General features: G+C 34.0%; 2 protein-coding genes, 2 long non-coding RNA genes and 1 pseudogene across 7 annotated transcripts; 3 read left to right on the forward strand and 2 right to left on the reverse strand.

The window, feature by feature from the left end:
- Positions 1-15110: 15110 nt before the first annotated feature.
- Positions 15111-23741, forward strand: LOC125189878 (uncharacterized; annotated as a pseudogene). The gene is made up of 13 exons (XR_016130612.1): positions 15111-15390; positions 16344-16495; positions 17566-17653; positions 18537-18650; positions 18901-19231; positions 19941-20120; positions 20299-20379; positions 21148-21324; positions 21407-21552; positions 21929-22095; positions 22614-22819; positions 22971-23063; positions 23412-23741. The product of XR_016130612.1 is annotated as an uncharacterized LOC125189878 (transcript).
- Positions 23742-24865: 1124 nt separating this feature from the next.
- On the forward strand, positions 24866-25235 carry LOC148926273 (uncharacterized). The gene is made up of 2 exons (XR_016130420.1): positions 24866-24925; positions 25058-25235. It is a non-coding gene; the product is annotated as an uncharacterized LOC148926273 (long non-coding RNA).
- A 2689-nt stretch (positions 25236-27924) lies between these two features.
- LOC125187655 (uncharacterized) lies at positions 27925-29541 on the reverse strand. The gene is made up of 2 exons (XM_048084283.2): positions 29460-29541; positions 27925-28547 (listed from the first exon to the last, which is right to left on the reverse strand). Exon 2 carries the CDS (start codon positions 28542-28544, stop codon positions 28194-28196), a length of 351 nt encoding a protein of 116 aa, XP_047940240.1. The 5' UTR covers positions 28545-28547; positions 29460-29541; the 3' UTR covers positions 27925-28193.
- A 2515-nt stretch (positions 29542-32056) lies between these two features.
- Positions 32057-38371, forward strand: LOC125189877 (uncharacterized). 3 transcript variants are annotated; one of them, XM_089058238.1, is made up of 11 exons: positions 32057-32304; positions 32402-32444; positions 32674-32795; positions 33345-33452; positions 34890-35034; positions 35105-35196; positions 36046-36139; positions 36297-36490; positions 36583-36743; positions 37806-37948; positions 38039-38371. In XM_089058238.1, exons 1-11 carry the CDS (start codon positions 32128-32130, stop codon positions 38110-38112), a joined length of 1353 nt encoding a protein of 450 aa, XP_088914364.1. In that variant the 5' UTR covers positions 32057-32127; the 3' UTR covers positions 38113-38371. The 3 variants fall into 3 exon arrangements, with proteins under 3 accessions (XP_088914364.1, XP_088914365.1, XP_088914366.1); XM_089058239.1 differs by lacking the exon at positions 32674-32795 and having other exon boundaries at positions 34890-35015; XM_089058240.1 differs by lacking the exon at positions 32674-32795 and having other exon boundaries at positions 32135-32304.
- Positions 38372-47042: 8671 nt separating this feature from the next.
- LOC125186459 (uncharacterized) lies at positions 47043-48359 on the reverse strand. Its single transcript, XR_007170452.2, has 3 exons — positions 48103-48359; positions 47861-48010; positions 47043-47202 (listed from the first exon to the last, which is right to left on the reverse strand). It is a non-coding gene; the product is annotated as an uncharacterized LOC125186459 (long non-coding RNA).
- Between the last annotated feature and the right edge of the window lie 16266 nt (positions 48360-64625).

Genomic DNA, 64625 nt, shown 5'->3' on the forward strand with positions numbered 1-64625 from the left:
TCTTTCGTATGTTAGTGTCTAGGTCTAGGAGTTTTCTTTGGTCAGGGAATAACCATGCATCGAAATGCGCCTTATTTCTCTTTTTTTTTTGTCTTTATACTTGAGGACAAGTATGGTTTAAGTGTGAGCAATTTGATAAGGCTAATTTCATGCATTGGTTATGTGGTAAAATTCTGTGATTTCCTGGGTCTAACAAGGTTTTATAAGCCAGGTGTGTAGAGAAATCGCTAGCCTCAGGAAGAAGACGAAGATTGCCTGGGAGAAGAAGCTAACGGGAAAAATGAGCGAAAGAAGGAAGAGCTACTAGACTGAGGAGCATTAAATTGGAGGGTAAAATGGGGATCACAGAAGCAGTCTAGAAGCTCTATCCACTATAAATAAGAGCATGCGCTCAACATGAAGAGAACATGTTCCATCACTTTTTCGGCTCTTAGCTTAGTTTTACACTTCTCTACACACACTATCACGGAGAATTGGCACGGGGTTTCATGTTCTAGCTTGATTGTGGAGCAACACCATCTCTACAGAGGCGAAAAAATAATTATCATTTGCTTTCGAGTTTACTTTTCGTACTTTCCGAGTCCTCATTGTTCGAGGCTCGGCTCTGTTTCGTTATTGTCGTTGAATACTTCGTATTTTGCAATGGATGTCGCTAACATGATAAAAGGGGTTGCTACCTGATGCTTAGGGAGAAGAATTTAGAAAGGAGATTAAAAAAAAAAGGTTGCATACCTAGAGGTATAAGCAGGACAAAGTCCAGAGGAGGAAAGAAAAAATAAATAAAAATAATCTAGAGGTATAAGCTGGACGAAGTCCAGGAAAAAGAGGCGAAGAAACAATTATCATTTGCTTTCCAGTTTACTTTTCGTACTTTCCGAGTCCTCGTTGTTCGAGGCTCGGCTCTGTTTCGTTATTGTCGTTGAATACTTCGTATTTTGCAATGGATGTCGCTACTTTTGTTTCGTTTACCTTATTGTTGTGTTGTGGGTATGATTTGCTGATTATTGTTGGTTGATTTGAGTTTGGAGTTAGATTGTGAGAAATTTGTTGTTGATTGGTTGAATCTACGTAAACTTGTGAGGATCGGAGATGGAAATGATGTTTGAATGTTGTGGATGGTTTGGATCCGGAGTGGATTAAGCGTCCCATGGATGGATCTACTTATTTTCGCTTGATTTTGTTGCCTCGTCTAGTAGTCGTAGATCCGCATTAGTTTTACATGTTCTTCGTTTCTATCGGTTTAATTTCGTTCACCTTGTTTCGATCTTCGTTTTGCTCTGTTTTTCACTGGTTGTTTCATGATAAAAGTTGGAGAAGATGATGTCGCTGTTAGTTAGTCCTTAGGTTAGTTATTTTGCAGCTTTTCAGTCGTACTATGCCATTTTGGGGAATGGTCCCCACGTCTTATTCTTCCCAAGTCTAGGTTAGTTTAGGAAGTTGTTCGCTCGGTCCAGTAACTGTCTTGCTTAATTCTGGTTTATGCATGCTTTAAAGATCTCGTTTAGATCTAGCTGTTAGGATAAGTTCTTTAAATTCCCAAGTCTAGGAAGTAAGTCTCAACCCCAAAAATTGCGTGGCAGCAGCCAAAAATAGTTTCCGGGTCTTTGAACATGTTTACTTACGCTAAAGCAGGTTGAGGGTTTTGAAGGGTGGGTTAAGGTAGTGATTGTGTGTCCAACGACAGGTAGCTCAAGATTCTCTGAGTTCCTAGACCCAGCGTCTAGAGGATTTTCTAGATCGAGGGATTTTAATTTTGAACACTCTTTCGCTGACCATTAAACTCCCAGCTCTTCAATGTTCAATCCATTCAAACAAAGCTCAAACTATAATCAACGACACCCGAATGTTACGTAATCGTTAATTAATCGAACATAAATCCACATCTCACTCAAGTACCAAATGGACAGCCAATTTTTTTGACGCGAGAATAAGGTGTACGCGCATGGGGGGTGCCGAGAGGACCTCCTAGGGCGATAGGGGGGAGGATCCCCTCGCTGCCCGTTGCGCCTGCTTTTGGCCAACTGGGCGAGGGCGACGAGCAAAGGATGGAGGGGTCGGAAACTCCTCAGCATTCGGGGGGAGGTCGTGGGATCCGCCGTTGCTGCCGCTGTAATCGCCGGAATAGTTCAGCTTCTGCTTCTTCGGCCACCCAGCTTCGACCCCCACCCGGAACTTCTCGGAGTCCGTCAGCACCAGATAGCATTCCCAGAAGGTGAACTCCTTATAAATCCCCGGCACGGGGAACTGACTCTCCGCTATCCTTCGGGCGTCCTCCTCAGTCTGCCCACTAGTAATCATGCGGAGGGCGTTGGTGTACAACCCCGAAAATCGGCCGACCACGGCCCTGATGCGTTCCCACCCCTTCCGGCACTCCTCCCCGCTGTAGTCCTTTCTGTGCGGGCAGTACCTCCTGTAGTCTGAGCCCACATGTTGACGATCCGCTGGTTGTTCGCAACCAGCGGATCGTCGCAAACCGACAACCACGCCTTGGCCAGGGCGACGTACTCATCCTCCGTCCACTTCCTCCGCGTGGGGGTGTCGTCAACAGCCGCCTGCGATGACTCGCCGACCACCTTGCTCTTCCCCTTGGTCTTATTTTTCTTCGGCGCGGCCCTACCCGCTGGAACGGCAGTGTCCGCCTCCCTGATATCGATCCCCAGCTCATGCAATGAGAAACGGTCATTCCCAGTGAACTGCGTCTCCACTGGGGTCGAAGTGTGAGACGAAGCCGTCAAAAAATCAAGAGAGGGACGATAAACCGTTTTCCCCCCCGTGACCCCTGATCCCAGGATGCATACCGGGCTGCATCCCTCCCTGCCATACTGGTATCATCCCCATCATCTGTTGCAGCATCTATTGCGGCATCTGGGGCATACCTCCCCACCCCGGCGTTGCCTGCCCCCCGCCCGGCATCCCCCACTGCATCCCCCCCTGCGCTCCCTCCGTCATCCCCATCAACTGTTGCCAAGGGATGTTAAACCCTTGGCCCATCTGCCCTCCCATCCCACCCATCTGCCCGCCCATCTGGCCCCATCCAGACCCCACGGGTACCGTGGGAGTCTGAGATCCGCTCGTCGCCGGACTAGACTCGTTGTTGTTGTCCATCGCTCGATGTTGCTCTTGTACAGAAATTAGAGAAAGAGAAAACTTGTTAAAACAAGTGGTGCAAATGAAAATGAAACTAAAATCGCGTATATATAGTTTTTCAAAAAAATTCAAAAAAATAAAACTAAAAATAGCGCTGGCCGATCGGCACGCCACAATGGCGGCCAGCGCATCAGTCAGCGGCCACAAATCAGCGTGCGCTCGGCTATTCTCTTGCCGAAAACGCGCTGGCCGATTCCAATGGTTCAGCTAGCCGACCAGCTAGCGACGCGAATCGGCTAGCCGGTGGGCTAGCCGCTATTGGAGATGCTCTTAGCCACTTGGCACCTTTATATTAAGCCATTTGTTATATAATTTCTCTAGAATTTTCTTTTTTTATCATTCTACTTAATTTTGCATCCATATGAACCCATATGTTTGGGAAAATAATTCGTTTCCTACTAAAGAAATAGGAAGAAAAATAGTTTAATTAATATGGGAAAACCAACATGCTCTTCTATAGTCAGTACTAAAGAGAAATTAATTCACATTTTTTCTTGCTTCTACCCACATTATACTTCAAATAATTAAGTTTAATAATACTTTAACTTTTATCAACATCAGGGACGGAAGCAGAAATATTAAGAAGTCGGTTCTGGAATTTAAAATAATACTCCATCCATTCTGCGGTAGTTGAGTCATTTACATTTCTGCACTCATTTTAGAAAAATAATAATAATTAAAGTGAAGAAAAAATAAACTAAGAGAAAGAATAATGTAGATAAGACTCTTTATCTACCTTATTCTGTCACCTACTTGACTCTCTCTTGAGTATCATTTTTGCAAAACGAGTGCAGAAAATGAAATGACTCAACTACCGCAGAACGAAGGGAGTAACAATAATAATTATTCATTTGTATAAATAATGTCTTACACTTTTTATGAAATGCTAGATAATGAACAAAAATTCAATAAATCTCCATTTTGAAAGTAATGATAAATTATAGTCACAAGTTACTACCTACATTTCTAACTTACTATTCCCAAAAATAGAATTAATAAACATCACAAATCATTATTATAATTACAAAAATGCAATCCTAAATTGAATAAATAAATAAAATATTCAGCTCTAATTTAGAATACCTAAATAATTGATTATTTAATCAAAGGGGAAGGCGCATTTGTATAGTTTTATTTAATGAAAAAATTGGATCGGTAAATTAGAATAACTAGAAGTACTGATCGAAAATGCTGACCAATGAATTGAATAGAATAAAATAGGAAAATTTATTGGATTGATTAGGTTGTACTGCTAACTGTCGTCTCTATAAGATTTGACATAATCTAGCTTTACTTTTTTGTAAGTTTTTCATGTTTCCCACTAAAACTTCTCCATTTCTCTTCTTCTTCATCGTGTATTTCCATTTCAATTTTTTCATAGACACATGCACACTTCACGGGCAACCATGGCGGAATACTGGTCCGGTGCCGGCCAAGCCCCCGCCGGAGCGGTGGCTTGGCCTACGCTAGGTCCGTCCCTGATCAACATCATTAATCATTTGAGCCTTTTTCGTTAATATATTGATCGCTGAACTTCGTTACACCTAAACCAGCAAATTCAATAACAATTGTTACATTCTTTATAATCTGACTCATATAATATTTTTCATAACTAATTCTAACTTCGGCGATTCTCACACCGAAAAATACTTTTTCATCCAGGGTAATTCCAGTAGCATTCACTCACTTAATCCGCGTCTAGTCTTTGAGGTTTCTAATTGGGTTTATGTTTGAATGGGCCTATGAAAGCGTCATGTCCATATTGTCGGAAATCCCCTTGGAACTCTGCGCCAATTTGTTCATCAAATACGCCGCCACATCTTCATTTTCCGGGCACGCGGTCTTTCTTGCACTATCCATTACCTGTTCTCGACTAAGATTCGAAGGTTTTTGAGGCGGAATTCGATTGTTTTGGATACAATTTTGCTAGGGTTTGCGATTAGGGATTTAGGAGTACTTTTTGGGGGCAAAAATGGCGCCAGGATTCGAAGTTGTTGGACTGCAAGGGAGTTGGTAATTGAAACTTTGGCGCCCATAGTTTAGCTTAAATGTAAAAATGAACCATCTTTCATAAACTATAAGAATTCTTAGAATGTGTTAGTAACTTTTATTGGTTTATATCATTCAAGTTTTTGGTATTCGTATTACTTGCTTCGATTCTAAGTGTTGGATAATGATTCATATTTGAGTGACATATTTTGTGATGATCTATTGACTTGCAATAGAATCGTGAGAGGAGGTTTACTTGTTAGAAGAGCTATACAAGTAAAACCAAACAAGAAAGACTGTGTGCCCGAAACACTTGTTCGAACATGCAAACAAACGAAATTGACGTAAAAACTTTAGATCTATCTAACTAGGCATAATGAAATCAAGCGCAACTGAAACACGAAATAAAACCAAAATAAACTTCATTGCATTCAAGAATAGAACCAAAAGATGTTTCAACTAAAGTAGTTAACTTAGACCAACTTCGAATGCAAGAATAGCAAGTACTTCAACTAGGAAATCACAAGATAAAGCGAGTAAAGATTGTTTTGGGCTCCGAAAAGCGATAGGACTGGAAAACTTCTAATTTACGGTGGCAACTGGTTGGAATAGAACGACGATTCCACATCCGGCAGGTCGCCGAAGGCTTTTCAAGTAAAATCCGGACTAAAGAGCGAGCTAGGAGAGTGATGGAGCTAGTATCCATAAATGTGTAACTTTTTTCTTCTTCATTTGATCTTCTATTTATAGGGTGGCCTACCTCAGACCCTAGGGCTTCTCTTCTTCTGAAATGACAATTCTGTCATTCCCAATAGTTGACCGTTTCTTAGCAATTTCCTTCCCTCTCCTGCTCAAGCACTGTGGCCTGCATCCTGGTCATTATTGCACCCATCTTGCGTCCTTTTTACTTGAATTTTCTTCAACCCCTTTCTTCCTGAATTTTATATCGTTACTGTATCAAAAGTTTTGGTGTACCAAATTACGGTATATCGAACTTTGGTATGGATAATATCGGGGTAGTTGCACCATATATACAAAATGTTTCAAGTATGTTTCAAATTAGTACAAAAAGTTTAAAATTAGCGTGCAACATAAAAAAAGTTTAATTAGTGTTCAAGATTAGTACATTTCATCTATATTACTTTAACACCATTACTTTTCTTCTCGATTCCTTCCACCCCCTTCTCTCCAAGATTAGCCAGCCTGCAAGCGGCGTACAATCCCAGCAATGCAGTTTGCACAAAAGGGTAGGATTCCGGGATTCGTATCCAACGCAGGTGGCGGAGTGTGAGGAGAGCTGGGAGGTGTTTAGGAAGGTGTTGGGGATTGAGATGCTTATGGATCTGCTGGATAATGCGACCGGGTCGAGCTACCGAACGAAGGAGAACGCGGTAGCGGCACTGCTCAATCTTGTGCAGTGTGGAGGGGAGGAGGTGGCGAGGGATTAGAGGGGGAAGTTGGAGACCAGGGTGGTTGAGGGTATTTGCCATATTGTGCAAAGCGGGAGCGAGAAGGGAAAACCAAGGCTCTTGCCTTGTTGAAGATTCTCGATGCTTCTTATTGACCCTTTCATGATTGTCATTGTTTTTGTAGATAGTAATATATCTTATATTCTGAATTCAATTCGGGTTGAACATTCTTGTAAGATGGACTTCTTGTTCATTTGATCATTGTGAGTTGAAATTTGGATCTTTTTCTGCATGATGATCTTATATGACTATAGAGTTGACCGTTCATTCCGATTATCCTCCCAATTCGTCATTTTGATTGTATGATTATCCATTATAACTTGCGGGGATGAAGGAGAGGTGTGGGAAGGGAATGGGAGGGAATATAAGAGTTGGAAGAGATGGTGATGGTAGTGGGAGTTATGGAGGATATGATCTTGGATTTGCTTGAGATTGGGGGAAGGGCGGTGACACACAGTGGCAGTGGCAGTGGTAGTGGCAGTGGAGATAAGGGGGGGTGAAGTTGAGAAGAAAAGTTAACGGTGTTAACAATTTAGACGGAATGTACTAATTTTAAATACTAATTAAACTTTTTGTATGATATTCGTTAACTTTAAACTTTTTGTACTAATTTGAAACATTATTGAAACATTTTGTATGTATGGTGTAATTATCCTACCATTACTATATCGATATTTCGATATATTGTACTGAACTTCACATGTCGTATTGTACAGTATACCGAACTTCTATACACTATATTGTTATCTTGTAGTACCATTTCGCACAACTTTATACTGCCAAAAAATATAATTTCAAAACAGTAAAATAACATCAAAATACGTGACATCCCTAACCTGAAACATGCATCATTTTTGCATAATGTCATATTTTTATTTATCATTGCATATTTATCATTTTTGTGTAATTTGAGATTAAATTCGTCGACCTTTCGAAGTATAGGATCGAGGCATGCGAATTTTTCAGAATAAGGGATTTTTTTCTTTTTTTTATTATTTTTCCTTTCTTTTCTCTTATTATTTTTCTCCTAATATTTATCAATTGACTAAATTAGCCACTGAAATTCTAAAAAATAAACGACATAATTCTGGACAGAGGGATTCAAATTTCTGCGGCCTCTTCCCCCTCCTCTTTCCATTACTCAAAAACCGCCTCCGCCCTCCTCTAATGGTCCTCCTTTAGCTGCTCCATAAATTGAAATGTGGCTGAATACAAAAGAAAGTTTCACATGAAAATGATTCCACGATTAAAGGCAGTAATCAACCAATTAATGATTTAAATCATTGTGGAGATCAAATTCGTCGTTTCTGAAGGGATTTTAATTCGAGAAGTCAACCTTAATGCAAATATTTTTTTAAAAAAATCACTTTCCTATTCTTACTGGTGCAATTATTCAACTGATTACCATATATCATGGATCAGATTCATCTTCCTCACTCCCGCGGAGTGAGGGGAATGGTGGAGACCGGTCGGTAGTTAAAGGTAAAGAGGCAGCAGAAATTTTTAGTCCATCTCTAGCATAATTATTTTGATTTTTTTTGAATTTGGGTCCAAATTTAAAAAGGTAATATTGTCAATTGATAAAATATTAGAAGTAAAATAATAAGACAAAAGAAGAGAAAAAACATAAAAAAGTAAAATCCCTTATTTTGAAAAATTCACATGCCTTAATCCCATATTCCGAAAGGTCGAAAAATTTAATCCCAAATCACGAAATGTCAACGAATATATTCCTTTTTTTTGAAATCTCTCATTTTTATTGCTGAACGCAAACAAACACACTCAGTGTATGTAGACTAATCTATTTGGGGGTATCTGCAATGCAAGTAGTCGCATTGTTGATACTTTCTACTGTCTTCGACTCCTCTAATTTTCTAACCCTTCTAGTCTTAGTCCCCCCCGACCCCCACCCGTTCAATTACTTTTGTTTTGTCATTGAGAAACAAAGGTTTAGTCTTTTTATCTTCCAAATCACGTTTGACAATCTAATATCAACCACAAATGACACTCCACACTCCAAACTTAGGTAGCTTTCTCACACTAGAGTAATTCAAAATAAGTATCTGAAATAAATTAGTTTGCCCACCTTGCTTAATTACTTATCCCCTTCAAAATCACAATATTCTACCACAAATATTCTTAAGCATTGTGACATCTCAAAAGTTAAATGTACTCTTTGAAATCAATGAGCGGAGAATCAAAATACAGTTTATGGAAAAGAAAGGTTCTAAGATAAGTTTCTATAACACATTTATACTTGAGACATGAATGTCAAGTTAGTTAATGTTAGCTAATCGGATTGCCAATTCGTGCATGTTCATATCTAGTTGTTGTATTATGTCAAAAATTGTCCACACTGAGTATAAAGTCTAGCTTGACACACAACTAATATTGTGACATTTTTGTAGTAACTAGTATTAACACCCGTGCTATGTACGGGAAAAGATTAATATATTTATGTATTAAAAAATATACTTCTCTCCTTGACTCTAATAGAAGCATTTCCTATTCGGTACAAAATTTCATACGCTTATATTTTGTGAGTTGAGTGGGTAAGGAATGAAGTAAGACACATGATAAATTAGAAATAATTATGTTTTCATTTCAGAAATATACTTATTAATTAGAATAAGATATATCCAATTCATATACTAACACTTTATTAGATACATATAAAAAAAATGTTTCAAGAATTTAATTTAAGCGTATAAGAAAAAAAAAGTAGAAAAAATTATATTTAATCCCAAATTATAAATAATTGAAACAAATTATAAAATAAAATAATTGTGTACACATTTTAAAAAAATAGAGTAGGTAATCTTTCTAGATAAAGAAGATTGCCTATTCAACACAAATTTAAAATTTCATCCATCCCAACTAAGTTGTATAACTTCTTTAATTTTATTAATTTGTTAACTTTTGGAGTGATATAGTCAAACTTTGATTGAAAAAAAAAATCACACGTAGTTAATTCATTTTTTTTTATGTATTTTAAATTTGTATAAAACTTATGTACTTTTAATAAATATTTGAGCTATTATGGCCATGTTTCGCTTTTGTGTTCATGTGTTTTGGTCGCTTCAAGAACAAACTCGGAGTTTTAACACTACCCGTATTAACACCTGTGCTATGCCAGGTCATATGATTTTCACTTAATGAATACAAATTCTAAATAATTCAACAGATACAAAATCTAATATCATTATGTACAGTTTAATAAATTGAACTTCCCCCTTCTCACTCTAAGTAAAGCATTTTCTATTCGGCAACAGAGTTGAGTGGTTAAAGAATAAAGTAAGATATACGATACAATAGAAATAATTATGTTTCCATTTTAGAAAATGTGTTAATTAGTATAAATCATATCCCATTTGTATAGTGATACCTTATTAGATATATATACTCCATCTAACCTTTAAAAATATGTGTACTTTTTATTTCGTCTATCCTATAAAAATATGGGCAAGTTGTCACGACTGCATTTTCTAAGGATAGAAAACACGGTTGATCGTGACTAGGGGAGGATTAAAGAAGCGGGGAAGAAAGGGGAAATAAACGAAACTCAACCAAAGCTCGAAATAATAGGGGCAATTCGAATAAAATCAGAGTCTCAACAGCTAACAACTCAAAGGAATACAATATCTCATCAATAAATGAACTCGAAAGAAACAACATTTAGCGGAAGCATTCGAGAGAAGAATCATATTATGTATGAAGACATAATATATTCGGAATATTTAAAAGCAAACACAAATCTTCACCAGCTCTCTCAACACCCACCGCGCTCGTCACAGCTCAACCTGCACATTTTTAAAAAGAATGCAGGGCTGAGTACTTGATGCACTCAGTGGACTCATGCCGAAAACATTTTACCAAAAAGTATTTATCATGCCACCATTGAGTGTCCTCGGGGTTCTAACTTTAAAAATGTCCGAGACACTAAAATCATTTCCATAGTAAAATTCGACTGATCAGTCATTTTCCCATAGATGTCTACCATATCTGATTCATTGATGACAAGGAATGTGGCCACATTCCAAGTCACTAGACCGGCCGACCCAAAAGACGGCTCACGATCCCCATTGGTGTACACTAGCTTGAGTAGGGACTCACTCCCTAGTCAGACCCGAATTCGATTATCCATAGATGGCAAAAGCCACATCAGATAGGTTCCATATATAAAACAAAACACGACATGACAAATATTCATTTTCATATAAAAATATACTTAGGGCATTACCCTTATTTAAAAAGAAAGCCCAAATCCTCACTTGTCAATCCTTTCCGTTCTCAAATAGCATGCAAAAATCGCCCTTTTTAAAAGAACATAATATGCAAAAATTAGACTTTAGGAAAATACATTCAATTAAACGAAGCATGCATCCTACGAGATGTTAAACCTTACCCTTCGATCTTAGTTAGAAGATTCTGATCCCTTCTCAAAAATAAATGCTCTTCTTCCCCAAAAAGAATCAACTATCTCTCTCTCGATTGTGTGCAACGACTTCCATCTCTCCCTCTTCCTCTCTCTCTCAGCAATTTGATCGTCGCAGTGCACTCTCCACAGCGCCGCTGATGGCGGCGCCGGTCACCGCTGCTGCCCCTGAAGCCTCGCCCGCGAGCTCCCGCCACCGCCGGCCTCTTGCCGACGCAGCTGCCAGCCTCTCCTCGATCCAAGCCCATTGTCATCCTCTCTCCGTCTTCGTTCTCTCTTTCTACCGTCATACATCGCCATCTTCCTTCCTCAGTTTTCAGTTTCTCTGTCGGTCAGAATGCAGCATCGTTGCTGTCACGATTTCCATCGCCGGCAGCCCGCGCTCCTTACTCTTTTCCTCGGTTATACGCAGCGCCGCTACTGTCAAAAAGCTGCCGGCGTCGTCACTGCCGGGTCAGCCACTGCACTCTCGAGAGTTTCATCAGCCCACTGCTTCTATCCATGCGAGCCGTCGCTGCCTTGGTGTAATTCTCCGTCATCGTAGCCGCTGTCCGTCATGAGCAGCCGTGACTGCTGTTGCTGACAATAGCCGCTGCTGCTGTCCGCTGCTGTTCGGCCCGTCGCTATCGCTCCGTCGGATCCACGCCGCCGTCCTCGCTGCTGGAACTTGCGCAACCTCCTTCTCAACACGGCAACACCCCCGCCCCATCTCTCTTTTCTAACTCTCTCGATGGTTTTCTTTAGGGTTTTTGAGAGAAAGATGTAACTTGTGAAATTGGTTTTGCCTGTGAACATGGAGAGATATATATGTGGATGTCCACTCTTGAGATATGGCCGAGATTTACTCATATAGTTGGCATCAATTGTGATAACCGAAAAGGAAGTGCCGAAGGACTCTAAATTGGTGAAATAAAAAGCTGTTTTGGTTTCTCCATAATTTGGGCTTCAAAAAAAATAAATAGATTGTGGTAGTAGAATAAGAATAATTGTTATAGGTCTAAAATGATATAATCCTTCTACCCACAAACGAAACAAAGGCAAAAGGTTTCAGGTACACAAACGATGTGAATACGAGAATAAATAAAAAGGTAGAAAAAGTCCGGGTGTTACACAAGTCCATTTATGAAAAGTTGTTTCCAACTAATTATTTATATGCATCAATTTATTTACAACTTATATCACTATAGCCTACAATTACAACTCACTAAACACTAATAATATTGTGGGGTCCACTGTCCAACAACACTACTTTAACTACTCTCCTCATCCTCTCTCTTACTATACAATCGTGTATTAATTCCCGTGTCATTTCAATTGTCCATACTTTTTATGAGACGGGAGGAGTATAAAAAATGTTTCAAATTTATACATGAGTACTACTCATTTAAGCACGTAAGAAAAAAAAAAGTTAGAAAAAATATAAATATGATCACAATAACATAGTACTCCTCCAACCCACCAATCGGCAAATCATTATACACAATTTTAATTACAATATGAGTGGAATATAATAAAATAAAACAAATGACAATAGAGAGATGTATGCATACTGATCTAAGAGAAACTTCACAATGTGGAATTTTGAATGGAACCACCAACGTCGGCTACACAAAAATAAATTAATATTAGTAGGATTGAAGAAAACGAAATATAATTAATCAATTTGTAATTTAAATAAGAAATATTAAAATTAATTTATAAATAATTCAAATATAGAACAGATCACCAATATCCCAAAAGGCTATAAATAAAAATAAATTGATAAATATTTAAAACAAATATACTAAAAATATTAAATCAATAACTTAATATATATTAATTGTATATTTAAATTTTTTTTATCATCAATACAATTTTATATTTTTAATTGAGTGAAAGTGAAAGATCGGGTACCATTTATGTAGTTCACTCTTTTTAATTAAAAAAATTAAAATAAATTTGAATTTAGTATAACTCCAACATTTTGAGTATATATTAAGATTATGAATTTTTTGAATCCATATAATTTAGTAAAGTAAATTCGTACACTGCAATCCAATTTTTGAACTCATAAATTAATAAATTAAATTAATGTCAGTAAAATAGTAAATCAAAATAAAACATGAGTTACCATAAACTAAACCCTACGGCCATGCTCGGTTGACGGGAAAGTAAAGTTGGAAAGGAAAATGATTCCTGGAAAAATGAATCCCGGGAATATGATTCCTAATACTTTACTTTCCAGTGTTTGGAAAATCTCAAGATTTTATATTCGATTTAAACACCAAACTAAAAATAAAATATTTATTATTTTTTATTTAAAGAAATAATAATATAAAATATTTAATAAATTATTAGTTACAAATGATAATAATTATATTATTATATTTATTATTACGATGGATAGTTTAAAATTTAAATATGGATCATCCATCATAATATATAATAATATAATTGTCACACCTCAACCCTTATGACTTATACACTTACTATAAATAAATTCAAAATTTAAAATAATCAATCCACACTCAAGTACATAAAATGCACATATTATATAATTTCAAAACCCAACACTTATCAATTCCATATTTCAAACCATTTTAAACTGAAGTGGAACCCTCTCACCACTCTATATACTACACATGTCACAATAATTGTCATTATAGTTACATGGAGAAGTGTAATAATAAATGATTATAATAATAAATATTATTATTATTATTATTAAATAAATTTTATAATTTAAATTTCACTACGATTTTATTGATTAATTATTAATTTATGAAATAATAGTAATAATTATTTATTATTATTATTATAATTATTTATATTTTAATTATTTAATAAATTATTAATTATTATTATGATAATAATAGTTATATATAAATATTAATATAGTTATAATTATGATAAATTTAATTATAGTTATTTTTTATACTGAAATTAAGTATGATTTATAATTTTAAATTATTTTTAAAATATTGTATTTAAAAATAATAATAATAATAATAATAATATATTGCATTATATATGTAAGAATTCTAAAACTGGGAAAGAGAATACCTAAGAAAAGCTAGGATTCTGAATCCTGGAAAGTTGTACTAACTTTCCTTATTCCGGCATTCTGATTACTTTGCTAGTTTGATTAAAAACCAAAACATTAAAATGTAAGGAATCAAATTATTTTTCTTTACAGAATCCTGGCAACCAAACATGGCCATAAAAAAGCTCTTCTCTCCTAGTCACCACGCCGCCACGCTCCACCGCTCGCTTCGCTGGTTTCCTTCCAACCTGCTACCTCCTACCTCCATCTCCCAATCGGCGCCTCCACTCTCTCTCTCTCAATCAGCCGAACTCGCCATGCCTACGGCTCTGCTCGTCGCTCCACCACTTGCTTCGCCGGGTTCCTTCTATCCTGCTTCACCTTCCCCGACGTCTTGTATGCTCCGGCAGTTTTTTCTTTGGCAAGAAAATATTGTGCTTTTATTTTTTTCTTTTTAGGCACAGATCTGCCAGAATAGAGTTTATTGAGTTGAAGTATTGCGATTTGTTTTTGGGTTGGTATATATAGAGATTTTGTTTCTAGTTTGGAAGATTGTCCTTTAGGCCTTGTCTATACTCGAGATTGCAAGGCTGCTAGCTTTGGAAACAGGAAAGGCTTCTTGTTTGTTGTGTATTCACGGTCCCTTTTTAGCTACATGAATTTACCAAAGAACCATCTCATATGTACTCCCTCCGTTCCCCATTAGCAGTCACAGTTTGACCGGGCACGGGTTTTAAGAAATGTAAAGAAAAATTGGTTGAAAAAGTTAGTGGAATGTGGGGCCCACTTTTTTATATTGGTTTTATAATAAAATGTGAGTGAAGTGAGTTAGTGGAACGTAAGACCTATTACCATTTATGGTAAAAATGAAATGTGACTCTTAATTGGGGACGGACCGAAATGGAAAAGTGTGACTCTTAATCGGGGACGGAGGGAGTATATGTTTTCCCACATAAAAGGGCATCACAGTAATTTTAATCAACTCTCCCTTTTAGCCGTATAGGTATAGATTAACATCTCATGTTGTGACATTTTTGTAATTTTTAGAAATCTAAGGGGGCCAATTAGCACATTCCAAATCCCCCATCATACTACAATTTCCACTGGTGGCCATGGCTCCGAGAATTTGCAAATCTCAATGGTCGCCACTCTCTCTCTTCATCTCAATCGCTTCGCCTCTATCTGTCCACACTATTCCCCTCTCTTCTTCCTCAATAGGTCGCTCACTTGCTCGATTAGCCTGCCCTCTCACAACACCCGCGCCATATTCAGCCCTACTCACCGCAATCCACCTAGGTTCTTTTGTGTTTCAGCCTCTGCTTCTCAAGGTACAATCCCATTCCCTCAAAATCGGCATTTTGTCTGCTCAACGCATGTTTAGAACTTCAATTACGAAACTTATAGAGCTCTAATTGTGAAATGCAACTATTGTCTATTTAGAATTTAGTTCAGGTTTCACCTAATTCGGATACCAAAACATGTTCAAGGCATAGAATTGGTTTCCAAAGCAAGTCAAGCAGTAACTTCTTTGGAATATGATTTGATGGAACTTTTAGCGTATTATATTAGGTTAAGCTAGTATAAAACAAGTTCAACTCGCAGTCAAGCAGTAAATACTTTATGAGATATTATTCCCTTTATTTTGTATCCTACTCTGTAGTACTCCTTCAGCATTAATAGAGACGTTTCATTTTCTGCACTCGTTTAATATAGTTAAAGTGTATAAAGAGTAAAGTAAGAGAGAAAATAATGTAGACATGTTCTCTCTCTTACTTTATTCTTTCAACACTTTAACTATTTATTACTACCTCAGTCTCCAATAAGAGTAACATTTGGCCTGGGGCACGGATTTTAAGAAATGTAAAGAAAAATGGGTTGAATAAGTTAGTGGCATGTGGGTCCCACTTATATATAGGTTTTATAATAAAATGTGAGTGGAATAAGTTGGTGGAATGTGGGGCCTACTTACCATTTATGGTAAAAGAGAAATGTGTCTCTTATTGTGGGATGGAGGTAGAATTATTTTTTCCCAAAACGAGTGCAGAAAATTAAATGCCTCTATTAACATGGTATGGAGGGAGTATTTATCAAGATTGATATTGTAACTTGGTCTTCTATTTCTAGTGTTTTTTTTCTCACAGCTTTAGTAATATTTCATTCACAAACTAGGTTGATATTTTGATTCTCTTATCTAAACTTGGATGCAAATTTTATAGTCTGAGTTCAGATGTATTTGGGCAAAGTGCTGAAGAAGTATTTTTCTCTGTAATGTTATTTGCAGAATCGAATAATCACAGGGATGGATCAGATGAAATATATGAGGTGATTGTAGTTGGTGGTGGGCATGCAGGATGTGAAGCTGCACTTGCATCTGCTCGTCTAGGAGCAAAAACACTTCTTCTCACTCTGAACATTGACCGAATTGCATGGCAGGTTATTATCAAGTCCCACCGTTTTTCTGACTGTTGAATATTTATCATCACTTGTTTTTGAACTAATTCGTTGTATCATGTGCTGTCTGCCATTCAATTTTGACTATGTATTCTCAAATGTTAGCTTTGATATATATATTCCAGTTGAGTTCTTGAATTCAATTAGCATTTATTATTAGTATTCTGTTTTCAAGAAGTTATGTTGCTTATTATCCCAAAGTGATGTGTCTAAGAATAATGTGAGCCATCCACCCAATAATGCGACCGCTCACCCTAAACTCTGACCCATTCCCAACCCACTTACACAGAATTTAAGTATAATTTTGCAACTTTTTCAGCCTCTACTCTCACCCTACCACTCTGAAAAAATTATTTGTACCCTAGGCAATTTTTTTCGCTCTCATCATTTTGAAATGGTATATTAGGGGAAGGTTTTCTCATCATTGTTGGACAAAAGTTTTATTATGTGTTAGGTCAACTAATGTCAGGTGTAGTTGTGAGGGATACAAACTTCAAAGGTTGTATTTGTCATTTTCAAAGAAGATGAGAAGTCTTGCACTCAAGACTTTGATAATTATTTATTGTTAAAACAAGAATAAACATGGGACAGCAAAGATTTTTCATTTGTTCACCTGATGTTACTGATGAGTGACATCTTTGAGCCAGTAGTAAGCCTGAGATATGCAGCTCCTGCAGAGCAGTCAGCGGTATTTATATTTATAAATAGAGGCACATTAAGATACTTCTTAGGCGTCTGGATTGCATTAACAATACTGTCCATGCACATTGCATGTAGCTCTAAAACTATTTATGGTTACCAAAAAAATGAGAAAAAAACATTGTTAAGGTCAAACAGGTTTATTTTAACAATGCAGCGCTATTGGGTGCAATGGTAAGACTAAGTATAGTTGAATACAGCCCTGATATTAAGGTCAAACATGTAAATAAACGACGCTATTGGGTGCAATGGTAAATAAACATATCATTGTTCATGGTATCTTTTTGAGGGAAAATGATCTTATATTTGCTTGAGATTCACATTATTTTTGCCCTAAGTTGAGTTGAATACAGCCCTGCAATCCAGCTGTTGGTGGACCTGCAAAGTCTCAACTTGTACATGAAGTGCACTTGGTGGTGAAATGGGAAAAGTAGCAGATAGGTAAACAATTGGACCTTTAATATTAGTATTGTTTTAACATTAAATTGACCATGATCATTGTGTGATGCTCTTGTTGTACGTGATGTTCAAGTAGAATACAAAACGTGTGTGCGTGTGTTGGTAGTTAGCCTAGTGATAGAGTAGTTAATGCCTAAGGCCAAAGGTCTCGGGTTCGAGTCCACCGTGACGTTTCCTTTAAATTTATGTTCATTTAACAATTAAAAAAGAATACCAAACGTAAAATGCATATCAGTTGATTGGCATGGCGTTCTTCCACTTCCTTTTAGCTATGCCATCCTATTTTGGTTTATGAAGATCGGTGTGAATTGTTTTCTTCTGATTAGTTTGTAAGGGAAATGACTTCCTAATTAGTGTATTATGTTTCATAATTCTTTCGCATTTGGTAATTGTCAAATCCACTTGGAGGAAGGCTGGAAGGAAGCCAATAGTTATGTTTTCAAATGCTGAAGTTTCTATTATACTGAAATGAATGCCTGGCATTGAATGAGGAATAAAAGGCCTCCGTGTGAAGTTATGAACTTTCTTGATCAGAAATATTTAACAGACTAGTCAATGAGAGAAAATAAATGAGTACTTAGAGCACTGAGGTGTGATTGAGTAGGCATGCTTTATCTGGTTAGTGCCACAACATCATGCACTGAACTAATTGGACATAAGATATGCCTGACTGATGTAATGAGTAATGAATAAGTTTCTTCAATATGATGAGTTGATGACAATAAGAAGATATCAAAAGAAATAAGATTTAATACAGGGTGTTCCTATTTCACATGTGTGTTTCTGTTTGGTAGACAATGCTCCCTATCTCGTTTGCAGCTTGTTTATTATATGTAAATGAGTGGATATGATGTCTATATTTCAGGTGTTACTTGCAAAAGCGTATATTGAATCTCTCAAAGGGTCCTGCTGTCAGAGCATTACGTGCTCAAACTGATAAACGGGAATATGCTTTTGAAATGAAGAAGATTGTGGAAAGGCAAGTTCATCCATCCTTCCATGATGAGAGATATAAATGAAGTGCACTTATGAGTAAACTTGACTTATTTCATCTGTGGTTCACTAATTGCGCTGTAGTAGATATTGCTTCGTCTGTATGTCATTTACGTTGAAATTTTTGCTGAAGAATTATTATAATGCTGTAATATAAGGGTAGAGCTTCGTGTTTGATCTGAGATGTCACTGTTATTTGTTGCTTTCATTTTCTAACTATCGGTTCATATGCTCAGTACTCCTCACCTTTCCATTAGAGAAGCAATGGTGACGGATGTATTGGTAGGGAAGAATGACAGCGTAGAAGGCGTTCAGACATTCTTTGGCATGAAGTTTTATGCACCTTCAGTTGTTCTCACTACTGGCACCTTCATGAGTGGGAAAATCTGGGTTGGCAGAACTTCTATGCCTGCAGGAAGAGCTGGGGAATCAGCTTCACATGGCCTTACAGAAAATCTACAGAAGCTTGGATTTGAGACAGACCTGTTAAAAACTGGAACACCTGCACGGGTAGATTCTCGCACAGTGGATTTCTCCGGAATGGAGCCTCAACATGGAGATGAAGAGGTTATGCAACTAAATTTCATATATAGGTTCAATAGTTCAATGGGATGTAGCTTCTACTGTTTATTTGGTAAACTGTTTACATTTTATGGCCAATGCGACGTGGGTTCGTATCTAAACTTGTATACCTTTACACTATAATGCAGTTGGCTTAAGAAAAAGACAGCAACTGCAGAAGACAGATGTAGGCAGTTGGGTTATTTAAATATCTTAGTTCGTTCATATATTCCTAATTTTGGACCACTGATGTTATATATTGACAAATCTTCCTAGTGTCTTATCTCTAGTTTTATTAATAATGGATTGATATTCAAAATTCTGGTTGCATGTTAGGGTTGAATCACCTTCAGGTCTTGTTTACCTCATATTACCGTACGTAACTTAGGTTGGCCCCAGACTTCATGGCCACCCAGCTTAATTCTCATGTTGTTAAGTCCAATGCCTAAAAAGTTCAGCTTTTTTTTCATATTTTAAAATTAAGCTATAACTATGTAATGGTGAATATGGCAATTGTCTGTATGACTCAGCAGTTGAATTTGGACCAAAAATGATAACTCTAACCACAATGTCATAATAGCTGTTTGTTATATTCTGTCTCTGACTCTCTGTTGGTTTGAGCTTAATTATCAGCTAAAGCTTCCAGAATCTTATTGGGTGGCTGTGCTCGTAATAGATACTTTAGGTATTTAAAACTCTTTTTAATGATCAACAGGTAAGCTGGTTTAGCTTTGATCCTGATTACCATATTGAAAGGGAACAGATGTGCTGCTATCTGACACGTACTACAAAGGAAACTCATCAATTAATAAAAGATAACTTGCATGAGACCCCAACCTATGGAGGATGGGTGGAAGCTAAGGGACCTCGATACTGCCCCTCTATTGAAGACAAGGTGAGGATGATGTAGATACCTTTAGATAGATGTATCTCTGCTTCTTTTCTTTGCCATTCAGAAATTGTGTGCATGCCAGTTATAGATAAATGTGATACAGAATGCATGAACCTGCTTATTAGATTTCTTTCATATTGTATCTATATTTTCCTTAAGTTGTTGTGTAACATCTTTCTAGATTGTCAGATTTCAGGACAAGGAGTCTCACCAAATATTTCTTGAACCAGAGGGTCGGACAGTGCCTGAACTGTATGTACAGGTTATTAGGTTCCAATTCTTCGTTTTTTTACATACAAGTATATGGGCTTCTTAAACTTCTTAAGAAAGGTAAGCAGTAATGTATAGAGACATATAGAAGACAAGAATATGCTGTATATTCATTATTCAGAATGCGAGTCTCCCATATAATAGGGAGTGGAGAGATAGATTTTCATCTAGGTTAAATCTATTCCTCAAATAACAATTAGGAAATCCTAGATATACTAATGAACTGTAGGAACCAATATATATGATAATGGTTTTCTTTTTTAAGATAAGAATAATGACAGGATCTACTATCGCTTTTTGCATGTCCTTGGAAATTTATAGTAGGTACAAAATCTCCCACTTTGTGACCTATATTTGCCATTATGAACGCCAATCGTAAAGAATATTTCTATTGGAACATCTTTCAGAGAGATGATCCACTAATCGACGGAAGAATAAGTAATTTGACTCATTCACATCCAGATCATGGATGCATGGAATCCATACTTTTGCAAATCTGAATTGAAGGATGGTATAGAATTGGTCTGTTTTCATCATTATATCCATAGTTAGTGCGTTCATCATGAGCAGTTCCAGCTCCATATCAAGGTCACAATCAATAATTCAATATTGTCACTACTCAGTAGCATTAAACTATATCGACAAGTATTGATAAAATGCTAATAGATATGCGTGAGAAAATGATAATGTACCTAGGAACTACTCACGCTTTTGTTTTTGCTATTTCTGCAACTTTTTGCTGAACCTGTTTTTTGTTTAGAACACTTGTCTATCTTATCTTGAAAACTGTTCAATGCTGAGGCCTGCTTACGCTGTGGAGTATGATTACTTGCCAGCACATCAGTGTTTTAGGTCCCTCATGACAAAAAAAATTGAAGGACTATTTTTCTCGGGCCAAATAAATGTTACAACTGGCTACGAAGAAGCTGCTGCGCAGGTATTTTACAATTAATACGATGTTGATGTGCCTGTTCGCCATCTATAAAGGATTATATAATTTTCAGTACCTTATCTGACAGGGCATCATTTCCGGAATAAATGCTGCGAGACATTCAGATGGTAAATCTTTAATTGTCCTGGAGAGAGAAAGCAGTTATATAGGAACTTTGATTGACGATTTGGTGACGAAGGACCTCCGGGAACCGTATCGGGTGTTGACAATCCCGTCCACTATCATTTTCTACAGACCACCTCCTTACAAAGAATGAAAATGAATTTATAAGGATGATAATCCCTAAGAACCAGCTTGAGCTCAATATATCAAGCCCTCTATCGTGTAATTAATCTTTCTCATTCATTAGTCATTAACTAACTACCGGAAATAGATTGTTGATTATATAGCCATGCTTCTTCTCCTAACTGAACAACAATCAGTTACTCTAGCTTCAACTGGTCTCTCATTTGCATTCACATCTTTGGGAGAGTGGTATTTGCATGGCTAGCTCCGACACTAATTTTTACTGTTGAATAGTGGCGTATATTTATTATTTACTTGATTGTTTGAACTATTTATTATTTATTTTTTTGCTACAAATTTTCAGCCGCTCTGAACATCGCTTGCTGTTGCGATCTGATAATGCTGATAGCCGCCTCACACCCCTTGGACGAGATATTGGTTTGATAGATGATGTGCGTTGGAAGATCTACCAGGACAAGCAGGCTCGAATCTTGGAAGAGAAAAATCGACTCAAGACAGTCAGAGTTTCAGGTTGGTCTTTATGCTTTTATTCCCGAGTATCCACAGACATTGTATGATGATTGTAAAGTTGATACCTTGTCGAAAAATAGATAAAAGAAGGTCCTTCATCTCTTGACAATGGCTTGTTTATGCACACACCATTATGTAGAGATCTCTCTATCCACAACTCTACATACTTTGTTGTCATTCATGAATCATGATCAATATTTGTTTTGCTGATTGTCTTGAAATTTATACGTGGTTGGAATCTATAGGAGAGGACATTCCGAGAAGCCATAAACAACTTGCTAGATGCAAAACCACCAGTTCTTGGAATTAATCCTTTCACAACTTACAAACTCAAACACCTCAGCCAAGAATCTTCCGTTGCATAACTTCTGAATGTTTAAGTAGTAGAAAATTTTGAATTTTGCTAATATTTGTGGAGGGAATGATGACAAATAGTATTTTTAAATTAACTTAAAGGTTATATTCTGTAAAATTGGCATGGTGACTATAAATACTGTACCCTTTATGTGTGCTTTCAGGCGGAGATCTTGCTGCTGAAAGTCACGGAGGTTTCTTCTCAGCCTGTGAAGGAATCATCTACACTGGAAAGCCTCCTTAAGAAGCCCCACGTACAATACAAATTGTTTGACAAGCATGGATATGGAAATGCTCTATTATCTAGGATGGAAAAGGAATGCGTAGAGATAGATATTAAGTACGAAGGCAACAAACCCAACTGCGGCAGGTAGAAAACTGAAGCATGATAAATTATATTTTAACACTTAGCGAGCTTGTTTCTCTCTATATTGTCTTTCCAGGAGATCTTTTATAGTCTATATATATATGATTTCACTGAATTAGAAAATCTGATTTTCTTTTGTTAATTGACTTTGTAGATGGCTCAACAACAGCACAGACGCCTCCCTGAGGACCTTGACTATCATGATATGACAACTTTGTCACATGAAGCACGTGAGAAACTGTCGAAGGTATTTTCCTTATTGATTGTAGTTATGCTATTTCTACTTACAAATTAATAGTTCACATTTTCCCCCTGTTCTTCAAGGCACAGACAAATAGGCAATGAACAGCATATGCATAAATGGCTTTTTTGCTTTTTCCTTAATGGTTTTGGGTAGGATATATATTGATGCTCAATTAAATTGCTTCCTCGATACCACGTAACTAGAATTTTGCACGTCCAAGATTGTTACGATTACAGATTAGATGAAACCAACAATAGAAGTGTGAATGGTTGTTTGTTTTACCACCAGATGACTTGTTCCTTCCCCTCCGAATAAAGGATAAACTAGTTGGTCAGCTATCAATTCTGGAAGGTGAGGCCGCAAACAATTGGGCAGGCTAGTAGAGTAGGTGGAGTAAGCCCTGCTGACATCACTGCACTTCTAATAATCCTAGAATCAAACCGGAGGAAGGCTCAGGAACGAACGCAACATCAAATAATCACCTCTACTCTGGCTGGCGAGAAGCAAGAAATGTCGGAGGCACACTAAACTATTCAATGTTAAAATCATAGTATCTTGTAAATGACAAGTCTGGTTTTGATCGGGTAAAAGTAATTCTTGAAGAGCTTTTGCACCTCTGCCTCTGTGCATTTTCATGAGGCCATATTATTTGTATAGTGGTAACGTTTATTTTCTTTGTCACTACATATATTATTTATCGTTTATTTGTTAAAATATGGGATCTTTATTGCCAAGTCCAAAATTTCGAAATCAAAGTGTCAAATCAATCTTATGATTCTATGCATCTATCTATACATCTATCTATAAATATATAAAAGGCGAGTTTTAGGCATAATTTTGAATATTCATAAATTTTTGGCATACTTTTAAATATTTATTAATTATGAAGGAGTATTAGATAATTTCTTCTTGAACGTTACTAATATGGATGAAAGTTATGTAACCTCCGCCATCCACAATTGATAATAAAGTTTCAATTTTTAATGCAGTCAAGTAATTGAAAAGTTATGTAAAATAAATCGTGAGATGGTACTTGAAATTGCTCTCATTTTCTTTCACAAAAATATTATACACATAATTAATACAGTAAATAATTGAATGCTCAATAATTATTATGCATTTAGTGCCCAAAATTGGTGTAAAGTGTGCGTTACTTGAGGTACAATGAGGCTATCATATAAATTTTAAATTTAATAGTATTAACCTATTTGTCCGATTTGTCGATTTTAATATTAGGGAAGTTATAAGGATTATAAATTTAAATTGTTAGTGGAGAAAGTGAAAGTTTTTGAAAGAGTCTCCTATAATTCTATTTTTTGGACTATAAATATAGGAGATTTGATAGCTTATATAATCCACTCATTCGCTACCTGTTTTTCCATTCCTCTCTATATGATGATTTTCCCTTTGTGTATTACTATTGAATTTTATTTTGAGCCATCATTTCGCTCTCTCAGCTGTTTTGTGGTTGGAGATTTTTTTTTCTCTTTAGTTTACTGATCTCTATTTCCATTAGTTTATGCATTCAATTTTTTATTATTTTTATGTTAATATATTTGTTGTTGTTGAGGACAAGGAAGACGACAACGAAGAAGGTGATGAAGCCAGAGATGATGTGAAAAGAAAAGGTTTGAGATATTTGCGTTTGATACTATTAAATTTAAAATTTATATGATAGCCTCATTGTACCTCAAGTAACGCACACTTTACACCAATTTTGGGCACTAAATGCATAATAATTATTGAGCATTAGTTTATGCATTCAATTTTTTATTATTTTTATGTTAATATATTTGTTGTTGTTGAGGATAAGGAAGACGACAACGAAGAAGGTGATGAAGCCAGAGATGATGTGAAAAGAAAAGGTTTGAGATATTTGCGTTTGATATAGCCAAAACATTGGTTTTGCTAGATTAGTTTTTGTATTTTTTTGATTATTATGTAAATCCTATAGAATGCCTTCAAGCTAATGTTTATTTTCATGATGGCTATTATAGCTTGGACTTTTGGGCCTTGGAGATGATGGAGATGATGGGAGTGACGTGGAGAATGCTAGGGTTGCTACTAAGTTTTATTTTACTCCCTTTTGGAGATAGTAAAATAAGGTTTTCACACGAGAATATCCAATGTTATTTTGTCTATCTAATTTTTCTATAAATCTAAACATATATGAAAGGTGAGTTTTGGCCAAGACTATAATAGTTCTTTTTATACAAATCACTTCATAGTTTTCATGCAAATAAAACACCTAAAATAACGAAATGACGAAAGGAAGCAAAGAAGACGAAGATAATAAACTATCACATTTGGTTTCGTACATATAAATAAATCATGGATTTGGAAATTAAGGAGGAAAATAATTATTTTTTCATGTCTTACGAACTATTGTTCTAATGTTTATATGTATATGTTTTTTATTTGTATTGTACATCATTTTATATTTTTATGACGATATTATTGTCCTTATTGTACTTTTTATTTGTATATTAGATACTTATTTAATATTGATAGTATTTTAGTATTGAAGTATGTATGTCGTAATGATGATATTTTTCTTTGTTGTAGAGACATAAGTATCGAAATTAACAAATATTTTCATGTTGGTTTACTTTAAAATTTCTACAATTTCATATCTAAAATTATTTAACATATTGTTATTATAGAGTACTATATTTTTTTTATTTTTAAATCTTATTTAATGATGTTTATTTTTTATTTTATTTAGTTTATTCGCAATGTCCAATTAATAGAACAAAAATATTATGTGTCGCGCATAGCGCGTGGGCTAACACTAGTACATATATAAAAGACGAGTTTCAAGACGTTTTGAATAATTATTTTATGCAAAGGATGTAAATGCAATTAAGAAAAATTATTAAATAGCCTTTCATTTTGAACCCACTTAATTTATGTAACTGTCACTATTTTTAGGTATTTCTTAAATGATTTTGGCTAAACAATATGGTGTGGGAGTTTTAAAATAAATTCAGCCTAAAATTTGTAACTGGCATAATTATTTTTAAAATAAATTTGTGAATGTTATACGCAATATGGTTTCTTCATATGTTTGACTTTATTATCATATTATATTATATTTATATTTATTATCATATAAGCAAGGTATAAATGGTTACACTAATTAAGGAGTAATTAGTATTATCATTATCATATTTATATTTATTATCATTATATATAAATGGTTACACTAATTAAGGAGTAATATTATAAGTGCTAATATAATTTCATCACAATAAACACCGTTGACCGATTACATTTAATATTAAATAATATAATAAATATATACTCCACAAATTAGCCGTTACTGTTAGCTGTTTAGAAGAATTGTATAGTATAGTAATAGTATATTTTATTAATTAATTAATGGAATAAAGTCAAAAACATTGTTTAGTCCACAAATTGTTAGTGTTACATAATTAATGGAATTAGCGTTACACTAATTTGTAACCGCCGCATCATTAGAAACGTACTAAAAATTATTGAAATAGATTCTTTATATATTTTGACTATAAATATATGTCATTCATAAGCTTATTACTCACTTTCTCATAGCTTCTCCCGTTAAACTTCTCAATAGAATTTGAAATTTGTAATCTACAATCTAGCATAACTTCCTCAATCATCAAAGTTCTATGTGTTTTTTGTTTTGAAATGACCAAACTCGGAGACAAGTCAAATGTCGTCAGCTTAGAATGCATTTTCCAAGACCGCATGGTAGGTGTTTTGTCATTTCTAATCTTATCAGTTTCTAACTTTGTTTTGCTATATCACAGTGTATTTCATTGCTTTTATATGATTCTGATGGATCTTGCTATAACGCAGGATATTGAGAAGTTCAATATTGTCGGGATGTTGCCAGCGTATATAGGAGAAACGATGGAACTTAAAACGTTTTTAGTAGATAATTTTATGCGTGATTGAATTTGTTGTTCATACCTATTTTAATTTGAAAATTGTACACTCTTTGAGTTAGGTATCATAAGATCTTTAGACTGATTTCGAGATTACTCATATTTGTTAGGATCCTATTTTAGAATATTGGTGATGCTTTATGTATATGTTTTTTTGGATATTATTAAATTAATAGTCAAGAAATTCAAATGTGTTATAAAGTTAATATTTATTACTCTCTACGTTCAACAAAAATATGCACTTTTGGTTAGATATGAGTTTTAATCCACAATTGATCAAGTAAGAGAGAAATAAAAAGAAAAAGTTAATAAAGTATTATTAGTGGTGAATGAGTCTCATCTTATTAGAAGACATTTAAAATTAAAAAATGTATATTTTTGTGAGACAGAAGAAGTAGTGCAATTTTTATACAATTTCTCATTCAGCAACAATTTATCATAAGCGGTTCGAACTTTTTGACATCTTAATTAAATATGTGTATAGATTTCTAAAGTTACTTCATTTATGTTTTTGGAATTGAATTTAAATTGTGCTTGGTTGATTTCTAAAGTTGCGTTATTAGGTTTTTGGAATTGTACATTTAAATTGGTTTATATATTTGTGATTTGTAATCCTTAAATAATTTAATAATATCTGATTTTAAGTAATTAATTCAAAATATGAATTCACAGTGATGAAATTAGTGAGTCGTGCATCGCACGGGTGTGATACTAGTTCTCCTTAAAAGGAAGGATTAAGAGAATCCCGAAGTTCAATTTATAGTGAAAATCATTCTTCTTGGTGTTAGCATATACAGTAGATACATTGCAAAGAAATGCAAAACTTAGCCCATCTAATGTGAATTACCAGTTTACAATACCTTCTTAAACTTTCATTGTCAGCTATAATTTACAAACCACCATTATCCAGCAACCCTCAGCTTATGATGGATGTGTTGCATAAAAATGAAATTTACATTCATCATAAGACAATGGAAAAAGCAAATGTTCTAGTTTTGCATTCAACCGCAAACAAAAAGCCAGAATCATTATTTTCCACCTCATCGTTCATGTCTAAGAGCTCAAATAATACTCTTTAACTACCATATACTGGAAATGTTGCTCATATGATCCAACAACAGAGTGAAAGTGTAGGTAATTACCAGAATCTCCGAACTAGAACTGCAAATCATAAGTTTCCAGAAGAATATTTAGCTTACACTGACTATTGGGTAGCTTTATCAACAGATGGCGGCTTGGGTTGCGATGAACCATATTTTACTGATCTCTCTACAACTTCAGCAGAAGTAGACGCCTCCTCACGCTGTTTGCGGATCTTCTCTTGAAGAGATCGAACTCTGTCTTCAGTTTTGCGCAGAGCTCTCCACCTGTAGGTCAGCCATAAACCAAAACCTCCGTATACAAGAATATAAGAGCCCCATACATAGGGGTAAGCCTCGACATCTTCTTTGGTTTTCCTATACCGCTCTTTAATTTTCTGTAACCACCCAACAGGCACAGGTTGCTCATTTTCTGTTCCAGTTAACTGCTCTTTTGCTTTTGGGTTGGTTGTCATCTCCTGGTTCAGTGTGCCATAAATATTACTCCTAATACTGATCACTTTATTTTCACAATATCATTTAATCCCATAAAAAAAATACACTCACTCATCCCAAATGGCAACTATTCCATGTAAAAAACAAGACTAACAACAACAGCATGCTGACAAGAAAATCAAATACACAAGTCCAAAAACGTTGGAATTCTCTTTTCAAGTAAAAGGACAAATCCCAGATTATCAAGAATACACCAAACACAGAGTCATATTATCCCTCCCCAAAAAAAATAGAAACATTTTCCTTGGTTCGTCCCCTAAAAATAGAAACTTTCTATTTAAGGAAATTTCTCTCTCTCTCTCTCTCTCTCTAATGACGTGGGACCCATTTTCCACTAACACACTTTTCTTTCTATATGTGATAAAGTTTACCAATCTTGCATTAAAACCTGTGTCGTTTCTAAAGTTTGTATTTTTAGAAGACGGAGGGAGTATCATTTATAAATTCCAAAAGAAACTTGAGAAATTCAATTAATCTCGTCATCTTTCCCCCACCCCCTCACAAAAAAAAAGCTTCTATTATAGGGGTGATATCAATGGACATGACGATCCACACTTTCCAAATCAACACATTTTAAGCAGCATAGAAGCTACGTAGCTGGGAAAAAAAACAAAAAAAAAAAACCAACAAACTCAAACAATTACGTATCTGAGCTAAATATATAAGGAGTGGGAAAATTAATGCAATAAACCCTAAGCCCTTATTCTTAATGCTAAATCCTAAATCCTAGCAATAAAAAGTGGAGTCCAGATTTCCGTAATCGAAGTGAAGGCAAAGATCTATTTCATGGGTGATGTATATTTGATCAGCCGAAAAACGAACAAGAGAAAAATGTAATGCAAGCGAGAGAGGAGAGGAGAGGGGGTTTGGTTTACCTGGATTGAATTTCGGATTTCAGAAGCAAAAAACCCTGCAACAATTTGGGTTTTAGTTTTGTGTTTAAAACTCTTCAAGTGATTTAAGTTATTTTCTATTTTAATAAAAAAATAAAATATTGAATCACTCTTACTTTATCTCATCATTGTATTTCTTTCGGTCCGGATCACCTAATGCATTCCCTATCCATTTCTTCCTCCACCCCTCACAAACATATTATATTATATTGGGGTCCACTCTCATGTATGTGAGGGGTGGAGGAGGAAATGGATTATGGAATGCATTAGATGATCTGGAAAGATTTCTTTCTAACACAATTTCTTAATTTTCATGTTAAAATTTTTTGATCCAACTTAATTGGAGACAAAAGAAGTGGAGTAGTAATTTTTTTGTAGAGTAAAGACCAAAATTGATCCTGAACATATGCTCATTTTATAATTTTGGTCATATATTTTATCTTTTGAATTTTTGCATCCTGAATATTTCAACTCGGATCACAGTTGGTCATATACTAATAATTTCGTCAATTTTTAAACGATTTTAGTCCGATTTTAATGGTTTTAATAATAGTCTCATTCGAGTTAAAACCGGGTTAAAATCGTTTAAAAATTGACGGAATTGTTAGTGTAGAATCAATTGTGATCCGAGTTGAAATGTTCAGGATGCAAAAATTCAAAAGATAAAGTATATAACCAAAATCATAAAATGAACATATGTTCAGTACAAGTTTTGATCTTTATTCTTTTTTGTATCATTTCCAAAATCCCTATTTCTAAGAGGATTAGCAATGGAAGGGCCCTCCCATTCCACATCACCATTTGCCAAAGGGTCTATCTTCCTACAATGGAAGGGCCCTCCTAGAGGCCCTCCCATTCCATTTCATTTCTACTTCATTACTATTTTGTTTTAATTTTTTGCACATATAGATTTGATATGATATCAAATTAAATAAATTTAAATGCCAAAAATCATATAAATTTAAATTTAAATTTAGATGAAAACTTAAATATGTGACAACTTATTTATTTAAAAATACTAAAAAACTGATACTATTGTTTATTTAATAAATTTATTGACCCACTATAAGCCCAATTAGAATTAATAAAAGAAGTTTAAATACAAATAAGGGTTATATTTTTTCTTTCTCACTCACAGTCGCTCTTCTTCTTCCTTCGAGTATTTCTTCTTCCTCTATCTCTCTTTCCCTACTTAATCACAGCAAAAAAAAATAAAAATAAAAAAAATGAGAGGGCCTTCGATCGGCCCTTCCGAGGAAGGGCCGATCGAAGGCCATTCTCATTGGCATAGGCCGATATATCGGCCAATTGGAGGAGAGGTGGGGAGGGTGATCGACGGCCCGTTCACCACCATGGTTGGCCGATGAGGCCGATGGGGAAGGCCCTCCCATCGGCCAACCATTGCTAATGCTTTAAGGAATGGAGCAAATAGGAAATACTCCCTCTGTCCCCAAAAAATATGGACATTAGGTTCGGCACGAGTTTTAATATAATATTGGTAAACTAAGAGAGAAGTAGAGAGAAAAAATAATTAAATTTAAAGTATTGTCAGTGGAGAATGAGTCTCACCCTATTAGAGAAAAAAGACTTTTCAAAATTAGAAAGTGCTTATTTTTATAGGACAGACTAAAAAGGAAAGAGTGCATCGGGTAGACTCTCTGTGTTCTTGAACAGTAGGTGATTTCATATAATTTTATTTTGTATAATAAATGGAAAAAATTAAAGTAAGAGAGAATATAAGAGAAAATAATTACTCCATATTCTTTGAAAATACTCCCTCCGTTCCCTCATAGTTGAGGCGGAACTTTTCGGCACGAAGTTTAAGAAATGAATGTTGAGTGTGTTAAATAAATAGATAAAAAAGTAAGAAAGAGAAAAAGGTAGAGAGAATAAAGTAAAATGTGAATAAAGTAGAGGGAATAAAGTAAGAGAGAGTAAAGTATGCAAGATGAAAAAGTTATTAGGCAAAACACATTCTTAGGTCCTTATACTTTAGTCAAAATGTTCATTAGGTCCTTGTACAATTTTTTCGTTTCAATAAGTCCTTATACTTTTCACAATATTTTTATCAAGTCCTCGTACAATTTTTCGTTTTAGTAGGTCCTTATACTTTTATCATTACTTTCATTAGGTCCTTGTACAATCTTTTATTTTAGGGACTTTTTTACATTTATCTTGGATAATAATCTAAATTTAATTAAACTTAATGAACTTTTTAATATTCCATTATTTAACTTAGCATAGTTTATAAAGATAAAAGTAAAAGATATTTTAAAATAAAAAATTGTATAAGGACCTAATAAAAGTTATAATCAAAGTATAAGGACTTACTAAAACGAAAAAATTGTACGAGGATGTGATGAAATTTATGAGAAAGGTATAAGGACCTATTAAAACCAAAAAATTGTACGAGGACCTAATGAACATTTTGATTAAAGTATAAGGACCTAAGAATGTGTTTTGCCAAGTTATTATATATGAAAATAACTTAACTATGAGGGAACTGACTCACGGAGGGAGTAATATAATCAAGCTAGAATGAACAAAGATCTGGCCATTTCCCGCGCTCAATTATTAATAAAAATGAAAGAGTAGAAATCCCTATTTCTCCCGATTACAGAAACCTAATTCTCAACACGCAGGGAAATTCATGGCGGCAAAAGTGTTTACTGGCGCGAATGTGTGCCTGTCGCCGAGTCTGGTTCCACCTGAGGTCTTCGACGCGCTGCACGACGTGTTGAACTTCAACGGCGCCCAGGTTTTCCTCAGCTGCGATCCCTCCCGCAATGGACCCAACGACTATCACGTCATCGCCTCGCCCGACCATGTACGTAACTTTATCTGCTTTAACGGAAATTTGAACTGTAGTTGCTTTGGAAATTAACTGAGTTCATTTTTTTTGTTGTTGTAATGTAATTTTGCAGGAGAAATTTGAGTATCTTCGATCCAAGGACTGTAATTTGCTCGGTATGTTTGTACGCTTATGAAACAAATTTGAATCATATGTTTAAAAATGTTTTTGGGTAATTGTTGTGTATAGAAAGCTAAGCTTCAGTGTTGTAAAAACAATTACAAAGCGATTTTTATCAGAAAAGAGAAACTCATAGTAGGTGATGCAGTAAACCGATTTTCATGCTTAACATCTTAGGTTAATTTGCAGTTCTTTTTAATTTAGCTGGATCTTGGTTACTACCAGGTCCTCAGTGTGTGTTGTTCTGTGCGAAAGAGCACCGGAAGCTACCTAGTCAGGGGTACACTTGCTGCATTGCATTTGATGGTGTAAATATAGTTACATCTGGTTTTGACAAGGATGTAAAGGTACAGTGCCACTTAGCTCCTCCCTGTGTAGAGTAAAATAAGGGTTATTAGCATCCCTTCTTTTATTCTTTATTGAACATTAACTGAACTGTGTGTATGTCCGTCTTGTTGTCTACAATCAATTGTATTTTATAATTTACAACATTGTTTTTGTGAATTGTTACGAGTCTTGATATATCTGTGTGTTTCACGAGTGCTTAGAAGATTATGCTCTCCTTGTGGACGTATATCTCATGCTTAGCATACCAAATTATGTAACATGTTCTGCAGCTGTACAGCCATCTTGACTTTCTATATTACCTATAATCTTGAATTTTCACATACCTCATCTTTTTGATTACTTGCAAGCTATTTTTAAAACTGTTTTAGAATTGCATGTGCTGGAAACATTTTTTAGGAGTTTACATTTCATTGTTATCACATTCATCAAGGGCAGTGTAACTCGCCATCTCAAGTTTTTTCCTATTATTATATAGTACTTTCAATATCTATTTCACATATTATACATGTTGCACATGATGAATTTTAGTTTATTGAAATTACTTGTAGGACGCCATTCGAAAGAAGGTCAATGCTATGGGAGGACAGGTGACGGAAAAAACATCGTCAGATGTCAGTTTCATAATTGTGAAGGATGTCCTAGTCCAAAAATACAAGGTTTCCTTTTACTTTTTATTTTTCTAGTCCTGGAACTCACTGTGAACCTATTAGTAACTTGTATATGAGGTTTAGGATACGACTGTAGTTAGCTAACTTCATTGACTTGATGTTTGCAGTTTAAGTCTTGGTAATGGATATAAAATGTAATATAAGGACCCAAGATACAACCTTATCATTAAAATCATGAATTGAACCCAAAGACAAGAGTTTTAGTTGTGTTTAATTATTTCATGAGATTTTGTTCAATATTGAATATGATTTAGTTATTTTGTTTGATAGTTTGTTATGAGTATATAATGTTCTGCTTTCTTTAATCTTCTGATAGGGGAATAGGTCTAATTCATATGCTTCATTGTGATGCATCATTAATCCATCAGTGTTGTTAGGACTTAGGAGTGTAGGGAGCGGAGCGATGGGGTGCACTAATAGCCGAATTCTGTTTATATCTTTACCTTTAACATACTAATCAACCTTTAACATACTAATCACTTGAGTATATTGTTTGAATGTTTTTGAAAATATAAATATGCTTATTTATACAAATCAATTAGGTAATATGTAATTTGAGCATGTATTTTGGTGTGAAAGTGCAATTTTTTAATGTTATTTTTTATACTATTTATGTACTTATGTCTAATTATGGTTAAAGATAGTTAACTAAGTATATAAAGATATTTCAGAAAATAAAAAAAAAAACTGGGTGAAAAACAATGAATTCACCTAGGGGAAAGAACAAAAAGTTCAAACAAGTTAAAGTAAAAGCAGCCATGCAGTGCTCCACATCGATTTTAGAAACCAAGAGGTTGCACCTGTATGAAAAGTCACACCCATAGTCCCTCCAATCACCCTGGCTGCCCTAGTTGTCTCGGCTGCAATCCCCTCGGTCACTCCAGTCGCCCTGACCGCCCCAGTTGAACAAAAGAAACTCCTAAGAGGCGTTTGTCAGATAACCAGCCCTTCTATACTTCCTGTTCTATACTTGAAGGGGGAGGGGGCAGATTTAGAAGCAAAGTATTAAAGGGCAGTTTAGTAGGGAAGATAACTTATCTATCTTGGAGTTATATGACCAAAAATTACCTAAAATATGTGTTCTTATAATCTTATCATGTTTTGCTTATTTATCTTCCCTACGAAATTGCGCCCCTAAAGGCCTAAACAGATTCCTAGTTTTGTTGGAACTGTTTGCCCCAGGCTGAAATTCGATTGAGCTATTATATGTTTTGAACTTGATGTCAGGTTCTGTTGCCACTGTCCTAAGAACAGGAAGGGACAAATAAAGACAGTGAGAAAAATAAGATAAGGAAAAACTGAACAGAGAGAGTGAGAGGAATTTAAAAGAGAATCTAAGCAGAGAGTGAAGTAAATGTCCATAGTTTGATCAGTTAAGTCTTCTAACTTGTTCTATTTCTTTTTCTCCTTGCAATTGTTTCGCAGTGGGCTCTAACCCAAGCGAGAAAACCAATAGTCACAACCGAATGGTTGGAGCAATGTTGGAAAGAACACCGTGTCGTTCCTCACGAACCTTACAGAGTTCCTCCTTTTTCTGGATTGACGATATGTGTCAGTGGAATTCCCATAGGTTGAAAATTTTGTTTCCTTTTCTTCTGTAGCTACAAAAAAGGTGACAAGGTCTTTTTATTTGATTATAGATGAATGTAAGGAAATCGAGAAGCTTGTTGTGCAAAATGGCGGGATATATTCTTCTGAGCTGACAAAAAGATGCTCTCATTTGATATGCAATATATCCTTTCTTGTTTTTTTTTCGTTCTTTTGGATATCAACTTACCCACTTGTTTGGTGTTTGCTACTTCAGTATTACCTAGCCTAGTATGAGGTCAAAATCTGAATTTCAGTTATATCGTGATTCCTTGTCAGTCTCTGAGATTTCACTCTTCCTATAGTATTCCTTTGGCATATTTTTTCTTTCTTTCTAGCTTCTTTCTGAATGTATCTGTAGTTCCATTGAAATCGAATTTGCATGTGGTATATGGTAGTAGTTTATCTTTTAAGTTATTATAGTTTGTTAGGAGTCTTTAATTCTTGTTTATATTTTAAATAATTATAGTTTGATAGGAGTCTTTTATTCATGTTTATCTTTTAGATTATTATAGTTGTCTCATATTTATGATTTGGTTTTGTTAGGAGTTCTGGCTATTTTTATTTTCCTCGAGGTTTGACAGGGAAGGGAGAAAAGTAGTTTGGATTGGTAAAAGGCAAAGGCCTCGCAAGAGGAGGTTGTTTTCCGATTCAAACCTTTAAAGTCTTTTAGTCTTTTATCAAGCATCGGGCGTGCGTGTGTTTTTCTTTTAATTGCTGTGAGTTATTGCTTCTAGTTTTCACAGGCAGTTAACAGGCTTAGATTGCTCTCCTTAACAATCTATCATCTACAGTCTACAAAATTTACTATTCTGTAAATGGTTTCTGCATTTTTTCTTTTATTTGTTGATTCTTTATTTGTCTTCCAGTTTATAAATATAAGATTGTTTTGTGATTTCTATATTAGCTAAGCTGCCCATGGACTCTTTAACATTTATGTTTACCTTACACCCAGCATATAATCTTGAATATTGGTGTCCTTAATTTTTCAAAAGCTCCTGAAGGTGACGAGTACGTGGTTGCAAAAAGACGGCGTATCGTATACATAGTTAACAGGAAATGGTTCGATCAGTCTATTGCCAGAAGAGGTACAATCTTGCGTAGTTCATCATCTGCAGCACTTCTGATTCAGTGTTCAATGTGTTCTGATTCAGTGTTCAATGTGTGATCTGTCTACTGGAGTAGCTTACCAATGGATTGTGTCACTAATTTTGCACTTCTTCTTTTGGTCAAATGGATAAATAGCATGCCTTATGGAAGACTCCTTCCCTGTTCAACATTCAACTTCTGTTACTTTAAAGCCATTGGAGCATCATACTCAAGGCAAAGGCACCAGAAATTTGCAGCCTGCCTCATCATCTATCCCCACTGCCTTAGAACCAGACACCAATCTTTCTGCTCAGAATATGGAACCTGATGCCTGTTGCACATCTTCTGAGGTTCCTCGCGTTTCTAAAATGGCAAATCATACACATAATGATAAACAGAAAATGGTTCTGGTTTTACTCAATGTGTTGCTGATGATTCTCAGGATGATGATCTATACTTGTCCGAGTGCAGAGTTCTACTTTTGGGCTTTGAGGCTTCTGAATTGCGGAAGCTAGTGAACATGGTTCGTCAGGGTGGGGGCTCTCGTTACATGTCTGTTAGGGAGAAATTGACTCACGTGGTAGTTGGAATTCCATCAAAAAAGTAAGATATTTGATCATATGGGTTCAGCTTGTTTCCGGCTTTCAGCATATATTACTATATACTCCCTCTGTCCCATAAGAATATGCACTCTTTCCTTTTTAGTCCATCCCACAAGAATATGCACTTTCTAATTTTGGAAACTCTTTTATCTCTATTGAGGTGGGACCCATTCTCCACTAACAATAATTTATTTACTTTTTTTCTCTACTTCTCTATTACTTTACTAATTTTGTATTAAAACCCGTGCAAAACCCAAAATGCATATTCTTTGGGGACGGAGGGAGTAAGTTATAGTAAACAAGTTTTTACATCTATTCTGGAAATCATTAAAAAAGACAGTTTGAATGTCTAAAAATCCATATACCTGAAATGCTCCCTGGAAATTTTGTCTTTTCAGCTGCCATAAATGTTCTACTACATTGTCTGATTGTATGTCTCGTCAGCTTTCAATCAACTTATTCCCTTTTATGTATAACACTTGCTATACCTTGTCTGATTCGTACAATTAACTAAACTACATTCATATGTTTTCCGCCACTCATAATCAGTGTCTGTGTGATTCAAACAAAGGCTAAAATGTATCTGGAGTTTTCATCCGTCCAAGTAAAGGAGGAATTTGTTTCCATTGTCAAATTAGATTATTTATGTACAAAGTCATACATATTAGAGTAATATGTTTGCAGAAACCATTCTTTTCTTAACATTGGTCGTTTTCTTTCGTAAAGGATGCAAGATTTTCTTAGCATCTTTGTTGCATGTTAGGTGGATGGAAATCTAGATTGTCTGTGTATTGTAAGCAGATTATAATACATCAGTCTAGAACATGATGGTAATGTATTGTTGACATGGCGCGCCATCTTATGATTTTTGGAATGAGTAAGGTGATCTTTGTATCATATTAGCTTTGCTTTCGTCGTCTTTTAATACTGGACTTGTAGTCACCTGGAGCAGAACTCACCTTATTGTGATTGACATACCAGCAATATTTATCAATTAGATATAGTGCATGGCCTATTATTCAACTTGGTAACTAATTCTTATCGTGGTAAATGGTTGGTGCAGAGAGATGAAGGAAATAAGGAGCCTTTCAGCTTTTGGAGTTGTTAGTATTGTCAAAGCGTCATGGCTCGAAGAATGCACCATCAAAAAGAAAGAGGTCCCTGTCTTTCAGGGTCACATTGCTTATGATTTACTTGTTCCAAAAGGTCCCATCTGCTTTCTGAACTGTGTTTAGATTAATACAATATTTTCATTCTTTTGTCAGTTTTGACATCCACCCTTTACCCTATTTACAGATTTTGTAGTTTTTAATGGGACAACTGCAGCTAACACCACAAGTTTGAAACTGAGGAATCCCTCTGCTCGTTGACAATGGAGTCGTTGAGAAGAAGAATATTCAATCAGATACTATGGTTATACCAGTAGATCACATATTCATCAGTCATCACTGTGCCTGTTAGAAACTCTCCAGTTATAATACATCGAATTCTTTCATGTTTGAAGGTTGGAAAGAAGACAGGAAGGTGAAGGTGCAAAGCAGAATACAGATTGAACATTGCATCAAACATCTATGAGCTCTTCCGTTTTTCAAGCATTTTTCCTGAAGAATAAGAAAGCTGATTTGTTTATTGATTTTAAAATATATTAAGCCTTCTAAAATATAGTAAGTTGTAATCAATTGCTAACTAATTATCAATCTAAAATTGAGACTAATTTGTAATCATTAGATTGGAACATTTAATAGTTAAAATAATACTAAGTAGATTATATTTTAGATTTAAATAATTATTAATTAAATTTAAAGGGTATTAATGTTAATTCTTATATATGGTTATTATAATAGACTAGTACTTTCCCCTCCTCAAAATCATTTCAAAACTTAATGTCAATTCTTATATTAGAGGACCCAACTATAACTAATATCTAAATAACACCTTCACTTTCCTTTTTTATAGAGCAAAGTCCATTTGCGTCCTTGAAATAACGCTTTTTTCTATTCCATCTACACAATGAGAAAAATTTAGTGGTCAATGGTCATGGTATTTTGGCAAATTGACTATGTCCTATCATTGCTATCAACACATTTTTGACAAATAAAAGTATACTATAATACTCCGTATTATACTTTCCAATTAGATATATTCCGTCTTACAAAAATATAGATATATGCACGACTGGTAAGATAGAAAAGAGATAGAAAGAAAAAGTAATTATAGTATTGTTAATGGATAATGGCCCACCTTATTAGAGAGAAAAAATTGCCAAAAATAGATGGTGATATTTTTATGGAACGTCCCAAAATAAAAAATATTCTTATTTTTATGGGACGGAGGGAGTATAAATTATGGAAAAATATTTAATTTTTCCAATAAAGAAAGCATTACATTTAATTATAAAATTATGCCAAATTTATTGCTATCATATACGCATAATCTTCAAATAAATAATGTAAAGATAATCACGTTACGGGAGTCATTTAAATTTTGATAAGATTTTTTTCATTTTCTTCATTATTAATTAAATATTGTTAACAGTAAACACTATAAATTAAATTTACTATGAATGATTATATATTATATTAAAATAATATGTAATCAATAATAATAAGATTATCTAAAATTTAATAATTTTGTTCCGTTAAATCCTCTTGAATATACTATGAAAATTTTAAGTTATAATCTTATCTTTTATTTATGTATTTGTATTATATTATACTATACATCAAGGAATAGAGAGGAGTGTTATATTGCCAACTCAATACTTAATTGCTCCCTACAATTAAATAATAGTCATTTGATATTCAAATCAAGGGTCTAGATCATCAGCCTCGAAATGTCAATACGATCAACAAAAAAACGTCAATAAAGGTATTAAGATCAATTTACAACAAATTAGTTGTAACTAATTTTTGAAAAATATTCCATAACTTTAATACGCATATAACTTTCTCGATTTAAATTATTTTTTTATCAAATTAATGATAATTTCATAAGGATTCTAACGAGAACTCACTTGCATATGTTTCGATGTCAAAATTTGAAAAAAAATTCAAAAATTTTCATAAATTTCGTTAACAGCTTTATATCAATACACGACATATAATATGTCAATACAATGCTTGTACAATGTCAATCTGAAATTGTATTGACATTGCCATGCCTTTGTGTTGATGTATTTCATACACTGTATTGACATTGTATTTATAAACCCTAAATTTGATAGTTGCTATTATCTTTTTAATATTAAAAACTGAAAAACGAAATTACACATGACAAATTGTAGACCATAAGATTTCTAAAATTCTATAATCTTAAATTAGTTGTAGTTAGCAATTGATTACTCCCCACAAGAAATAATATGATTTTATTATTCACTTGAAGATTATGCGTATAATTATAAATTTGGCATTAGTTTCCATAAATGTAATGCTTCGTTTTTTCGAAAAATTAAATATATTTTTATAATTTATTTATCTAGTTGGAAGTGAAATTTTATACTATACTAGTATCACGCCTGTGCTATGCACAGATTAATATATTTTAATACATTAATTTTCAATTTTAAATTAATTAAACAAAATTAGAATCAATATTAACAATGAACAATATGAGTAACAATTTTAGTTATATGAGAATAAAAAATCTATACAAATCAACATTGAAGCATAACTCGTTTGTCATATTTAAAGCCGTCCGCCTCACCTAATAAAATAAGAAACAAAATCAATAATCAATATGTATTAAAATGATTATCCATAGAACAAAGCATAAGATGTGATACACTAAATGAACATTTTACCACCATTGTCGGGGTGCTGCTGCATTTGGTGCTGGTCGACGCCGCCAGAGTACAACAATGATACGAACTGATTTGGTGGTTGTGTGGGATCTGGAAAACTCGTTCTACTTCTTTTGGTGATCTCAGTAGCATCCAATTCTGAAGAGAGAATTTTTTTAATCAAGAATCGATTTTTTTTCCTCATTGGAACCAATCAAATCCAAATGAAAACGAAAATCATAAGAATTAAAATTTAAAACCAATACTAACAAAATAGAATTAAGAGATTATTGACATGAAAATATTTTAAATTTGAATAGGTTTTTATGAAAGTAATTAAAAAATAGATAAGGATTATGTATAAGTATAATAAAAAAAATAAAATCAATATACTATATTACATAACACTATTTCAATATATATTATGCGAATAAATTTTGTTTGTGCAAATTATAGGAATAGATGTATAGATGTGAAAAGCCAATATATGGATTAGTTTGTTATGCCTTCAATGAAATGAAACTGTCGTGATTTAATTTGTTATTTAATATTCCTAAATTAAGAAATTGTATTACTAATGCTTACCCCACAAACTTAGGCCGCCTCTCTGAAATATGGCTTCCAATCCCCATCCGTCTCTTGATCTGGGTTTCCGCTTGCTGCCATTTCAAAAGAGTTAGCAAGGCGTAGTTGAAGATGGATTTAGATTAGGGCAAGACAAATTGTATCTGACCTTGATCTCATTTGCCATCTAAGGAGTAAGGTTTATATGTTGACCCAGAACGTGCACCTAATAGATGTTTTATGGTTTTTTGTTTGCGTGTGTAGGATACATAGAACTACTTTAGCGCGTTCAATCTACCAGATTGTCACCCTACCATTGGATGCATAATAGAAATTGAGTGCATAGGCATGCTATAATAACATTTTAAGTTGCTTGGTTTTTGGGGTGTTTAGGGAAATGAAAGGGGAGTTTTGGAGGTATTTAGAGAAATGCCCTGTTAAAATAGAGCAAGATCAATTATATTATAAAATCGGCTTGACATTAATTTTAATTACTAAATAAAGGGTAATTATTTTGGCATATGGTGAAACAATGAGCCAACTTTTTTTTTGATTTAATTGTAATAGTAAATATTAATTTGATATTCATAGGACAATTATTGCAACTGTTTTCTTCATTGGGCCAATTTAAATGTCTTTAAGCACACGTTTTTTTTTTGTTTTTTTTTATTTTTTTACTATGGTAGTGCTCCTGAATGTTGGAAATTCATGATTAAATATTTGTAACAGCTAATTATATGGTTGAATTATACAGGCTTATTAAACTAATTAGTATAACTGATCGAACATTATTAGCCATTGAAAGGTTACTAGTTTGTTTTTACAGTGTGTTCAAAAGGAAATAACAGGTTCCCTAGGTCCAGCAAATCCATTAGATCACGCGGTCTAGGAACTCGTTGGTCGCAGGAAATCCCGGTCGTCGGACACACAGAGCACTTCTTTCAAAAACCCTCAACCACTTTACTAAACCTAGTATAGGGAAGTAGGGATCGATCCCACAGAGAAGGATGCGTAATACTCATGTTCAAGGATTTGGGTGTGTTTTTGGTGTTGGCTGCTGCCACGCATTTTTTGGGTTGGGGAAAACAAATTAAACTTGACTTGGGAATCTTTAAAACTCCTAAGCTAACAGCTAGACCTAGGTGAAATTATAAGAGAACGTTGCAAAGGAAATTAACTGCTCAACACTTGATCTAAGAAAACTATTTTACTTACTAGACCTAGGAAACACACTGACTATGGGGACGACCATGACTGAAAAAAGCAGAGTACGTACGAAAAGCTGGCAGAATAACTAACTCTAGTACTAACTAACAGCGACATCATCTTCTACAACCAAATTGCGTAAAACTCATAAGAAAATCAACATGAACGAAATCAAAACAGAGCAAACTAATTTTAAGTCAAATCAATGCATAATCAACGAAGAACTGAACAGATCTGCAGACGCTAGACGAAGCAAAACAGAAAACAAGAAGAAAACTCAAATCCATCTAACAACTCTCTTTTCTCACTTCGAATCCAACCTCAGACGCTAAATCCACTCCGGATCCAAGCGTCCAACACGAACTCCAACCAACAGAAACACTTCATCACTTCAGATTCGAACAACAACCTCCAAACAGTCAATAAACCACAGATCTATCACCAAATTCCCATATCAAACACCACAATATCAAAATAAAACAGAGATCGACATAATACTTGTAAAAATAAACTTCCAGCAGAGAGATCTACGTAAATCAACTTGAAATTCAACTACTAAACGCAAATCAACCAAAGCGAAAAGATAATAAGTATCATCAACAACCAAGTCGACTCCCAAAAGTGAAGTTCGAGAGCAAAACGAGGAAACAACTGAAATTAAGAGAAATTGTATCTTCGTCCACACTCGGACGGTGTTGCAACTCCGAAACTTCTAAAGAAAAGTAACCCTTCGTACCCGACTACCCCAGATCTCCCATTCCCAAGTGTGTGTAATGTGTGTGAGCTAAGAAGAGAGTGAAAAAGTGATCTGATGTGCGTTGCATGCTCTTCTATATATAGGCGTTGGAGTGGGGCCCAGCGAGGTATAGATAAGACTTTGTTGCCCTCAGCTATTGACTCCCTCTGTCACGCCTTCTTTTCTTTTAAATCCTGCTCACTTCGTTCCTTTCCTTCGCTAGACCATCTCCTTCAGCACTTCCTCGATCTAGCGATTTTTCTTCACACACCTGGCTTAGGAAACGTGTTAGACCCAACAAATTATAACGTTTTTCACATATAACCGATGCATGAAATTAGCCTTATCAGCCATACCACAAAATTTGGCAATTTAAGTGATTTTTACAATTAGTTATTAGATTGTAACGGTTGCAATAATAAATTGAATTTTAAAAGACTAACTAAAAATTTAATGGCTTCAAAATGAAAGATAACTTAACAAATTTTCAAAATTATATTAATATCCTTTGTATAATTATAGATATCATCCATTTTATTGCTGGATCCTTCTCATCTTATATTGAGCTTTTAAAAAAAGTGTAACAATAATTGATATAAAATGAAATTTCTAATAAAACAATTGACATAGCAAACAATAGGAATTCAATAAAATTAAATATTAGTAATATGAAGTTCACGCGTGTGTCATGCTTTCGTATCACAATTAGTTTTAAATTTTGGAAATGAAAGATTATAGGATTTCAACCAATCTCATTAATCTTAACTAAAGACAATAAACGATTTTACATCCAAAATATAAATTATTAAACAATAAAATATAATATAAATCACTATTTATTCCTCCTATATAACAATGGATACAACACAATAATATAGACAGTGCGCAGTGTTAGAAGAAATGATAGATGAGCGGCTACTTCTTCTCCAAATCCCTCTTCCTCCAGCATCTATCTTCCACTCTCTTCCTACTTAATACCTTCCCAGAGCTGCCCATTTTCTTCATTCTCCAACGCCATATCCTCGCCGTGCATGCTGCAGAGGCGGCAAAGGCTCCTCTGGTGGCGCCGGCGCCTTCCTCCTCAGTCCTCAGCCATGTGGGTCCCGGTGAGATGGAAAACTAAGAATGCTCTGCAGAGATTTCCGATGCGGCGGAGCTCGAATTGGTCAAAATTCGGAAGAGAGTAATAAAGCAACGTATATTGCTCATCTAAGCAAATGATACGCTCGGATTTTGCACGGTTTTAAGACCATTATTTGGTCCATTTTTAAGGTCAAAGTTGCATTACATATCCATTATTTGCATATTTTATCTATTTTGGTATTTTGACATGTTTTGTGAGAATTGTGCATATTTGAGCCTAAAAAGGGAGTCAAAACGCGAAAGTAGGAAATTTGGAGCTTCAGGTGGCGTCCGACGACCGCCGGAGCTCATAGGCTGACAAAGACACGCCCGGAGACCGCCGGCCAAGGTGTGGCGGCCCGCCACAAAAACGCGGCGCGCGACAGCTGTCTTCAAACTTAAGTTTCTGGAGATCCTGAAGTTCGATCAGGGCGTTCTACACACCATTCTCTTCGTCTTGAAATGAGCTTCAATATGGTACAAGAATCACCTCAATCGTAGTTCTGTGGTGAGTGTTATGGCCGTTCTACCAAAGTCGCGCAAAGCTGCCAGCTGCAGTCTAGGCGTAAATATGAAGAAGGAAAGAAGATATTACCTTGTAAAGCCAAATCTTTTCCTTCTATTATGGGGAAAGAAAATTACATATTTCCTAATGCTTGGAGGAAACTTATTACCAAATTTAAATCCTTCTAAAGCCTATATATGATGGGGTTTGGTGCCCCTTGCACAGCGGAAGACTTGTACAAAACAAATAAATCAGACGTAGGATCTATTTGACCGACTATGCGATCAATCAATTCACATGTTAAACAGATAATTGCATGCTAGAGCGCAAATAATTCATGCTCATAGAAAATAAATAATAAACATGATTTCTACGGTTTAGAGTTACCGATTTGATTCTCCAAAGAATCGTCGATTGCTCGCGCCTTCTCCACGTGATGATCTTCGATACTAGACCACGAATCTTCTCTTTGGTTCCCGAACTGTATCTCGATATCAGGGTGGGCTGATCTTATCAAAATACTAGGACTCAAATAAAGAAGACAGAAGAAATCCTTCTCCAATTAGGAGAGAAATTCGAACTCCTCTAGGTAGAGGGGGACGAAAATTATGAATAATAATGAATGATTTCTGTCTCCTTTATTCTCCTATTTATATTAAGTTCCTTTTGGGCCCAGACAGGGATGTATGGAAGGTTTTGGATATGGGCTCCCCCAATTAGCTTTTTTACTAATTAAATTGAACCCACAATTTAATACAAGCATATATTGGAATATTACGAGCAGCCAGTACAGAAGTAATATTGAACTCTCCCCATCCAAATCCGAAATTAAAAGTAATCCGGATTTCCACTTTGTTTATTATTTATTTCCCGCGCTTAAGATATAAATGTCCATTAATTAATTAATGTCTACTATGGACTTAATTAGTTAATATCTTATTAATTCCAAGAGTGGACTTAGCAAGAAACATTTATTTATTATTCATAGAGCGATAAAACTCCAACTGACCAGTTTTCTGAATAATAAAACCTTGTTCGAGCTCCTCTTGAGGACATTATCAAGCGAGACTCACCTCGCGCACGATTCAACATAATAGCAATCCTAGCACCGCTAGATATTAATCACCACTACCCAATATATCAGGATTATTGGGTTGCGAAAAACCCGCACCATTTGATAAGTCAAAGTAGTGCATAATCAATACCGTATGCTCAATACTAACATATGTAGATTAAGAAAAAATATTTTATCAAGACCTAGTATTTCAGTAGATAGCATAAAGACACGTCTTGCTGTTAGATCCGTTCAGTGCTATACCACACCAATGTCATCTTATTTCAGTAAGGCTTAGAAATATGCGGACTGACATTGCAACCTTTCACGATAGGTAGTCTAAGCCTATCTAGGTTGTGAAATTCTTCTTTTTCTTTTACAAAGCATTGCATAGATCTGACCGTGTTACCTTAAAGTGGATGACGCCCACAACCAGTCTACTAAGCAAAAGACTTAGACTTTGTTTACTTCTTATGCATTTAAATGTTTGTAAAACATCTTATAAATGCACAAGCAAACACAATGTAATAATAATAGTGATTCTATTCGTGCGAGACTGCTCGAATAATACTGAATCGGGTTAAAAGTGGATTGTAGAGTTTTACGTATACAAGCAAGATTCTATTCGCGCGAAACTTGCTTGAAACATGCTTTTCAGTATACCAAACCTAACAATATATACCCCATAACCTCATTCATAGAATTGAACCAATTCATAGCCCCCAAAAGGGGAGCCTTCATGGCTCCCCCTTCATTCTCCAACCCTAATTCCTTCATCCATCATTCCATCACCATTCTTGGAGATTGGAACTAGGAAAGAGGAGCATGGAGACTTCAAGATTCATCCTTGGATTTTGTTTGTTTATTTCACGTCTCGTACTTTAATTATTGTTTTAGTTCATCTGTCTATGGATTGCTAAACAATAGAATTTTGAGGTTTGATAGTATTTGACTTTTAAGTAGTTCTTTTATGTTTAATGTTCAGAACTCGTTTCCACTTGATTTATCTTGAACTTTTGTTCGACTAATTGGTCGTTACCTTGATTATTGTCAATCTTTGATCGGTGATAGCTTTGATTGGTTTATCTTATATGTTCATACAATAATTGTGACATGAGTATTGATGCATGATATGGAGAAATCGTGGTAAAACTTGTAACACCCCGACTTTTTACCCTAAGGCTTAGAACATCGATCTATATATATATATATATATATATATATATATATATATATATATAAGTTTCGCGTCTAAATCTTCGTATTATTACTTCTTGTTATGATTAATCGTTGTGAAGTATATTTTGAGTAGTGAACAAAAATAGTAATATTCAATATAAATGTTTGCTCTAATAAAAGTCCGTTTGTGAAGACCGAGTTTCAAATAAAAGTCCGTACACGAGTTCAACGTTTAAGTAAAGATTAATTTAAAAAAATAAAATACTCTCCATGCCCTTCGGATCTTGCTCAATAGTCACGCCTTGAATCCCGATACCTACACGAATGGATAAGAAGCGTGTTAAATCAAGACGAGACGATCGACGAAATCAAATCACATCAAACACGCAAATCAAACGGCGGCTCACGTTTTCCAATTGACGGCTCACGTCTTTTTAAGTGACGAGACATAATATTCTTGCCATTTTAGGAAAAAGAGATGTTTGACAAGACAACTTGCCTCATTTGGCAAAAAGTCCCTACCCTTTGGACAATACATTTCCTCCTTGAATCAAGTTTATGCCCAAGCATTTCCATGCACCCATTTTCTCTATAAATACCACTCCATCTCCCCTCTTGATCCTTTTGTTCAACCATAAAAATTCTCTAAACAAAATTCTATCAAAATGAGGATGCATATAAGTGTTTGAAGAAGAGGAGTCCATTTTCCTACTCACTACCATTCTTCTCTTCCTTTTCTCAAGGTAATTCTACTAATAACTATTCTTGCTACATAGCCATTTTCATAATCATCCAAGCATGAACATTAGGAAATTTACATATTAACGCCATATTATTTTTTTGTATGCTTTTCCATGACTTTATAAAATAGCTTTTACCTTAACTAATGAAAGCCAAGACATGAAATCATTTAAGAAATGTCCAAGTTCTTAGACAACCACATCGTACAATAATAGCGATCTTGGAAAGCTTACCTCGTGAGTGAAGAAGCTGCCGGATTCCGGAAATTCTGCCCGGCAGCGGCAACAGTAGTCCGGCGACTTTCCGGCAGCATTCCGGCGGCTGTCAGATTTTCCACAACGAAATTAATCTCTTTTGACCCCGTTTTCATGATCTATCCAAATCTTCACATTTCAAGACTTAATTGTTAGTCCTAAGCCTTCAATTTAAGAAAATAAAGAAGAAGAGAAAGAAGGAGAAATGGGGGAATCCCTACCTCTCGGTCAACGGCGGTGAGACCGCCGTGCACCCAGCGGCGACGGCGGCAGCGGCCCACCAGCGACGGCAGCAGCGGCCCGGCGGCGACGGCGGAGGTGGTGGTTCGTGGCCGAGAGAGAGAGGCCGAGAGAGAGAGACCGAGATAGAGAAAGAGGAGAGAGGAGGGACACGACCGGCGGCCGGCGTCGCTCACCGGCGACGCCAAGACCGCCGGCAGAGAGAAGACCGAGAGAGAGAGAGAGGTTGGGAGAAGGAGGCGCCCCTTTCTTTTTCTTTTCTTCTGGATTGGTGGAGTGTATAGGGTTTTCTAATTTATTTGGGTATTGGGCCTCTCCTTTGGGCCAAGTAATTAATTTAGTAAGATGGTCTCTTATTTATTCTATTATGGGCCGAGAATTTAGAGGAAATGAGAATTTTGGGCTTTGAAGCTTAAGTAATAAAATGAACCTTATCTCTTAATTTTGGATTAATATTTCTTGAAATGTTTGAAGCTTTTAAATAATTAATCTTATGATTAATTAATATCTTACCCTCCTTACTTAATTAATTTCTTGAAGTTAAGAATGTAGGAGCTAAACGAACCATCTCCCAAGTAATAAATTTTAAGGTCTCTTATGAAATAGAGATCCACTTTTTAAGTGGAATGAAGTTATCTTGATCGAACCCCGAACGTAGGACGCATACTACATGTAGGATCATTTCATGTCATGCACCTTATGTATGTTCATCAAAACTAATTTAAATCATTATACTCTTTCAAGAAGGGCGTGTTCGCGGAGTTTGATTGCCCAAGGTCGAGCTTTTGTAGAGTTTTACTTGGAAGCTTTGAGGTGGGCTTTATATCCAACACATTAAGTGTGGATAAAATTATCAAATATATGAAATGATTTTTGTTTGATAAAATTGCACTTACTTTTTTTTAAAAATGTTATCGTGCTATAAATTGTTTGTTTTATGATGCCTATCTGTTTGGCGATGCCAAATGAATGAATGAATGAATCGAATTCGGCTCCAATAGGACCAAGATCCTATTCGAGTTAGTGTACACAAAGGAATGGACCGTGAGTCATCGTAAGGGTTGGCCGGTCAATGTGATCGTGGAAGGTGGCCACCTTCCCGACACACAATGAACCATCAGATATGGCGGATTGATGGAATGAACTTAGCTTGATCAAGCGAACTTTATGAAAATGAACTTAGTAAGCTCGGGCCTTTAAGAAAACCCCCGTGTGTTACTATGATGGCATGATAATAACTTTTCTTATATGTGTATCTTTCGGCAATGTGTTCACTGAGTACCCCGTACTCAGCCCTGCATGTATTTCTAAATGTGCAGGTTGAGCAAGTGATGAACTGGTGGCTGAGTGGAGTTGGTGGTCGTCTCATCTCTTTTGTAGGATTTTCGTGGCATGTGTCTCCATACACATGACCATATGGTTATAACTCCTTCCGCTGTGCTTATGTTGTAGTATTTTGTACTAATGGGTCATAGGAACAATGATTAGTAACGAGTGACCTATGTTAAACACTCTTTTAAATCCTCATGATCTTTCGTTGTCTTGTGAACCTCTTTTATCTTATGAAGAAGTACTTGCATGTCTTATTGTAAATTCTTTCGTCCCCTTTCTATCCCCTCTTCTAAATTCCCTCCCCTGGTCATGATTTACCGAGCAATGCTATCCTTAGCAAAGCGCGGTCGTGACAAAACTTGAGTCAGGTGAACGTAGAACTAATTAGAATAACTAAAGAGTTAGTGAAATCATTATCCTTGAAATTCTTCTATTTACCTAATTCTATCTTCTTTGCCCTTATTGTTTTACTTTATTTAATTTTGTTAAGTTTAAAATCCAAAACTCTTGTTTCTCTAGATAGTATATGACGCATTAGTACATGATAGCCAGTTGCAATTATATTCCCCGTGTTCGATATCCCGGTACCGACCTTTAGCTATACTAGATCTACCCTGTATACGTGCAGGTATTTTTAGTGCTAATAAAAAGTGCATCAGCAAGCTCACCGATTATGGTAGCGATCACAATCACATTAGAAATTATAAAAGATTCGAAACCTATTGCTATTCCATGAGAAAGACAAGTGTAGTAGGAAACTCTTCATTTATAGGGTTTGTTTCGTTCGTCATCGGTGTGACATATTAGTGGGGTGATAATTACAAGCTAATAAAGTGGGAAGCGGTTATTTAGGTAGTGGAGATTTATTTTTATTTTATCAGTTAGATCCACTTAATCACACGTTTAGACTTTAAATTATATATATTTATTTTAAAATAATTTTTTAAATTAAATGGCAATCTTGTAAATTTCTCCAAAATACATAATTGGTAAATATAAAAAAATTACTATAAATAATAACTGTCGGATGTAACCACCCATTAACTCTCTATTAACACTTAATAACTCTCCACTAACTTCAAATAATTACCCACTGATTTAACCATCGTATCAATAGCAAATAAATATTTACTAAAAAAACAATTTTATTTAAATAATAACTTTTATTTTAAAAGGTCTCTAAATACTCCAAGAACTCTCCTTTCATATATTGTATAGATTTTCCCTTGTAAAAAATATATTAATAGAAATCGGATTGCCAAAAGCATGGATGAATAGCATGCCTTATTGCAATAGATGGTGCTATAGAAAATAGCTGGCACTGGCGAAGCCACTTTGGTCCCCCAAAAAATTTATAGTTTTATTATATATTATATATGCAAAACAAAAATTAAACGTTGATTAGCTAGTGCAGTTGGTTGGAGATCATGTCTCCCGTCTACCAGGTCTGTGATCGATTGCCATCGGATGTTTTCTCCTACAATAATTTTTTCAATTCTATTTATACAACTTATTTTCCTCGATCTTCTTCTATTTGTTTATGCAATATAAATTACGTTTATATCTTTCTATTTTTTTAAACATAATTTCTATTTGTTTTCTTTTACGTTACTAATTATCACTAATTATGTTAACTTTAGTTCCTTATCACTTTGTAGTTGTTTTCTTCCATCGTGTTATACTCATTATAAAAGTTTTATAAAAAATAATTTTTTCAATTCTATTTATACAACTTATTTTCCTCATTCTTTCTATTAATGCAACTTTTTTATTCTCCTATTTGTTTATGCAATATAAATTACGTGTATACATTGTTTCTCTTTGCTTTCTATTTTTTTTAAACATAATTTCTATTTGTTTTCTTTTACATTACTAATTATCACTAATTATGTTAACTTTAGTTCCTTATCACTTTGTAGTTGTTTTCTTCCATCGTGTTATACTCATTATAAAAATTTTATAAAAAATAATTTTTTCCTACCAGGCGTTTTCTCCTACAATAATTTTTTCAATTATATTTATACAACTTATTTTCCTCATTCTTTCTATTAATGCAACTTTTTTATTCTTCTATTTGTTTATGCAATATAAATTACGTGTATACATTGTTTCTCTTTGCTTTCTATTTTTTTTAAACATAATTTCTATTTGTTCTCTTTTGCATAACTAATTATAACTAATTATGTTAACTTTAGTTCCTTATCACTTTGTAGTTGTTTTCTTCCATCACGTTATACTCATTACAAAAATTTAATAAAAAATAATTATTGTATTCTATTTGTTATAACTTACTATTGTTACACCCGTGCTATGCACGACACATATTATTTATATCAAATTATAAAATATTTTTTGAATATTAAATAATACCCTTATATATGGGTCTAAAATTATAAATATACTATTTAATAATAAACATTATACTGTACAATATTACTACATTTGATCAAAATAGTTACTTTTATTAAAATAGAGTTGTAATGTACAAAATTATGAATTTAGTAGTATAATTTATGTAAAAAATTGCGAAGAGTAATTTTATTTATATAATGATAGTATTGATAAATAAGCATATTATATAGAACAATAGTAAGTTTAAAAATTATTTCAATGTACATATACATATTATAATAAAGATTACCAGATTCAAATTCAATGTACATACACTTTTTACTCATATTAAGATTAGAATTTAGTTTATTTAAACAAATAACCTCATAGATGAATTCAACATTATAACTAATATAGTTAATGCTTTCTAAAATGACATTGAGTTTCAATCATAAGAGAGACGATCGCAATTTATACTTTCTATCCTAAATCCTTAGACCCTTAGACCCTAAATTCTATTGAAATATTGTCATTTTTAACATCACAAAGAGATGTTGATTTGTGTATGAATATTCTAATTTCAAAATTCATGGACAGATCACAATTTAACCAAACTTCGTGATTGAAATGACTATTATCCCAATAAATAATATAATATAAAATATTTAAATAATTATCAATTTAAAATATATATTATTAAAAATTGTACAATATTTAACTAAATATGTTAAAAAAATAAAATTACAGTATAATTAGCATTACCTTTACTTATGCATATACTTTTTCATCTTGCAGACACATTATATTTTCTTTCAAAATGTGTAGAATATCAAATAATTATGCACCATCAAATTGAAACAAAAAATAATTTATTGAAATTAACTCATAAATATTGATTAAAACCTTTTAACTAAAAACAAATAAGATCGAACACAAAAATTATAAACACTTATACAAAACAAATAAATTCAATGTTGATACTACTGTCGTCACCAAAAAATGGAAATATATAAATAAAACTTTTGTGCTAAAAATATGTACAAAAGAACTATTATCAATACCTACAATTTTTATATTTATAGGGGTAGACAAAACATGTATCTATATCAATTTGAAATGGAATGTAGCAATCTGCAGCTGGTACCTGCTTGTACACATAAGCTCTTTCCCATTCCATACACAGAGAAAAGATCTCCATGTCAGGGGCATTTGGTAATCTGCGAGAAATGAGCGGTGTTAATGTTTTACGAAATGCTGAACACATAAAAAAAATTGCGAGAAAAAATAGTAGACATAGATCAGATTAGAAACTAACCCTGTTTCTATGGATTTGATCAATATCTGTAGTGCGAATAACTGGGGTCGTCCAAGTTATCAGCAATACCATAGGAAAAATGAGCACTTCCACGCTCCATCACTTTTGGGGTAGACACAAGTTTTACTCCACTACATCAAGTACATAGTAGTTACATATAATTACTATTCCATAATTTATGATTATAAAGGCTTTATTTCATTTTATTTTACTATAATATTCATAATGGCAGTTTTGTAAATATCTCCAAAACTCTCCTTTTATATATTTATAGATAGATATCTTCGTTGTAAAAAAAAAACTTATATTTTCGTTGATATTTGCTACGGTGACATGTAAAAGTTGAAACTATCAATTATTTCGAGCTTTCAACATCACGGACATCGAAAAAATCCTATGACTATTAACAGTAATTTGGGCCCCCTATCATAAAACTTCTGGCTTCACCACTGATAGCTTGTGTTGTTTCCTTGTGAGTTGTGACATCTATTTTATGAAGGCAGCCCAAAGCAGCAAATTGTTTTATGAATCCGTGTGAACAATGATTTCTGACTGGCTGCTAGCTTGTTAGCCTTTTCGTCTACTGCCTTCCCCCACGGCGGCGGTCGCAGAAACTTATTTGGCAGGTCCCTCTGCTGTGTGTACTTCATCTGTCAAATTTTATAATGGAATATAAATGTAATGATTTAGTAGAATATTGGGTTTCACTTATTCGAAAAAAAATGAATTAAATTTTAAATTGCACACGTATTAAAACTATAAACTACAGTATAATATTATTTCATGAACGGAAGAAATATTTCGTACAATAAAATTTGAAATAGGATAAATATTGCATTAAACATACTGGACAAAAATCAAATAGGTAAAATTATTTTTTAATTAATCACTAATCATATAAAAATTGTAAACTACAAACTCTAATTTTTACGTTCATTTTTTTTATAATTAAATAAATATAAAAAATTGTTAAAAATCAATTTTATTATAATAGATTTCACAAGAAAAATAAAAGAGAAATTTAAAAATTAGTAATTAAAGGCAACCATAAAAAATTTGTTGTGATAAAAAAAAAATAATGAATCTAACGTATTTTAAGCATTTATTACTATTTTTTAAACTAAGAAAGTACGGAGTAGTATAAAATAAACTTCTCTTTTTATAGTATTAGTATTTTAAAGATAGTAGTATTAAGTAGACAGCATTTAAGATGGCATGCAACATTTAGTACTTCATCCGTCCCATAATAATTATCACTCTTTTTGTCGACATAGGTTTTAAGAAATGTAAAAAAAAGTTAATTTAAAAAGTTAGTAGAATATGAGACCCACTTTTTTGTATTAATTTTATAATAAAATGTAAGTGAAGTGAGTTAGTGGAATGTGAAACCTACTTACCATTTATGATAAAAATGAGTGATAATTAATTAATTATTGTGGGACGGATGGAAATGGAAAAAAATGACAATTATTGTGGGACGGGGGGGGGGAGTAATACTTAATTACTACTACAACCGGTCATCTTCTTCAAGTTGCGATTTGCAGCAACCATTTTTTTTTGCAACTCTCCAATTTGCAGATGTGCCCTATTTTTGAAAAATCACTTTTTTTGAATATGCTCTATTTTTCGTGGATAATAAAAAATGACAAATGTACCCTATTTTTTTTGGACGGAGGAAGTTGTAAGTTTTATGTCTCACATATGTGACATGTGATAGAATCTTAAATAGAATTGGATTTTAGTATAATAAATATATTTGGTATAAGACACATTTTACCCTAATTAATTGACTATCAATTAATTATTGTCACATCAATTAATTAAATAATCATATTATATTTCTCCAAAGAGAGTATATGTCCATGTATATATATATGGCGATTGATTGCCAATACATGGAAAAGATTGATTACATAATCTTTTTATGGAATGAATATTCATTCCCTTGGCCATCAAGTAAAAGAAACGTGCATATATATTATTAAAGATTTGATTAGAATTGATTGTGATCAATTAGTAATATTAATAGACTGAAGATTATATTCTTGGTCAATAAGAAATGTATTTACTAATTATTTTGGGCCTCTTTGATGGAAAGGGCTTTTAGGGTTTGATACTTAGGGTTTGTCCTATCTCTGCCTATAAATACAAGTGTGGTGATCCCATCAAATTACACACATAAAGAGAACACATAAACGAGGGAAAGAGAGAGAAACAAATCCTTGGAGTTGGAGCTGCGCTACTACGCCAAAGAAAGTCCGAGGAAGTTCTCTCCGTCTTCCCCAATCGCTTCCGCTATGGATTATAAAGGTAAGTTTTCGATCCATTATGTTTATGGTTAATACGTGAAATACATGATGTTCGAAGATCTTGCTTTATTTATATTCAATTATGTATTCTTGAATATATGATGATAAATAATGTCCAACATGTGGTATCAGAGCATGGTTGAGAACTCATGTATTTTCGTATTATTGTGACCATAATTTTATGTCTTAAGTTTTAAATCTATGCTTCTTGAGAAAATTACTTGCGTTTATTGTCTTGTGTTTTATGAGCAAGTATTTGTTTTATTGTTGAATTGTTTTTCGAATTCAAATAATTCAAAAGCTTGGAATAGTTTTTACTGACAACTATATCTCGTGCGAAATATTTTGTTTCCAAATTGAAATATATTTGTATTGATTATGAATGTTGGTGTATTCTGTGATATTTTATTACAGGCATGTAGCTGGAATGATTAGTGAATTGAATTAACGCAAGTTGGTTTTGATGAATTCATTGTTTATGTGCTCTCACTAACCATGATTAAGATTTCAATTATGCACAAATCTTTTTATGCCTATATAATATTGCGCTGATCACTTTTTTTAATTGTGATGTATTGACATATGATTTTAAGTATGTTATACTTCCATAAATCGAAATATTGTTTCCATAGTTTGATCATGGATATTTTTAATTGATGAATTGTCAATTCATATTTATATGCTCAATCCCTCCATGTTTTGAAATATATTGTTTTCAAATTGATTCTATTTATGTATATGGAATTGATTTTGGGTATATTGAGTGTGTATATATTGTATGTAAATTGAGTTTAAATATATGTATAGATGAATTGAGATTTCAATTAAATGTTTCATGATTATGAATCTACCGAGACGGTGGAATGAATTATTATATAATTCAATTCTCGTTTTAATATGTATTTTGATTATATTATGTTTATTTTGCAATCACCAAAGTGAGACAAGATAAGGAGAGTCTATAATCAAATTCAAATTAAATTTTTTTTAAGCAATTAATCTCTATATGTTCTTGATTATATTATGTTTATTTTACAATCACCAAAGTGAGGTAAAATAATAGGAGTTTATAATCAAATTAAGTAAAAGCCTGCTTAAGCAATTAATCACTGTACATTCTTGATTATATTATGTTTATTTTGCAATCACCAAAGTGAGGTAAAATAAGAAGAGTTTATAATCAAGTTAATATGAAAATCTATTTATGCAATTAATCATCATGCTTGTTGTGGCTATTCATTATCTAAATAGTTTGTTTGTCATAAAAGGTCTAGATTCCCAAAGGAAATAGTCTTTGCGACATAATAAACACTAATGGAGTTAATAATTTAAATTGGTGTCGATTACCCAAAGGTAACGCCAATTTATTATTACTCAATTACTGAACTGAGATATGGATATTAAAAGCATGATTTTTATTATTGTATGAAGACTACCCAAAGGAGTTTTCATAATTGCCTCATGATATGGGTTTTCAAATTAATGTTCGTGTTATTATTCAAAGCTTTTATATGTGAGCATTCATTTCTTAATTGCTCCTATAATGTAAAAACATATATTTTTTGCTACTAGTATGTTTACCTCAAACATTCCCCAATTTATTGGAACTAACTTATTTGAATGGAAAAAGAAACTTAAGTTCACTCTTGAAGTAATGGACTTAGACTTAACACTGTTGAATGATAAGCCAATTATTTTATGATCAAAGTAGTTGGCTGATTACCCATAATGCTAGGGAAAATCTAGCAGGACTAAGTTTACAGTTCATTAGAATGTTCGTTGCAGATAAAGTCTCTCGACGACTGACATTGCAAAAGAATGTTTGCAGAATGTTGTGGATCGGTTCACAACTTCATATAAAGTTTATTGCAGGAAAACTTATGAAGGATCTCATGAGCATGCAATATAATGGTTCTCGGACTATGTACGAGCATGTGATGGACATAAATAACATCTCTTCTAAGCCGGAATTAGGTTTATAGGTGAATGAGGATTTCCTTGTCCAATTGACCCTAATTTCCTTACCTCCTCAATATGGACCATTCCAAATTGATTCACTATAAAAGATTAGTGGACTTTTAAAGAATTGGGAAACGTATTGGTCTAGGAGGAGCATAAGATGCAGAAGTATGGAATGGGTGCATCTCATGCTCACATTGCAACCGAAGGAGCGTCTAAAGGATAATATTCATTCGAATTTATCATTCTTGTGGCATAAAGGAACTGGATCATATTTCTAGTGAAAGAATTAGAGGCTTATAAAGGATAATATTCATTCGAATTTAGACTTTACAAGAATTACCATTTGTGTGGATTGTATTAAAGGTAAACAAACCAAACACAATAAGAAAAATGCCACAAGAAGCACTGAGCTCCTTGAAATTATACATACAAATATTTGTGGACCTTTTGATGTCCCAACTTTTGGTGGAGAAAAGTATTTTATCACCTTTATTGACGATTATTCGCGTTATGGATATATTTATTTGTTGCATGAAAAATCTCAGGCAGCAGAAACACTTGAACATTTTGTGACTGAGGTTGAAAGGCAATTAAATAGAAAGGTGAAAATTGTTCGATCTGATAGGGGTGGTGAATTTTATGGTCGTACCACTGAAATGGGTCAATTACCTGGACCATTTGCCAAATACTTAGAAAAGCATGGCATTTGTGCGCAACTACACAATGCCTGGTACGCCTCAGCAGAATGGTGTTAGCTGAAAGACGTAACCGAACTCTCATGGAAATGGTTAGAAGTATGTTAAGCAATTCTACCTTGCCCATATCGTTGTGGATGTATGCTCTAAGAACCGCTATGTATGTATTAAACAGGGTTCCTAGTAAGGCTGTGCCAAAGACTCCTTTTGAACTTTGGACAGGTAGGAAACCCAGTTTACAGCACCTTCATGTTTGGGGCTGTCCAGCGGAGGCTAGAGTATACTCTCCACAAGAAAAGAAATTGGATTTCATAACAGTTAGCGGTTACTTTATTGGTTACCCAGAAAAATCCAAAGGGTACAGGTTTTATTGTCCTAATCATAGCATGAGAATTGTTGAAACTGGAAATGCAAAATTCTTTGAGAATGGTGAGATCAGTGGGAGTTCTGACACTCGTAATGCGGTCATTAGTGAAATAAGGGTAGAATTCCCTCTTCCCTTAATTCCTCAAGAATCAAGTGTACCAAATATTATTGAACAGCCTAACAATATTGAACACTTGAATGACCAACCACTTAATGATGATGCCGAAGTCATTGAAACAGATGTGGAAGAGCCACCTCCAGAAAGTGTCACTAAGGCGTTCTCAACGAGAACGAAAATCGGCAATTTCTGATAACTATTTGGTATATCTCCAAGAATCTGAATATGATATAGGGATATGCAACGATCCAGTTCCATATTCACTAGCCATCAAGAGTAATAATTATAATAAATGGATTGATGCATGATGAAAGAGTTAAAATCTATAGATTGTAATAGATTCTGGGACCTTGTCGAATTACCTGACGAAAGTGTATTGGGTGTAAATGGGTCATCAAAACCATATTCGACATAATGGTTTAGTCAAACGATTTAAAGCCAGACTTGTTTCCAAAGGTTATACTCAGAAAGATAGCATTGATTATAAAGAGATTTCTCTAATGTATCAAAGAAGGACTCACTTAGAATCATTTTGGCACTTGTAGCCCATTTCGACTTGGAAATACATCAAATGGATGTGAAAAACTGCCTTTCTGAATGACGATTTGTAAGAAGTCTACATGAAACAACCTGAAGACTTCATTAAGAAATGGAATGAAAATTTTTAGTCTACAAACTTAAGACATCAATTTATGGACTGAAACAAGCTTCTCGACAATGGTATTTTAAATTACATGACACTATTACTGCTTTTGGTTTTAAAGAAAACACTGTTGATCGGTGTATATACCTCAAGGTTAGTGGGAGCAAGTTCATATTTTGGTTTTGTATGTTGATGATATATGGCTTGCTAGTAGTGACATTGGATTGCTACATGACACTAAAATTATCTCTCTAAAAATTTCAACATAAAAGATATGTATGAGACATCCTATGTCATAGGATAGAAATATCTTGTGATCAATCACGTGGACTCTTGGATTGTCTCATAAAAGCTACATAGATCGAATCTTTTAGAGAGATACGGCATGAGTGCATGTTCTCCAAGTGTTGTTCCAATTCATAAAGGTGACAAATTCAGTTTGAATCAATGTCCAAAAACTGAATTAGAACAGAACGAGATGAAAAATATTTTTATGCATCTATTGATGCATGCTCAAGTCTGTAAGCTTTGCGCTCCAAATTGTTAGGTCGTTACCAAAGTAACCCTGACATTGAACATTGGAGAGCTGCAAAGATAATAATGAGATACTTAAAGGGAACAAAAGATTTTATGCTCACATTAAGGAAATCTGATCAACTAAAAAATGATTGGATTTCCATTAAAGCTAAATTTATGGCTTGCTTTGAAGCATTAATGATTGCCAAATTTTATTTCAGGCCTTGGTATTGTCTCCTCAATATCCATGTCCTTGAAATTGTATTGTGATAATAGTGCAATCGTATCTTTCTGTAAGTATGACAAGTATTCAAGGAGCTAAACACATGGAATTAAAGTTTCTTGTCGTGAAAGATGAAGTTTGGGAACAAAGAATATCTATGAAATATATAAACACACAGCTTATAGTAGCTGAACCATTGACTAAGGCGTTACCGCCTAAGACGTTTATGGAATAAGTTAACAGAATGGGTCTTAGGTATGGAAACGTCTAATCTTTATGTTTCCATGTTGGTTCAGACATTTAAGTTATGAATATTTTGAATTCAATAAAGTTGTTTCTACTTTTCCTGCATATACTTATTATTTGATATGCATATGTACGTTTTTAGTATTAATGTAGGAAGTCTTGAAATAAGACAATTATGGACATTGTGTCACTTATAGATTATATTAGTGGGGTTATTGGTGATGTGGTACATGGAAGGAACTATGTCGATTGAATGATATACGCCCGCCATGACCCGCATTAGTAATCTCTTTAATATAATACTTATGTTTACCAATGATGAAAGTATTTATAAAGTCCAATATTATGCGCGCCTTATGTTTATTATGTCTATTTTACTGTGGCTCTATATCAATTTGAAATGGAATGTAGCAATCTGCAGCTGGTACCTGCTTGTACACATAAGCTCTTTCCCATTCCATACACAGAGAAAAGATCTCCATGTCAGGGGCATTTGGTAACCTGCGAGAAATGAGCGGTGTTAATGTTTTACGAAATGCTGAACACATAAAAAAAATTGCGAGAAAAAATAGTAGACATAGATCAGATTTTAGAAACTAACCCTGTTTCTAATGGATTTGATCAATATCTGTAGTGCGAATAACTGGGGTCGTCCAAGTTATCAGCAATACCATAGGAAAAATGAGCACTTCCACGCTCCATCACTTTTGGGGTAGACACAAGTTTTACTCCACTACATCAAGTACATAGTAGTTACATATAATTACTATTTCATAATTTATGATTATAAAGGCTTTATTTCATTTTATTTTACTATAATATTCATAATGGCAGTTTTGTAAATATCTCCAAAACTCTCCTTTTATATATTTATAGATAGATATCTTCGTTGTAAAAAAAACTTATATTTTCGTTGATATTTGCTACGGTGACATTTAAATATTAAAAAAATTTATTTCCATCCATTATACATATGTAAAAGTTGAAACTATCAATTATTTCGAGCTTTCAACATCACGGACATCGAAAAAATCCTATGACTATTAACAGTAATTTGGGCCCCCTATCATAAAACTTCTGGCTTCGCCACTGATAGCTTGTGTTGTTTCCTTGTGAGTTGTGACATCTATTTTATGAAGGCAGCCCAAAGCAGCAAATTATTTTATGAATCCGTGTGAACAATGATTTCTGACTGGCTGCTAGCTTGTTGGCCTTTTCGTCTACTGCCTTCCCCCACGGCGGCGGTCGCAGAAACTTATTTGGCAGGTCCCTCTGCTGTGTGTACTTCATCTGTCAAATTTTATAATGGAATATAAATGTAATGATTTAGTAGAATATTGGGTTTCACTTATCCGAAAAAAAATGAATTAAATTTTAAATTGCACACGTATTAAAACTATAAACTACAGTATAATATTATTTCATGAACGGAAGAAATATTTCGTACAATAAAATTTGAAATAGGATAAATATTGCATTAAACATACTGGACAAAAATCAAATAGGTAAAATTATTTTTTAATTAATCACTAATCATATAAAAATTGTAAACTACAAACTCTAATTTTTACGTTCATTTTTTTTATAATTAAATAAATATAAAAAATTGTTAAAAATCAATTTTATTATAATAGATTTCACAAGAAAAATAAAAGAGAAATTTAAAAATTAGTAATTAAAGGCAACCATCAAAAATTTGTTGTGATAAAAAAAATAATGAATCTAACGTATTTTAAGCATTTATTACTATTTTTTAAACTAAGAAAGTACGGAGTAGTATAAAATAAACTTCACTTTTTATAGTATTAGTATTTTAAAGATAGTAGTATTAAGTAGACAGCATTTAAGATGGCATGCAACATTTATTACTTCATCCGTCCCATAATAATTATCACTCTTTTTGTAGACATAGGTTTTAAAAAATGTAAAGAAAAGTTAATTTAAAAAGTTAGTAGAATATGAGACCCACTTTTTTGTATTAATTTTATAATAAAATGTAAGTGAAGTGAGTTAGTGGAATGTGAAACCTACTTACCATTTATGATAAAAATGAGTGATAATTAATTAATTATTGTGGGACGGATGGAAATGGAAAAAAATGACAATTATTGTGGGACGGAGGGGGGGAGTAATACTTAATTACTACTACAACCGGTCATCTTCTTCAAGTTGCGATTTGCAGCAACCATTTTTTTTGCAACTCTCCAATTTGCAGATGTGCCCTATTTTTGAAAAATCACTTTTTTTGAATATGCTCTATTTTTCGTGGATAATAAAAAATGACAAATGTACCCTATTTTTTTTGGACGGAGGAAGTTGTAAGTTTTATGTCTCACATATGTGACATGTGATAGAATCTTAAATAGAATTGGATTTTAGTATAATAAATATATTTGGTATAAGACACATTTTACCCTAATTAATTGACTATCAATTAATTATTGTCACATCAATTAATTAAATAATCATATTATATTTCTCCAAAGAGAGTATATGTCCATGTATATATATATGGCGATTGATTGCCAATACATGGAAAAGATTGATTACATAATCTTTTTATGGAATGAATATTCATTCCCTTGGCCATCAAGTAAAAGAAACGTGCATATATATTATTAAAGATTTGATTAGAATTGATTGTGATCAATTAGTAATATTAATAGACTGAAGATTATATTCTTGGTCAATAAGAAATGTATTTACTAATTATTTTGGGTCTCTTTGATGGAAAGGGCTTTTAAGGTTTGATACTTAGGGTTTGTCCTCTCTCTGCCTATAAATACAAGTGTGGTGATCCCATCAAATTACACACATAAAGAGAACACATAAACGAGGGAAAGAGAGAGAAACAAATCCTTGGAGTTGGAGCTGCGCTACTACGCCAAAGAAAGTCCGAGGAAGTTCTCTCCGTCTTCCCCAATCGCTTCCGCTATGGATCATAAAGGTAAGTTTTCGATCCATTATGTTTATGGTTAATACGTGAAATACATGATGTTCGAAGATCTTGCTTTATTTATATTCAATTATGTATTCTTGAATATATGATGATAAATAATGTCCAACAGAAGTAGTACATAGTTCAAAATCACTTTGACCGTCAAATTTAACTACTCGTCACTTTTAGGATAAAAAGTTGACCAATTCATAAATGTAAAGGATTCTAAGCTATTAAACAGATGTTTTTGGCTCAAAATCGTAAAATAACTCTCCAATTTACAGATTTTTCAGCCCCTGCCACTCATTAAAACTCGACAATATACTCTCCTATGGCAAAATCTTAGGAAGGGCTATAGGTAAATTTTGAGAATTTTTTACTACTATATCCACGTTTACTGCACTGCAATTGATTTCGAAAAAAATAATCTCTTACGAGGCAACTTGTAATGAGGCCCTATGGTCAATTATCGGCCTTAAACTAAACAAATTTACACCAAATTGAGACTATATATATAATTTATGAATAACTCTAACTACTACTCCCTCCTCCATCCACAAAAACTAGTCAAATTTGTAGACGATACGAGTTTTAATGAGAAATTGATAAAATAAGAGAGATTAAAAAAAAGTAGATAAAGTGAGAGAGATATGAAGAAAAAGTAAGTGAATTATGGAAGAGAGGAGAAAAAGTGGATAAATTATCAAAGATAAACTTTCCTTTTTTTAGAAATGAGATTTTTTTTTTGGACATTCTGAAATGGCAATATTGGACTATTTTTCATGAATGGAGAGAGTATAATATAAAGTCATTTCCAACCATTTACACTGAATTCAAACTCAATTTTGAGTATACTACTATATTTTATCCAAAAGTAATTATAATCCAACCTTTTACACCAAACTTAAAATTTACAGTTTATAGTATGATGGAGAAATTACCTATACCAAAAATGAGATTAAGAGTATTATTGGAGATGGTATAATAAGAGACCTGGGTTGAACTATTGTCATTTAAATATTCTTTGGAGTGAAATTGTGTTGGGCAGTTGATTTTGGAGTCAGAAATGAAGGCCGGGTTGGAAAATATTGAAAGTGTCGGTGCAAGTAGTACAATAATTAATTTATTTAGGGTCTATATGGTATTCGACATGGATTTTAAGAAATGTGGGTTGGAAAAGTTAGTGAAATTTAGGTCTCACATTTATATATTAATTTTATAATAGAATGTGAGTGTAATGAGTTAGTGGAAAGTGGGGACTATTTACCAAAAAAAAAAAAAAGCAAAGTGGACAACATTTTGCGACAGACCGAAATGGCAAAACTGGACAATATTTCACGGACGAAGGGAGTATATAGAATTGGAATTAGAAATCATATACTCCCTCCGTCCATGAAAAATAGGGCACTTTGTGAATGATACGGGTTTTAGTGTAGAATTGGTAAAGTAAGAGAGAAGGGAAAAAACTAATAGAGAAGCAGAGATAAGTAATGTTAGTGGAACGTGGGCT

Source organism: Salvia hispanica, chromosome 5 (genome assembly GCF_029641045.1).
Source record: "Salvia hispanica isolate PSC_SH4W2 chromosome 5, Shi_PSC_v1, whole genome shotgun sequence".
NCBI classification, from domain to species: domain Eukaryota; kingdom Viridiplantae; phylum Streptophyta; class Magnoliopsida; order Lamiales; family Lamiaceae; genus Salvia; species Salvia hispanica.

What these genes read in the sequence shown, in the direction of transcription:
- LOC125189877 (XM_089058238.1), top strand. Translation starts at nt 32,128, where the DNA reads ATGGCGGCAAAAGTGTTTACTGGCGCGAATGTGTGCCTGTCGCCGAGT. An exon ending in GTTTTGACAAGGATGTAAAG is followed by an intron (nt 32,796 to 33,344) that starts GTACAGTGCCAC and finishes AATTACTTGTAG; the next exon opens with GACGCCATTCGAAAGAAGGT. An exon ending in TCAGTCTATTGCCAGAAGAG is followed by an intron (nt 36,140 to 36,296) that starts GTACAATCTTGC and finishes ATGGATAAATAG; the next exon opens with CATGCCTTATGGAAGACTCC.
- LOC125187655 (XM_048084283.2), bottom strand. Translation starts at nt 28,544, where the DNA reads ATGACAACCAACCCAAAAGCAAAAGAGCAGTTAACTGGAACAGAAAAT.